Here is a 72,089-nt window from a genome sequence, read left to right as displayed (position 1 = left end):
CCAGTGGATCTTGTAATCAACTTACTGCCACTTTGCTAGACAGATATAAAGAATGGAACAATGTCAAGGTATTGTCTGCTTGATATTGATAACCATGGCTGAAGAGAAATGACTTAGGAAGGAGAATCTGATATGGCTACACTGTCTCCAGAAACAAAAACTTTGTCTCTCCTTCTTCCACCCTTGACGCTCTACTAGCAAAGACAAGTATCTACCTCCTGTAGCTAAAGTATTTATTAGGCATACTGGGTATAGACAATAATATACATTCTGCATTACAATGCACCAAATACCTAATAATAATAATAATACAAACAAACACAAAAAAAAAAACATTTCATCCACACATTCTTCAACACAAGAAGATGAGAAATTTTGAATGTGTATTATAACCAATTAAGTATATTTGCAACATTCTTATTGGAGGGCCACATTCCAATAAAACTATTCTCCTTTTTCTGAGGTTTATATATTTGTAGGTCTCATAGAAAGGCTAAATGTTAATGTTTTGACAGATAAACTGGCATTTCTGATAGATAGATAGATAGATAGACAATAGATAGATAGACACTAGATAGATAGATAGATGGATAAATACTGTCCAGCCATGCACAAAACCAGACAAAATGAAAACAGCTTGCAAGGGCAGATACACAAAGACGTACACACAACCTCTCACACACACTATACGTGGGGTTATAAAGCAGTTTTATGCCCCCCTGGGCAATTTTATTCTGCACTTGAGTGAATGCACCACTGAAGCCACTGGAGTGAGGCCCAGCCCACTCTGCTCTGTTTTAATGCCTGTAGTCATCTGTTCGTGTGTGTGTGTGTGTGTGTGTGTGTGTGTGTGTGTGTGTGGAAGGCACACAAATAGAGAGGTATTAAAAAAAAAACCCTCCGAAACGAGTCTTGTGCTTCTGCCAAGGGGGAATTAAGGGCCGTAGCTGTTTGCTCTTTTAGCTGAATCTGCTTCATTAATCCATACACATGATACAAGCAAGTTGCCGTCCTAAGACGCCTCTGATTTCCCCTTAAGTCCTAGTTGCTGTGCGATTCCGCCACTTGTGACCTTGCGATACGCATGCACACCTGAGATTTCAAGACAGAAATCTCGCGCATCCATTTTGAGAAGGCATTTTCAGTTCGCCTTGAGTCGTACGGAGACAAAGGAGGAGCAGAGGCAGCACACAGGACATTTTTCTTTTGACTGCAGACTGCCTTTATGCCACACTGGAGCACGTCACAGCTCTCAGGGACTGTGATGTGCATCAAGTGCTGCCTTTCACGCCAACAGGGTGCTTTGAGAATCTGCTACCTAGTTGAGCTTTGAATAATGTAACAGGCTAAAGATTCCATAAGTGACCTTTCAAGGTTTATTTGGAGGGACTTTGGATTTTCCATTGTGTTCTACAGGCTCTGTTTCTGATGGATATATTTGAGGAACACAAGGCCTCTGGAATTTCAAGATCGCACCGTTTGTCTATTTTACTTCAGTCTGGGTTTTTGTTTTTGGGGTATTGGTTTGAATACATTTAGATAATACATTACACATACAAAAATACATTTTCTCCGTCTTAAACTTCTCTGTTCCGTCCAGACCACAAGCATCAGTGCAAAAAAAAAAAAATCCCACAAAGTTACTGCTGTTGTGATCAGCAACAAAGTGAGGGCTGGTTTGACGTTTAATTCTGTTGCTCTTCTCTGCCAGCGACCTGCTTCACATCCCGGAGTGGCTAATGCACAGAGTGGAATCCAGACATGACAGCAGAACGACAGATGGGTGATGCAATGTGATGACAGAGCACAGATTGCAGCTGCTTTACTTCCCCATGAAGACAGTGTTTGGCATACACCGATCTGCACTAGACAAATACATCAATCCCATTAAACTAAAGCTGAGGATTTGTTCTCCTTGGTTCTGGTGAATGTATGAAATTACAGCATATATGATCCCTATTACAGCTCAGCTACGGGCAGAGCATGTTTAGTATTCATTCTCCGTTGCAAAGTTTGCAGCTAATTAGTGTGAGTAGATGTCGGTGGTGATGAATTAGTGGGTATTACATACGAGCTCTGTCTCCTATCTGACTCTGCTCTTGAATTTAATATCACTCTTAAAACATGAGAGCCAAAAGAAAGTACTTTTCCCCAAGCACACTTTTTAAGTGCACTTCACTTGAGTGGTTTATCTTGACCATACTTTACACCCTTAATTCCCTTTAGCTCTAGTTACTTCAATATTGATACATTTTTGGGCGAACAATGACAAAAAAAGCAAGTCACAAATGTAAGATTGGAGAAAAGAGGAGAAAAGGCTCCATTCTTAAAACACAGATTTTCACTCTATGCCTTTTCTACAGGGCATCATCTTGGATGTTACTTGTCCCCACAGCACTTTCAACATATACAGCTATAACATAAGGAGCATTTTACTCTACAGTGACTTTACACAAATGCAACTGTGGCAAGGGTGAAGAAAAGAGGTGATTAAACTACTTTGGCAGAAGGAAGAAGTGACAATGCCAGCCTGGGACACAGCTAGGTTTGCTTATTGAGAGGCATGAGATGTGGTTCAAGGGTTGTAAATGAAATACACATTTATTGTAAAAAATAATTTGTTCTTCTAAAAAATGTTGTTCACTCGCGCCAAAAAGGAAACACAGAGAAAGGAAATCAAATGAAGTCCGGAGTCGAAAGGACGGAGAAGATCGAGTGCAGGTGGGGATCCACCAAACTACAGAACTAAATCAAAGAACCATCCAGCATACTTGGCACACACACTCACAGTGAAATACAACCGCTTCCCAGCACCAGAACTCCAGCAGCGCCACCACTGGTCTCCAACCACTGAAAACAGAAACAAATAAATGAAACAAATGATTCCGCTAAAATTAACTACTTTTTTTCTACTGGACAAATAAATTCAATTCAATCAGTATTGATATAAGCCAACAAATGAATCACACATTGATTAGAAAACATCAAGAACAGATGAAAGAAACACTCAAACTGAACAATTATCCAAGCCAGCTCTCAAACAATGGAACTAAATTAAATAAATCAAAACCATAATTACACAATTACCCCAAATAATCTATCACACTTTCACACACACATGCTCATTCACACATGGGGGCCAGCATGGACACACACACACACACACACACACTCAGGAGGAGGGAAGGAGAGAGGACTCCAGGCGCTCACCTGAGAACAGATGAGCGCCAGGCATCACGTAGCATCACAATGCCAAGCGAGGGGAGACACTGCTGACCCACCACAGAAGATGCATATGAGAACACGGAGCTGCGCGCAAGCAGTCGCGCTTTAACGCAACACCACACAACCACTGTGAACACACAGAGAACCAAGCAACCACGCGGTGAAGCAGCAGGCAGCTACACAACCAAAGTAATGCAGTTCTATTCTAGGTTAGCCAGGTGCCCTTTGAAAAAAGGAGACGGCAATTGTCCAAGTAACAGTTCAGTGTTTTTGGTAGGAATGAAGCAGAATTGTAGTAGTGCAGGAGGAGTGGGTAAAGAAAACAGAAGGAAACTTAAAAGTGGAAAAACAATGTAGTTGTCCTGCAGTGTGGTAGGACCCAAATGCTGCACAACTCAAATCCAGTTTTTAGGTGAAAAAAAAAACAACCTCTCATGTCTTCCTAAATCAATTTTAATGGAACCTTGACTAAATGTTGAAACTTCTTTACACGAGAAATCTTGATAGAAATGATGTCCAACATTTTAAATGATAATAAAATCATTATAACTACTGACTTTGAATTCTAAACTGAATAGTGAGAGTGGCACATGTAGCTCCGGCTCTGCAGCCTGCCTGCATGAGAGGGAAGAGCAAATCGCCATATGACCTGTGTCATGAATGTCGCAAAGCATCCTAGCAGTGATGTGATGTCCTGAAGGAATGTGGTGTGAGGCCACCTTTGACAGGATGACTTGACACAAGTGTAAAATGTTATCAGACCTGCATGTCGTAATTTCCTTTCTGTCTGCTCTGGGGTGTAGCAGAAACTACAAATTACTCTGGATACCTCTTTGACATTGATACAAAAAAAAAGAAGAAAAGAAATAGAGGGCGCTGCCACCCTTTTGGAAGCTGAAGGTATATCAGATTATCTGCAGTCACAAGGTCTGCTCAGTGCGGGAAATAAGACCAAAGACTCAGAACTCAGTCACACAGAAAACTGCATGAGATGAATCTCCACTGTAGTGAAAGGTGAAATTGTTCACTCAAGACCTCTGCTGTGTGAACTCCTTGAGCAACACATTAGCAGTGACACTCCAACTGGGCACGTAGCAATAGCAAGGAGCAGTTTGGGATGAAGGTTTTTCTAACGGCTGGTTTCAACCACTTTGAAAAGCACTAGAAGTTGCCTCAGAGGACACTGGGCTTCCACACACCACACAGATGTAGGTTCAGAGGTCATCATCCTCCCAGATGGAGGCAGTAGTTTCAAAGCAAAAGCAGAACGTAAATGCTGCTCACATCCAGAATTATTTTTTTTTAGCACCTTAAATATTCTTACTAAGATATTGCAACTTACCTGGAACACCAGGTGTATTGACGTGTGTCCTTGTTTTCCAAATTGTTTTACTTTTGTATTGTTTGTATACAATGTTTGATATCCTCCACCTGACATCATTGGAACTTGGAGTCTCCTGAATTGACCAGTCACATTCTTTTGCAAGTCAGTTCACCTTACCAGAATATTACAAAACTTTGTAAATGCTAATGTTCATGACTCTAGCCTACATTACCCAAATTATGGAAATGAGGGAAATTAGGTTTGGGGCAGTCGTTTTGCTAATTAGCAAAATTAGCAGCTTTTATATTCAAAGAATGGCTAATATTGTGCCTTAAAGAGCTATTTTTGTGAACCTAATTTGCAATGGGTCAGACTAAGTTTTATATAAGTTATTTTAAAAGACATATATTAGTGTATTTAAAAAAGTGTCCCATAAAGTGCCAATATTTTTTGTAATCAGATGTGTTTCTTGACTGTTGATGAGCCAGTCAGCAACAAAACCCCAGAGGCTGTTTGAGGGATTGTCTGTGACAATGCTGCCACTATACTGAACCGTTTGGTGAAGAAGGACAGGAGCAGCAAGGTGAAGCTCTCAATTTATTGCTGTACACTCTGATGCTCACCCATGGTCATGGGGTGAAAGTGGGCGAAAGGACAATGTTGCAGGGGCAAGCGGTTGAAATGAGGTTCCTCTGGTGAGTGGATGGTCTCAGCCTTAGAGATAGGTTTGAGGAGCTTGGACATTGGGGAGGAACTTAAAGAAGAGCTGCTGCCCCTTTGGCAATGAAAGGAGCCAATTGAGGTGGTTCAGGTATCTGATGAGGATGCCTTCAGGACTAATCCCTTTAGAGGTGTTCTGGAGGGGTTACATTACATATCCTACCCGCCATGGGAGCACTTCAGCCCCCAAAGAGGGAAGTATTGCAAGGCGGAGGGAGACCTGAAATAGCTGCTGCCCCTATAATTGATTCTGTATAAAGTGGAGGAGTAATGTATGATGGATGGCATTCGATGCAACTCGATTTTCCTCCTGATTTTGAGGATATATAAGTTATATGTCAATGTTAACTGATACAGTTTGTTGTAATAACATGACTTTAGATAAGGAAAACAACTAGGGACAACAAGCTATTGTGTCACAATTTCCTGTGATGTTAGAAGTGAAATATATTAAGGTACAAAGTTGATTTTTCTAAGCCCTTGCTTCACCCTGTGACTTTTTTTTTTTTTAATTATGTGTGGGTGTTTGGTGTAACTTAATAAGGCAGAGAGAGAGACAGTGGTGTGGGGGGTATTTTTAGGTCTCACTGGTGAAATTACAGCACACTTTAATCCACTCCGCTGCAGGTCAACAGCTGTGGTCACATCTCCTGCATCGCATCTCCTGACTGCTAGCCCATGAACTTGAACCCACTTCACACAAAAACAGTTCTTTACTGTTAGTTGACTTTATCCTGTTTCCTCCCCCCCAAAAAAACCTTTGTGGTGTCTGATGCGTTGTGTTTGACTTCTTTCATACAAGGTCTGTTTGGATAGAGACAAAATGTGAATTTTAAAGATAAGTATTTATATGTAAATACTGGATAACCTGGAGAGCACACATTTTATGACCCTGCCTTGTGTTATCTTGGCATTTCAGAGGTGCTAAGCCCAAATATCAACTAATGACATTGGTCTCATAACTTAAGCATTGGGCTGAAGTCATCAAAAACCAATCCGGTTGGTAAATAATAAGCATTGTTTGTTTATGAATGAGAGGGCGAGCCCACAGATTTATGAATGTGAAGTGGCTGGAGTTTAAATGTTGGTGACGTTAAGATTGGCTTCGGGACCTGCCTCAGGTAAACCTGGGTACCCAACAGACACGAGAATTTGACTTTGCAATAAATGTATTCCTTTGAAATCAAGTCACTGTCAACAGGGATCCCTTCAACATCTACATTATTGCATAGTTATGAAAACAGTTTGCAGAAGTATTAAATATATGGTAATCTGGCCTAGTTGGCTTGAATGCAGCAATGGTTAAGAAGAAACTTAAAACAAACCAGATTTTTTGTGTCCATACTTAAAGGGCAAAAACAACAAGAACAAGGGAGGGAAATTAGGGGGAAAGCAGGTCAGTAATCTGGAGAAATTCAATTTGGATTGCTTAATTTGGGGAGATAACAATGCAGGGCAGGAGGAATAGAAAGATCTTCTATCGGCTATGACAGGAGGGATGAAAGTGACAGAAGAAGATGCTGCCCAAGTGCAGCTGTAGTCACTGCATGTGGATATAAATAGTGGAAGAAATAGGTGGCTGCATGCAAATCAGCGGTTACAAATGACTAAAGATGATTGATCACACAATACCTTCAGATTTAAAAATGTAATTTTGCAAGTATGGGAGCTGGATTACGTTTCTATTTCTGATCACTCTCATTCTTTTTTGCCATAGAAAGCCAAGTCTTAAAATCACATTGAATTAGACAACAAACATTTTCTTGTAGGTGTAAGAAAACCAGGAAGCAACTTCTGAACTGCTCTGCATTATTAAGCTATGGTATTTACAATATAATCAGATCAGATTTGGTGAACTTAATTTATGTCATAATGCGTCCATTACTTGGTAATTAGTCTTATTACTAAATGCTTTGACTTTGGTAGATGTGTTTAAATTCATACATTAATTGTCTAACTAATTGTTCAATGACTGTGGCTCAAATTGGATGGGATGAAAAGATTTTTCAAGGCAACCAAAGTAATCACATTGAAGCCATTATTCATTCACACCCTATTTGTGTTGCTTGTGGTGGTAGAGTACATGTATAGTCACAGATGCCCTAAGTTCAACAGACAGAAGCCAAATCAGCACCTTCGAAACCATCACCGAACATTCACTTACTGTACGAGCCAGTGGGGGTGAAGTCTGCAACCAAAGGACCCATCAACAGTGACTGAGGTGGGGCTGCGTTCAAACTGCCAACCCTTCTGTTGGGAGGAGAGGTCTGGTGAGCACAGTCCAGGTGGTGGCAGTACACTCAAGATTTGTGACCCCTAGAATTGCACAAAACCAAAATATGGCAATAAAAAATTGGTCATGGAAACACTTAAAAAAAAAAAAAACTCTTTAATATGGCGAAAAGGTTTTGATGCTCTCATGAGGTGGTTTTTCAGATGTATTCATATAGAGGTGTATCGCAAAAGTGTCATGGGAACACTTTTGTCACATTTAAACCTCAGCCGACGTGACGGACAGGGTCATGTGCCCAGTTCACTTGAAAATGTTGCATTATGATTGGACGGAGGAGGAGACGGAATATTTTCTTTTACAAGTAATCAAATAGAAAAATATAACAACCATTCTTGACAGCAAACAACATCGAAATGCAGATTTATACCAGGAATTAGAAAGGGAAATGAGGGAGAAGGGCTTGGAAAAGACGGGGTCTCGCGGGACGAGATTTTAGGGGAATTACCGTTCATGCGCTTCACACCATTCAATGGAAACACCTGCAAACCGCAATTGTACTTACCTAATATCGCTTTTATTTTGCGAAAAACTGTAATGGAAACGTAGCAAGTGTTTTTCTCTCTATTGCAATAAAAAAAAGGTCACATTTAACTCAAATTGACACAGTGGAAATATCCTCTGATATATCAATCATTCCTAAAATGGAAACATTTCAGTTTCAACTTTTCTACCTGATTTGAGTTAAAAGCTGCAAATCTTAGAAGCTGGGCAGTTTTTGTGAGGGGGACAGTTTCACTATTTGGCTTAATCAAATCACATATCAAATCCACTTTTCAGTCAAATGAAATGTGATGTGCATTTACTCCACTGAGGCATGCATCCAATCAATCATCCGTCTGCCTGCAAATCATTTGGATCACACCACATTAAAGTCTTTCCCAAAACTCAAGTACAGTTGACAAGTTGATTTTCTTGTGGCGCAATAAGACTTGTATGTTTGTTCCACTTCCATTACCCATGCCCATCAGGCTCACAAATAATAGTATGCCAACCCTTGAAAATTCAAAGCAATCCCAGGGCAATGGGCAAATCCGCAGCAGAGCTTTTGTTTATCAGAAATCAAAGGAGTAGCTCAGAGTTCTCTGGAATGTTTTTGTTGTTGAAAATATCCATTTTAAGCTTCTTTCCTATAACTTTATCCTCTCATCTCTCGCTTTTCCTTCACTCTGAGGTCAAAGATTGTTTTTTTTTTACCCAAATTACTCAACATTATTTTTCTTTCCCACACACTCCATTGGGTGCCGTAGAGTCTAGAGTCGCTGCTTGCTTTTTCAGCCATACACTATATTTAGTCTGTTTGTGCGTTAGTATTGGAGTCTATTTAATTACATGTGTGTGGACATTTCCTTTTTAGGAAACTTTTTTGTTTTCTTTTGCTGCTGCTGTGACAGCACAGAACAATGACAAATGTTCTCTTCTAGCCTGGGCTGTGTGTGTGTGTGCGCGCGCATGTGTTTGTGTGTGTGTGTTGTGTGTGCGTGCAAATCTTATCAATTTTAAACCCTTAATGATTGTTTAGCCTCTTGTGGACACATTTGCTGCTTGGTATTCAGCTCTGTTGCAGGCTGTGTCATTGTATCTGTGTGTGTGTGTGTGTGTGTGTGTGTGTCTGTGTATGTGCGTGTCTGTGTGTCCTTTCAGGCTTCTTTATCCGTGAAGGTCTGCCAAATAAGATTCGACTTGCAAGTAAGTGGAGGTGGAGGTGATGACAGAACTGTTTGACTCTGTTTTACTGTGAGACTCGACTAGTATCAGTCTATAAGATTTGTGTGGCTGCATTCTGTTGCTGTACTTCCTATCAAAGAGATGTAGAAATAACATGGTAGTACTGTTTGTTTGTGGCACTGCTCAGGGTTGGGGCCAATTGCCAAGGATACATTTCACATCCTTTGGGATGTGACAATCACTGGGACTTTTAATTCTTAACTTGAATATTTAGTACCATCCTGTAGTGTGGTGGTGATGCGATATGACTATTTTGCGATCCTAGATTGAGTCAAAGCCTCCTTGGTGCCAACTGGTAAAGCTCATACCCATCAAACCTCGATTTCACATAGCTTTTAACAGAGCCAAATGAAAGCAGAGGCGGAAAACGGAGTTTGAAAATTAGCTCCTGGAATTGTTATTTGCAAGAGCATTGGTAATGTCTCATGCAAGACAAACAGCTGTGACAAAGAAAAAGGCCGCACTGTCTTTGACTGTTCAGCATGATTTGTCTCTGTACACAGAAGTTACCTCTAGCTGGTGGCTTTACGTCTTCTTTACATGTGTAACTGTCCAGCTGGTGCCACAATCAGTCTCATGCCCTACAATGTCACATCACCATCCCAGACATCCTGGTTTTAATAAAACCCATCAGGCTGGAATATTGGCCACTCTATTTAGATCAAATCACCAAAGGCCATCAAATGACACACTGGATACGAGGACGATTCTACCCAAGGACTATGGAGATGCTGTTTTCCTGTCTAAACGGTGGAATAATTTACCATTACCATTACCATTACCACCACTGAGTGCAATTCTATCCCTTTGTGAATCTTAAGAATTGGATTACAAAATACAGAAGGGTTGAGGAGCAAATGGGCGAAATACAACTCTACTATTTTGTTTTGCAGATGCTTTTATCCAAAGCGACTTAAAAAACAATTAAGAGTTTAGACTGGAGGGAAAAACCTTAATAAGTGCAACACCGTGCTTCAAGTTTGATTGGCCTCAGGTGCTGGCATCTAGTGCCTGAAGAAAAATACAATTTTGAGCAATGTATCCCTTCAAAGAAGTACTTCCAATATATAGATCTTTTTTTTTTTAGTGGTATTAGAACACCCATACAACAAGCCAACAGAGAAAAACAGAGATAGCCTTAGACGGTCTTCTTATTCCGAAGGTAAACACATGTCAGTTTGACAGCATACAGCACTGTTGGGTTTACAGTGGTTCCATAGAAACAGCGTAAACATATAAAAACATGAGTCAGACATATCGACCAAAGGATTCTGACTTAGTGCAAGAAAGTATCTACTTCAATGTGAGCCTAATTTGCATGCAAGCCAGCAACTGAACTTGCTGGAAACCTGTTACGCGCTTCATTTCAGTCTCATTATAATTGGGGTCCATCAGCCACAGCGAGGGTAGATGCAGGCAGATGTCGCTCCTCTGTCTGGGGGTCAGTCCATTATCTCACTCTTTGTCACTTTATGTCATTTCTCTCCATTTATGCCATTCCCTTATCTTGCCCATTTTCGCTCTAATTTCTGCATGGTCCCTAAGAGGCAGTGGCAAGAGTAGTGAGGTGGGACTCTTTCCCATTGGCAAGGTGCTGATGCGAGTCCAATGTAGTCAAAGGAGACAAAAAGATTAATTCATGTTTTCTTGACTTTAGTTTCATGCATCCTCTGTCAATGTGAATGTCTTTGCAATTCACAGCCAGACACGTCAGAAGCGACAATTCTCATAGCCATTTGATGTAATCCATGTGTCTTGGAATAAGTGAATAGAAACTGTTCAAGAGTAGAGATTCTCTGAAATCTTTGAGCTGAGGTTTTTCCTTCCAAAGTGGACCAGTCAGACTTTTACAACTACGTGCTGTTTTGTAAAAGAGCAAGACCTTCTATTGGTGTAAGGGACAGCATTTAATGTCTTTAGAGTTACAATGTGAATTGGTGTTTAATTAAGCTCTCACTGAAGCTCGCCAGCGGTAGAGGAAACCCTTTGGTGCTGTTCTTTACTTTTCTCTGAATGATGAAGTATCCAGTTTTCATATAAAACCTCATCCAAATGCAGCCATCATGTTGTACAAGCTCACAGTATTTGAAGTTAATGCAATTGAATTCTGTTCAGTCACTGCCTCTTTCTTTTCCAAAGGAATCCTGCTTACTGAAAACCATTCAGATCAAAAGATCTTTGATGGCTCGGCAAAATTTTAATATCCCAGGGATTAAACTTTACTCCAGCATCAAGCAGGTGAAAACAAGCCCGTAAAAAATGTTGCAATAATTAAATATTTTTTTCTCCCCTGAAGGCTTTAGAGATAGGGAGGTCGAACTGATTCATTTGCATTTCTTGACAGGGCTTTGACGTTGAAACACAATAAAAATTGAATTACATTTTGTTTTTTGTTTTTCCCCATGTAACTGCTTGATCCACCATTTGCTTCAAATCTATGACTCAGCATATTGTGATTATAGGCATTGCAAACATTGTAAAGGTTTTCCATGCACAAGTGCAGGGTATCTTTTATCACTTGTGGTGCTAATTGGGTATCACAGCACTTTGTTAATGGACCGGAGAGGACCAGGTCGTTTGAATGAGTGCATCTCCACTTTCCCATTTGCACTCTTTGCCTCACCCACTGTAACTTTAGCATCATTCATTCTGAACTTTCCTCATTTTAAGTCTGCTGTATTGGTCAGGGGGAGATGTGGGACTTGGTATGCATTACCACTGCTCCTCCAGTAATTTCAATTATATCCCCAGTCTTCTCCCCTTTAAAACTCTAACATGGACCCATCTATCCATTCAGTTTCGATCTCTGCGTTTCCTGCACTAACCTTCTGGCACAGGAGTCAATCCCAGCAAAGGCCAAAGGCAGGTTATACCCTGTGTAAGTCACCAGTTCTTCACAGGACCACATAGAAAGACAAGTAATCACACTCATATTCACAAACACTTCAAACGTGCCAGTTAGCCAACGTAAAGCAGACGTACATGGAGAGAAAATGCAAACTTCACACAGAGGGGCTCTGGTTTTGAGTCAAACCAGCAACCTTCTCACTGTAAGCTGACAGTGTTAACCACCTCACCATCATGCTGCCCTTTCACAATGATACTTTAAAACAAACAGCTTGGTTTCACACAAACAGTATGAACTCACCCACATTCTCCTCCTCTCAACTGCGAAAGCACTCAAACATGCTCTCACACATTGTTCATCCTATTTCTGGTGCTTTTTATTCTCATGTCCACGTGTATCACGACAAAAACCTGAATTATCCCAGAGCAGAAACATTACCACTACATAATTCTATTCATTTAAGCTTCAGCTCCAACTTAACACAGCAGTTTCCCTCTTTGACCCCATGAATTTGTCCTTCTTAGCAGCCGGCACGTTGAAATGGGTAATAACTTTCTTTTAATCAATTAATATAGCACTTCAAATTTGTGAAGGAGCAAGCAAGCACAAAATATCTTCAACTAGTGTAGTTAACATTTTAAGTAAGGCAATAGGTTCAAACCATAAGAAAAAATACAATCCAATAGAGCAGAGGCCACTGCAGGAAAGAAGACAGAATTCGGAGTGCGTAAACATAAGACGGACCACAAAGTTTCAACCTTAGCAAGAGATGCTTCAGTGAGTCCGACAATTACAGTTGGTGCCCGGGGTTGTTTAGATGGGCTGTAACAGGGTGTTTGCAGCCTGACTGCATGTCATGAATTCAGGAGCAAACCAATGCTGCCAATTCACAAGTTGCTGTGTCACACAGACAATGCAAGACAATACAACAATGTAAGACATAGTAATGGAATGAAGAAATACAAATAAAAAGCAGGTGGACACCAGAATCATTCAGACAGCAATTGTGATACATACATTATGACATTAACAGTAAAGTGTAGTTTTTAAGAGCTCCCCCTGCTGATCTTCCTGCTCTCCTTTGGCTGCTTATTAAGCATGAGTTGTAGCAGCAGCGCAGCTTGCACAGGGCGACCCTTTATGTCACTTTCTGTACTTTATCCCTTCATATTTACAGTTTAGTTCACTGGAGGGGTCTGGTAAAAGCCCTTTGGCTGCACCTGGCAGACTGCTGAAAAATGACTTGGGGAGTGAAGCAAATGGTTGTTTCTCACGAGTTAGCCTGCTATTTTTCGGGAAAGTGAGATTTGAGCTCTGAACGAGACTGTCAGGTCATTCAGCCAGCTGGCAGTGTTACATGTTGGCGTGTGCCATCTCACAGTCAGCATTGAACCCCGGGCGCATAGATTAACTAACCTGTTTGAAGTCATGGCCTTGTCTGACCATCAACTAAGGCATTTATTTAAAGGTGAACAGCATTTTAAGCCTTTTCACAGTTCAAGTGAACATTTTATACAATTCTTAAATATATTTATTTGTCCTTCCAACAGTTTACTCACAACAGTAGTTAGTTACATTTCAGATTGTAACTAGAAAACAGTCACAAGATATACTGAAAGAACATACAACAACTATGATTGTGTAATACAATATCAAAGTGATAAGTAATATGAATCCAATGACATGCAGTTTTGAAATGAGGGGACATTATGATGATATGATATAACATGCAGTGGGACCTCCATCCCCCTTTAACTGTAACCTGTAACTGAAAAATATTTAAAATAGCTTCTGTGCATCTCTGAGATTTATCCTTTTAATCAACCTACACAAATATATATATATATATATTTTTAAATAGGTGATACATGTCCTCTATTGTTTTCAAGAAATGACTGTAACAACACACTTACAGATACAAAAACATTATGTTCCCACTGTGGGAGCTATGACAGAAGAGCAACCTCTTGTGCAGATATCCCACACAAATAGCTCCTCTCTGGCCTTCCACTCGCCGTGCAATGTTTCCACTCCATGCTGCTCTTTAGCTGCCTTCCTCCCCTCACAGCAAAAATAGCACCTTCACTACGTCCAGATCACTGCTTACCTGGAGAGGATTAATTAGCTTTCATCACCAATTGAGATGCATGTGTAACATGTAATTGTGGTGAGCTCTGTATGTAATGATTGGCAGAATAGCACTTTGTGGCCAATTGTTGTATATTTAATTGGATGAGAAAATGTCGACTCACTTATATAAGCATCAAGGTTGTTCACCTATTCAAAGACTTTATACGGATTGCTACAGGGAACATCTTTCAAATACTTGTGTCCCTGTGCCTTTGGATTGTGGAACAGTTCAGAGCACCAACCATTTTTGGAGTCATTGGGATGACTAGGCGCTCCATAGCCATACTGGAGACTTCAATGCCCACATTGGGAATGACAGCTTGTGTTGGACAGGCAAGATTGAGAGGACTGACTCACCCAATCTGAATCAAAGCGGTGTTCAGTTGTGAGATTTCTACTTTTCCTTATCCAGGGTGCTGGAGGGTGCATGGGACTATTGCGCAACCGGTCCACATATGTTTTCTTGATGAAGATGGGTTATGACTGTGTTCAAAAGCATCCTAAGAGGATGAGAGCTGATGAAAGTGCTTGAGGTGAAGCACACAGCTGCTAAGTACACTGTCCCCATGATACAAACCTGATACACAGGAGAAGACAAGGCACACGGCTCAAAGGAGAGTGCCACTCATACTTACTGATGTTACCCTACATATGTTCTCAATTAATATCACAATTCACAGTCACAATCGCAAGATTCATTTGCAATTGGCATTGACAACTGACAACTTTGAGGCGCATTCAGCCACCTTCTGTCCAGGAGTGTGCATCAGTGACACATTAAGAATCCTGTCTCTTTTTTATATGGCAGTAATGGCTGGTTAGTTGACTTCATCTATGAGCCAAAGGGTCAAAATTAGGCTACTGTTCATTTTGAACACTGGTTCAATGGATGACCCAAAGCCAAGTATAAACCTTAAGAATTAGCCACCTTGTGGGTTTTAAGAAACTTAAAAACTGTAACCCATGTGTTCTTTATGGAGCCCTATTTATCATGAAGTACTTTGCTGTTTAAAGCAAAAAAGTAATGGAAGTACTGCAGTCAGCAGTGATCACATTTACTTCAAATACAGGAAGGTGATTACAAGCTCAGCCTTGGAGGGCAACATTATCCAAAACATTCACTCTCTCCATGCAGTCTTGAAGTCTTGAGAGGGAGAGATAATCAGACTGAAAGTACTTGTCCAAGGCACTCAGACGTATAGCGCCACACACACACACACACACACACACACACACACACACACACACACACACACACACACACACACACACACACTGGGCCATTCTGAACTTATATAAGGAGCTGTGGACTGGACTTCACATTGATAAGACTCAGATGCAGAAGTTCAGCCTTTGTATATTTGCATTCAAATTAGTGTGTACAAAAAAAATGACGTTATAAGATATATAGTTCAGAAGTCATGAACTAAAGGAATACCATAGAATTCCAAAGCGTGACAAGTGATTTTATTTGGAGGTATTTGTGGCCAATTGGGCATTCTGGATGTGCTGCAGACGTTGGCTTCAAGGATACATTTAAGACGTGACGCGACAGCAAAAGGTTTCCTATAGAAATTGGATTTCTGTCCATTCAATTTCTATCAGCACTGCTGTAATCAGAGTCGAGGGGGAGCTGTCAACCTGAACAAGTCAACAGTTAATGGAAGGGAGAAGAGTAACATTAGACTATCACATGGTAAAACACATGCAAAATGTATCAGTTTGGATCTCAGTGAACCAGGCGCAAAGACTTTGCCCCAGGAAACACAATGCGCCCTTGTGACGCTGCTGCCTCACACCAAGAGATTGAGAGCATGACAACAAACTGTGTATTCAACTAAATGTGTCAGTAACATAAACTACACAATAATAAGCTGACAACATGACACAATCACAATCACGAGTTTATTAAAACTACAATTGGGAGCACTTTTCATCAGATGCTCAGCAATTGAGTTGGGAGTAATAGCGGTGCCATCTGAATGGCAACTGTGCTGAGAAACAGTCATAGAAAAGAAAAGGGAAAAATATTTGGCAGTTATGTCCAATTCATGCAGAAATCAAACAGAGATCAAATAAATAACCAATTGGTGGCACAAAAGAGGAAATAAACATCTAACCGCAGCGGAGGATCGGTGTGGTTCGGCAATTATATCAGGGCTTTGCCTGAAAACATCATGCAAATTCACACAACGCTGCTTTGAGGCCATTCAATTTTCCTTTACTGTGATATGGTCGATAGTGTGATATGATGCTGGAGAAAACCTGTTTGGAGCTGCACAGTGGCCCGAGGCTGTTTGGGTAGCAGTAACAATTTAATGGAGTCCCCTGCTTATGATAACCTGAGGTGTAGCTTTATTGTAAAATGACTTCAGGGGTAATACTGTGGAAGGACAGTGAGGGGGTGAATGTGGAAAAAAAAACAAGCTCGATGTCATAGCTATTATACCAATCAGGATTTTTTTTTTAAAAGGCTGAAGTAATACTGTCTACCTTTTGATGTCCGTGTGGCTTTGTCTTTATTTGGCTATACAGTGTTTAACGCTGTGTTTGTTTATTTGTTTCTTCCGGTCCACTGTCAAATGTGTGCAGTACACGATTTATATAAATGTCAACATTTTTCAAAGGCTAAAAAGGTTTAAGGCAGAAGGTGAAAGCTTATCTATGCCTATCATTTTACATCTTAAAAGTTGACACAAAATTTCAGAGCACACATCAAAAATGAAGTCAAAGGAATTGTCATATCTCAGGATCTCAGAAATGTCACTGTCGTAAGGCACAAAAGAGTACAGAAAATTTTGGCTGCGTTGAAAATCCTAGTGAGCACAATGGCCACCATCATTTTGTAAGTGGCAGAAGTTCGGAACCACCAGGACTTCCTGGTGCTGGCCAGCCATCCAAGCCGTAACTCTGTCAGAGCTCCACAGTTCCTTTATAGAGAAAGAACCTTCCAGAAGAACAACTATCTCTGCTGCAATCCACCAATCAGGCACTACTGATGAAGCGGCCAGAACGAAGCCACTCCTCAGTGAAAGGTACATGGCAGCCTGCCTAGAGTTTGCCAAAAGGTACTTGTAGGACTCTTAAACCACAACAAAGAAAGTTGTCTTGTCCGATGAGACAAAGATTGAACTCTATTTTTAGGAATACCAGGGACCATGTTTGGAGGGGTTAGGCTAATGATCCCTAGTGAGCCTGGTGGTGTGACAGCAGGGCCACGCCAGGGAAAAAAAGGAGTCTCGAGAAAATCAGAAGAACACTGGCATCAGAAGGTGGGAAGCCGAGAGCTGGGTGTGTCACTGAGGCCCGACAGAACAAGTAAACTCCATTTGTCTGGGCCTTTTGTTCAGCGGCAAGTCTTCCAGGTGGACTTGTGCCTCTCAACCTCTTTTTCTGCATAACTGCCAAATTCTACTCCCTTTTTTGGGAACTCAGGAGAGATGCATTGCTCACAGGAAACAACAGACACACGGACAGTCAGGCAGAAGAGAAGCGCAACGAGATGGCGGCGGGGGATGACAGAGAAAAGCAGGCGAGCAAGCAGAGACAGCATTGGATTTTAATGAAGCCCTCGGTGCATGGTGCAATCTGATAAGGTGGCACTCCGGAGACAACAATATTGGGGTAAGAGGGTTAGTGTGGGGCCATGTGTGTGTGAGTGTGTGTATGGCAGAGAGACAATGTACCTGCATGTGTGTGTGTGTGTGTGTGTGTGTGTGTGTGAGAGAGAGAGAGAGAGATAGAGAATGTGAGATCAAGTGACAAATGTGAATCGTCTGCCAGGCACCACGTCACTCAAAGCTCCAAGTTGCCCAACAACCTGTCTGCTTCTGCAGCGCAGCTACTCAGGTCAGTCCCAGTGAAAGGAGTTGCTGAGGCTATGGCCTGAGGCTGTGTGCGCGTGTGTGTGTGTGTGTGTGTGTGTGTGTGTGTGTAGGCACGTCAGTGTGCCATTGTGAATACACTCACAACATTTCCTAATATGTGTGTTTTTTACAAATACCATTCATCTAAATGAATTAAACTCTTGACTCTGTGGAAGGGTACAGAGCTACGTAGACCAGCATGCAATGGAAAACACTTAGTTTCATGGAGAAGTTAAGGATGTTGCAAGCAGTGCTACACACACACACACACACACACACACACACACACAGCCCTGCACCATCCATCCCCCTCGTATCCATGTTGTTGTCGCTGCAGTATAATAGAGGAGATATAGTGAGATTACCCTACCTGGGGTAGAACAAAATAGTTTTCCCCCTTATCTTAACAATGTACTCTTCATGAAATGGATTACCACGAGCTTTGCTTTTACTGCAAAGGTCATGCAATTTATCCATCAAGTGACTCACCACATAGCTAAAAGAAAACGTGCAGAAATATGAAATGTGTACCTTGTAAAAAAAGAGTTTCAAGCAACCCTTCTTCATGAATCAACTCCTTCGTCATGATATAAATGGTCACTATTTGTAGTTGTATTGTAAAAGTAATGAATTTCTCAAATAAAGTGATTGAACACATTTGCACAGATGGTCAAAAAAAAGATTGCATACCACAGAGGCTGCGACAATGCAAACAGTGTTTACAACATTTGCATGGACTACACACACACACACACACACACACACTATGAGGTTCATTTTTACTCCAAAAAGGCAGATATGGTCAGGATGAGTGTATACATGGACGGTGATTCCTAATGAACCGAGTCAAAATCTTGGCTTGACTGTGTGTTTACGTGACGCATTCTAACTCATTGTTAGGCATTACGATTACTTGTGTCAGTGTAAACATAGCCGAGGTCAGAGTGGACAACTACAGCAGAGATCAGCTGTGGACAAACTTTTTGACTGGTGGGGCCACAATGGGTTCGAAAAAAGTGACAGCGGGGCCGCAGCAGCAGCAGGTGGATGGAGTGCAACGTATTTTCTACATATCCCATGATATATTTAATGTCAGTTGAACATGAACAACAAAATCTGTGTCGCTGAGGCCCCACAGTATTTAGCTTTGTATTGAAATGACTTTTAAAACACTGAAAAAAAAAAAAGATGAAATACAACTATATTATCACTTAGTTACTAATAATATCATTTCTTCAAGTTCGGCGGGCCAAATTATAAAGCTTAATGGGCTGCACATGGCCCCCGGGCCGTAGCTTGCCCATGCCTGCAAAGTTTTATTTCCTTTTTCATTTTAGGCTTACCAACAACAACGTACCCACTATATTGTTTTCTTGTAAGATGATTGTCATCCCACTTGTGTTCACGTTTTTTCCGCTCCCTTGTATAACTGTCAAAATGTCAAAAAGAAACTACATGATAATAAAAATCTAAAATTGGCTCATCCAGCGTATATAAATTGCAGCAGACTCTTCAGGAAAGTAGTGTTTACTTCTTCTCTGACAAAGACACGGTGCTTCCACAGAATGAAAGACGGCCAGGCTGTTTATGTGGATTTTGAAGCGCAAACAGTCATATATGCACAAAGACCCCGTGTCACCGTGGAAGCATGCGGTAGTCAAAGGCATCCTTTCAGTACACTGCCACTTATCTCAACATTGTACATCTTAAAAGAACCAAAAATACTTTTAACTGTCAAGGCTCTTTGTCAACAAAGACAATAAGGTTCTCGTGATTGACGACTTGACACATAATAGTCCTCACATTCAACATGGACAAGCCGTCAGAACATTAAAAAACGAATGTGTACAACACACTGACTTGTGCAGGGAGGATGGGGTGGGGTTGGAGGGTTCTTCTGAGCTCTGAGTCACCGTGTTTGACAGCGGCATCATTAGAAAAATAGCAGGAGGGCAGACTGTAAAATCCGCTGCAGCCATTAGAGGCTGTGAGCTGTGATGGTGCAGGGAGACGAGAGGCCATTTGTGGTGGCAAACGAGACGAAAAGAGCCCGATGTGATGACGGCGGTGGGCATCAGTGGCACTTCTGGGGTTGACAAACACTCAGACAAGCATGATGCATATTCAGGAACACGCCACGTGGCCGACCGCCGGTCTGCAAGTGGAGACTGACAGTGGGACTTCAGAATGGGAAACGTGGCAGCGAAGGAGGGGGGGAAAAAAAGTGCGCATAGATGGAGGAATGAAACAGAGGAAGAGGGGAAGTTGGACAGTAGCAAAACATTTTTTTTGTGCTCAACAGAAATCTTTTAGGTTTAAATCAAAATGAATTATTTGTATTATCAGCAGAGACAGTTAAATGGGGAGAAGATTACCGGTCAAACTTGTGATACAGCTCAATGTTTGATATTTGGAGTCTTGCACATCCATCATGACGAGCTCCAATCGCAAATCTCATCATTTTCATTTTAGTTGTAATGAGCTGTAAAAGCTTTGGGCAGCGACCTGCATCTAACATCGCATCTCACACCATCAGGTAGCCAAAGACTGTTGATAGCAAGCCAAACAGATGGGGGGGGGGGGGGGTAGTCGGCCTTTGGTGTGAAGATGGCCCATCTACTGTCGCTTGCCAGGTTATACAGCTGACAGAGGCTCCTCTCCTTTCATTCATTCATTCATTCATTCATTCATTCATGATTTTGCCTTACTATTTCCAAACGATTTAGTCGTGTGTCAAGGAATAATAACTGAATTTTCTGAAACAACTCGGCTTAAACTTACTCTCTTAGACTTCTTTTCCTTACTTTTAGAATAAAATAGAATAGAACACCTTTATTAATCCCACGCTGAGGAAATCTGCTAATTACAGCGACAAAAAGTAGTGCAAAGAGGAGTTTGATTACAGACAAGTAACAATCAGATGAAAGTCTGCAAAAAAAGTGTCAAACTGAAATCTAACTGAAGCAATAGTCAAAATATGTAAATCATAACCAATTTCAAGAATAAAGCCAGCAGGTTAATTTCCACTACGTTGCAGGACTTTACTAAAATGAAAATTCATGACGCGCTGTCACACATCATCCCAACCTGAGCAGGAATTGTGCCTGCGGCGTACGGCAGGGTGGGGAAAAGATGATTTCTCCCTTAATATAATCTCACATGGTGCAGCTTTCACATGAGCTGAATTATTAATCAGATTTGTTTCATTTGTTTATATAAAAAGTCAGCGTTTGCTGTGAATTCTCATTATGACAGTGGTACCCAGAATGCGGAAATGACGCAGATCTCTGTGTAATGAAGAGCAATATGGTAAATTTGACATTTAGCCAGGATGACTAAATATAGGAGACAAATCTCATTGCCGGCTGTGACTGTGTCCGACTCCAAACTCCCTTCTGAGATATTTCCCGTCATTATAATTCGGCTTCTGGCATTTGTTGATGAGGCAAATCAAATTCTGAAAGATTGTAATTTATTTGCTCCCTTTGCGACACTCACTTGGCCCTTTAGGTGCGATATTTATAGATCTGTGGTGTCACTATAAGGGCCGTAAATGGCAGAGAGGTGTTCTTTGGATGACAAGTTCTCTCGAGCTTTGGCTGAGTGGAAGCCAGCCAGTCGTTTAGGGCAAGGACACACACATGCACGCACGCACGTGCACACACACACACACACGCACAGGAAAGGCTGTGCCACCTACCATATGGTGCATCATCCATTTCCATCACGCATTTTTGCAGTTGACATGCATTTTGCATTTGCAGCCACCATATGGCGCTGCTGATTATGAGGTCATGGGGGAGACAAGGCAGGACAGTGAAAAGATGGAAGACGTGGAGCTTACGCAGCTTCAAGTTGTGACTTGACTTTAAGTGCACGTGGGATCAGTCACTCACAAGCTTTCTCCAGTTTGAAACCGGGCTGAATGTTTCTGTAATCACCCATTAAGTTTCACCATTGCCCTGTTAGCCAGCATGTGTCTAGGTAGTTACAGACAGGCCTCCATGACCACTGTAGCTGTAGGGGGGGGGGGGGGGGGGGAAGCACCTGCCTTCCCTCATCCGGCCTGGCAATCCTGGATATGATGTAGACCATACGGAGTTCACCTTTGGGAGCACTGAAGGACACGGTGAGATAAAAAGGGAATTTATGGGGTCCGAAAGATGGGCCACACCCTCTCATTCACTCTGCCCCACCCCCTTTTTATTTTTATTGTTGACAATATTTTTAGTTAATATCGTAGACATAAAAACAACGCAGGAACACTTATGGAATTATGCGGTAAACCAAAAAGACCACAAGAATATGGTTTACATTTTACATTTGTCAAAGCATTAGTGTCTATGGGGCATGTACTGATAAAATAACCACAGCCCGTGCTCATGGCTGTTACATGAGGTGGTTACTGTGGATGCATTTGCAGCATTATCAGATGTAGCCAAGCCGCAGCCAGAGGGACTGAGCACGTTGGCTGTGTTTCCTTCACTCGGCAGTTCAACTAATCCCAAACCATCTCCACTTGGTTCAGGCTGAGTGACTGTGGAAGCTACAATCACCCATCTGACACAGCACTCCATCACTCTCAGTCTTTTTTTTTTTAAATTGCCCTTCCACAGCCTGGAGCTGTGCCTGAGGTCACTGCCCTGTTAAAAAACAAAAAACAAAGGGATGGGATGGGATGTTTCGGCAGAATGTTGTGAGCTAATTTTCTTTTTTTTCTTTTTTAAAAGTGTAATCATTCTACAGTTGCACACAATTTTAACAAACATGCAGCAATGTTGGATATGGCAGAAAATTACGAAAATTGTGTTTTTCAACGACCATCTGGCCGGGAGTTTGTATAAGGCATCAGTGAGGTATCAGTCCACTGTGACATCACAAAAGACTGCAGAATTGTGCGCTATTGGCAGAAACAAAGTGAATTGTGCCCAGCATGGGACCTTTGCCTGTCAACCAACTACCCATATCGACATGTTTCAGTCAGAACAACATCTGCAGAGTAACGGCTGTTGGGAGCCAGTCATGCTTATCAAATTGGATGACGATGTGGCGTGCCAACTTTCAGATGCACCGCGGGACGACCATCTCTCTGACCATCTATCACCACAAACTCTCCATGAAGACACTTGAGGGCAATGACACATGCTGATATACCATCGCATAGACAGACGCGTCTGCATTAAACTCTCACACCTTAAATATTGGGATTTGAATCCCACGTTTTCAGTTTTTATTCTGTTCACACTTCCTTATTGCTATAATGTTTTTCAATTTTCTATGGGGATAAATAAAGTCATAAAGTATCAGAATGTAATTAATAAAAGAAAATCTGATCTTCGTCTCTCAAGGAAAGGAAAACAAAAATCCAATTTGGTTGTTGGTGAAATCAAAGCGATAGAGACAGCACCATGTGGCTTGAGAAGCAGGGCTGCAGGGAGCTGAACTCTGGTTGATGCTCCCGGTTTTTATTCTTTCAGGCCACGAGATGATCGTCTTATTACGGATGGAATAATGCGTCAGCCCGGAGATTTCTCATGTGGACCTTCCGGCTGTGGGAAAACAGGGATACTGCCGTGTGAAGCATCATTTCAAAGGTGAACTTGAGAATAAATTGAGGAGAAAGGGCAAAGACAATGGCCGTGTCGAAGCTCAGTGAACGTCTCTTCTTCCTTCTGTCTCCCAACCTACTCCTCTATTCTTCTCCTCTCCAACTATTCACACCCCACACAGCATTTGCGTGTACTGTATTGATGTTCTCTGTGGGACACTTTATTGGTTTCCATTGACTGAAAACAACTTTGCACTTGGTTACAGCCACACTCTCCTGTCTTGCTTGTAGCTTGAGCCCCTCTCGGTAAAAAAAACAAACAAAAAACACCCATGCCCAGACATGATGTGTAATTCTATGCGGATCGATTCCTTGGGAAGCCGCTCACATCCTGAGCTACGGGGAAGAATGGAGATCATTCGGGCGTCCTCTCCCTTTCCTTTACGCCATTCTCATTCCCCTCTAACACACTCTCACATGAGAGCTGGTTCGCTCCAATGCATGGAGATGAGATGGCTGTAGCACAGAAGTTAGCACAGTAGAAATACAGGTGGAGATCATGTTTGAGAGGTTGGGCTGCGATGTCACAAGCTGCGTTTCCAGGACCCCTAGAATTGCGCAAAACCTAAATATCGTAATAAATACTGGTGATGGAAACACCGGAACTCGGAAGAACCTCTCAAATATGGCTAAAAGGCTTTGACGCTCTCATGAGGTGTTTTTTTCAGACGTATCCATGTAGAGGTATATCGCAAAAATGTAAAAAAAAAAAAAAGAAAATGGCGCGTTATGTTTGGACGTTGGAGGAGACAGAATGTTTTTTAGACTGTCAGTGCAAGAATGCTGAGGTTGTGTAGTTATTTTTAATTCAACATCTTTTACTTATTCATGTAGGCGCCTTCCAGGTAACATCCTACAAGTCCCTGATCCATGTCTGCTGCTAAAAAATACAAACCTCCTAAAATAAACATAAGGGTGTGTTCCAGGTGCACATGTTTCTCAAAATCAGCTACTGTTTGGAAAATAATATCTAGTAGTGTGTAGTAGCATGGGGGAACGGAACAGTCATTGAAAAAGTGGTTTACCTGGGCAAAAAAAACCTAAAATAAATTCCCTTGAAAATATATGTTCAGATAATTAAAGCACAGATACGTTTCTTTGTTATTTATGCTATTATAATTGATAAAAAAAAATTAATCTGAGTTTAGCCAGTTAGAAATCTCCACAGACATCTGAAAAGTCTATTCTTTACTTTGCTCAAACAAATTTTTGAAATCTCTATGCTGTGATGTCACAAAGGGCATCTCCTCCAGGTCAGTGACAGTACACTCAACAGTTGTTGGTTGTAACTGTTTTTTTGTTGTTGTTGTTGTTGTTGTTTCACCTTGCAAAAATGGGGAAAATACTCTCAAAGCATCACATGTAGTCCAGTGACAAGTGTAATGAATTACGACATTCGTGTGCACTTATGCCCGAGTTCTCTCCCCCTCTGCTCTCTGATCCACTGTGGCGTTTGCTGTCATTAATTTCAATCTGGATGACGCATGCTGGTTGTCTTTGCCTCAGACTCAGTCCTGACTAGAATGGCAAATCAAGCGTCTGCCTCTGTGAAGACAAGTTTGTGACTGGGCTTTGAGGTTTTTCATCCAGACTGTCAAGCTTGTTGGTGATAATCTTAGCGGATATTTATTTGACACTTTAGGTGTGTGAAAAAATGTTGCTGTCCCCCTTATGAACTAATTTGTTGTCCACTAGGTAGCGCTGCAGCTTCACAGCAAGAAGGTCATAGGTTCAAATCTATGTTTCCACGGGTTCTAACTGGCTACTCTGGTTTCCTCCCACCATCAAAACATCCACGTTAGACACTCTGGTTGAAAGGTGTTACTAATGCAATGCAACGCTTAGTGCAACTGGTGATGGACGATGACATATTTTTCAAATTCAATACCATAATCAATATTTTTGGTGTCGATATCGCGATATCGAAAGCGATATCAATACACTTATTGGTTTGTACATTTTTCAATAAAGAAAACGTTAAAAATCACATTTATTACAAAAAATTAGAAACAGTTAAAGAAAATGCATTTTTCTGCTGTGTGCTGCGAGCTGCGTCGTGCACTGCGTGGTGACTGCCGAGCGTGCGCACCGCGCAGCCGCACTGGGCTTTTGGTGAATTACAGTAGTCGAAAGTAAGTTGCTGTGGTCAAAAATAAATAAATATATATCGATATTTTCTTGAAATTATTGATCCACAATTTTACTGATCGGCGATCGTTGTATCGCTAAAAACATCGATACGCAACAATTGCAGCTTGGAACAGTCGACAGTCAGGTTGCTTTCCCTTGGAAGTTGGCAAGGGCGGACGAGTGTGATGAAGGCAGCTTCAGTCTGGTAGTTTGGGAGAATGAATTGCTTGTGACGCACACAAATAACAGTGTAATCCTGTTAGTTTACCACTTGCTATTGACCTTGACACACACACACACACTTCTTCCACTGTTGTGTTTTGTATATATACATATATACATATATATATATATATATATATATATACATATATATATATATATGTATATATATATTTATTTATTTATTCTTTTTTTTTTTCTCTTCTAACACGTTTTCGCTTTTACACATACCTGACATGTTTTGGCAGAAGACTTCTTCTGCCTTCTTCACAGGTGTCACCTGGTGGCGTCATGGGATTTTTATCAGCTCTTCTTGGAGGTGTGACCATTATGTCGATTCTGCTCAGACAGTCACACCTTCCCACTTTCGGTTCACCTGGTCAGGACGCTGCTCCAAGTGTGTGAGAACATGAACCTCCTCATGGCTGTTCCTCTTCGGTGGGCCTCCCTCTCTCTTCCCACTGGTGCAATGTGATCCTTTGATGGGTGTCGAAGCTCATCCCTGGCTGCGTTTCCATTACAGTTTTTCGCAAAATAAAAGCTATATTCCGAAAAATTTTGCGAAAATACAATTGGGATTTGCATGTGATTTGTGTGTGATTCTGATGTCACTGGTAGCATCCAAGGGCTTCAAATGGTCTGCGAGTTGATTGATTGATTCTTTAGTGAGTTCTTGAACGTGTTCTTCAAACTTTTCTAGTGTGTCGCCAACATATCTTCACCATAGTACAGGTCTACGTTCTTCTGATGCTGATGTTCTGGTAACGCTTCTGTTACTCAACACACAGCATTGCTGCGGCCATTCAGACACACTTTGACTTTACTGCTTTGGCTGACAGTAATAAAACCGCTAACAACTAGTTCTATGGGTTAGTTATGTAAATGATGATCTATGAGGATTTTTCATGGAGGGTGTTGCGGAGAGGAAGAAGACCCTAACATCCAAACAGCTGCTTTGCTGAGCTCCGCTTATCTTTTCAACCATTGGCCGTGCTAACAGACCTACCTGTATTATGCTAATATAACCTTCATATAAATCACTATATAATCAAATGGAATCCAAGTGCAAATGTGAATGCCTTTGCAGTTAGGGCTTTGGGAAATCGTCCAACTTGGTCCTTGCAGCTGCCGCTTCCTTGGTGCTTTCATTCATTTACAGTCAGTTTGTGTGAAATGGGCCTATTGATTGCGAGACCTCGAGCAGCAGAAATAACTGCCTTAATGGAACCCAAACATAAGTGAATACAAAACAAGACAGTTTGATACAGACTTTAGACGTGGAGCCTTTTCTTGGAGTTTCTTAAAGACCCTTTTTGTGTCTTTTCATCTCGTTTGACATGAATGAGTCGATGCAACTTGTTTAATTTTCATTTTGTCACTTGATTTTTATTGCAGTTTTAAACATTGAACAGAGCAACTTCAGTGTGTGACAAGAGTTTGAGTCCTGTTCCTCCACAATCCACCCAACCCCACCTACAGGTCATCATGAAGAGCTTTATGTCATGATAGGCAAACACCACACTTCAGTCACACACACAAACATAAATACAAACACCTTTGTTTTGATCCGTTATTGCCTGTGGCTACCAAAAAAGAAAATTCAAAAGACAATGTTGATTACTCCAGAGCCCTGCTGATTAATCAGACGTCCTGGAATAAAAGGGCAGATGTTAATTCTGGTTATTTTTAATTCATCATTGTGATGCAGATGAGGTGAATTGGGGAGTGAACATGGGCATGTTTGGCTTTCCTACCAATTCAAATACTTGGGAAATGACGCGATTTCCATCTTTTGTGAGTTGTCTTAAATTTTTGTTGATAAAAATGATGTTGCTTTAATAAATATTCTGTTATCATTAATAACTATCAAGTAATAACCAAACAAGAAAGCAATAAAATAATATATTTATGTGTGTGTGTGTGTGTTTGTGTTTGTGTGTGTGTTTGTGTGTGTGTGACATCAGTCTCAAGTCTTTCATTATCTTAAAGTGATAATGAGAAAAAGTCAATCCAATTGTGCTCCTCTCTGCTGTTTTAAAGCTTTGATGACAAACACTACAATCATCTCTGCAAAGAATAGATGAAACGCTGAGTCCACTCCAGTGGGCCATTTTGCATAGATTACAATCAGTTGAATAGTGTCAGTCAGTACAATATAACCCAGCTTGTGAAGGCCCTTGCACTCTGACTCATGGAGGTGCAGTATCTCATTTAAATTCTGAAATGGATTCTGCTGGCTTCTCGGTGGCTCAGGGTCTCGTTAGAATAATGGTGGCAGTAAAATTACGGGAGCAGAGCAGAGGCGGGATTATGTCTCATTTGGATTCAGGTTTGGTATCGGCGGTCTGATTTTGATTGATGAGTGTGTTGTTGCCTTATGAATTGGCTGGAGGTCCTCGAAACTTTTGCAATTTTCTATGGCATCCGGGGCCATGTTTGAGGAAACCGGTAAACCTGTTGCATACACGCACACCAAGACTTGCACATAACAGTTACCGGTTGTCCTCAGGCTCATAAACAATATCACATTGGCTGGTGAATGAGAATCTAGTTTTGGTACAGTGTAAAGTTTTTCAGCCAACTCCGTCAACTAATCAGATAACGAAAGTAAAATACAATATTTAAATTCTACGCGTCCAAGCAATCTGTTTGTTGTGCATTAATATTGAATGGTAAAAAATATATTACTGAAACACCTTCATCTAGAGATCGTCCAAGAAGAAATTCTAAATGAATAAAACACAGTTTGGAGCCCAATCCGCAGTGAGTGTCCTTTAACAAGTTGTCATAAAAACCCTGGAAGCTGTTGAAACTGCCAATGTTCAATGTCAATCAGTCACATTTTGATGTCATATTAGACAATATTAGAAAACAGCAACAAACCACAAGTTTCCTTCTTCTGGACATAACGATGTTTGAATAAAGAGATACAAATGCCACATTTTTATTGCTTTTTACAAACTAGTAATCGTTGCCAAAATATTTTGATAACTGCAATGAACAGAAACATGAAAGAGAAATTTAACCACTCTACTCAGTAAATGAGTTACTGTGTGTATGGCTGGAACGCCGCTTCAATGATGAATTATTCATGATTGTTCAAAAGTGTTAAGTATTGGCCCTCACTTTTGAAAAGGTTGCACAATGGCCTGCAGTGATGGCATTGCACTCATGCCCTGTACGGGTTTGAAAAAAGCAAACCGGTTCTGCTCTCTTGAGTGCTTTGTCAGCATCAGCACGTGGGCGCTTAAACAATTTCCAAACATTAACACAGCCTGAAATATGCACTCAGACCTAAACTCTTAGGTTGACCTCAGGAAGGCCAAGATGAGCATTTGTTGTGTTTCAACAAAAAAAAAAAAATAGACTGAAACTCTCAACGCCATTAAAATGCTCACATGCATTCTGGTGGCTTTCACCTTGACACCGAACAAATAAAAAAAAAAGAAGAAGAAGAAGAAGAGAGTGCACCTGATGCAATTTTCAGAGAGGAAGATGGAGTCCGCATACAAATCCAATCCTCTGTGCTAATAGACCAAGGTGCACTTTGTCGCATTATTTCTCAGTGTTGGCCGAAGGCCACAGGTGGTAGGGTTTTCTTTATCAAAAACTCAATTATTGCAAAACTAGTCATCATGGACGACAAACATTCTGCTTTAATATGTAGCACCTGGAAAAGCCCCCGGATCAGTCGGATTTCAATTTTATTTCATCCCGCCAACTTCCAGTGGCAAGTACTTCTGAACATAATAAACATCCATTTAGTTGTGAAATGAGAAGGAGGCTTTGTGTCCTCAGAAGGTGTCAGGAAGGATTTCTAGAGGAAGGTAAGAAACTGCAGGCCTAACCCATGCTAAGCAGATTGAATTGCTGCAATAGCGTTTTAATAATTTAAATGACAACTATTTAAAAATGGGTGTCATCTATTCAAGTTTAAAATTTCATGCATCGTGAATGTTCCAAGATTTTTTCCCCCCTCATTTCCTATACATTCAATGAGAACAATGTTGGTTTAGTTAGGCTCAAATTGTGAAACTTGACATGAAACGCTCCTGAATGAGATTGAAAGGCCAACTTGCTTTTGTATTGTGCACAGCATCTTCATTGTGTCACAATAACGAAACAAAATCGCAAATAACGGCAATTACAAATGACTTCAGGACCCCCCCCTGAAGGAGACTGCATGTCCTGTGCATTAAACATCCACACTGGGAATGAAGTGTATGAAATAATAATGCTAGATTTATCCTCTACGCAAAACCATTGCAATATTTAACCTGTCAGGGAAAAGTGCCAAGCCAAATCCAGGAAAAGGCACTCTTTCATTTCAGTTTCACATCAATTCCAGCACATAGCCGGATCTCTCATCTTCGCAACATATATCTTCTCTGCCCCTCTGTCACCGCCAGCTCAGCCATCCCAACAAAATCACTGCTCCAGAAAACTGCAGCCTGGATTACCTCGAGAACCCCGCCCTTCCACCACATCAGCCCTGTCCAACTTCCACTCAACTTTTACATTCACCTCCAGATCCTTCAAGTTGCTTCAGCCCAGTTCTCCTCAGCACAGAAGAGCTGAAAGTTCTGCTCCACTGCTCTGGAACTCTGGAGTCCTGTATTATGTTTTTTTTTTTTGCCCCTTATGTTGTTTTTATCAGGTTGTTTTACATTTTCAGTAGTCTTTTGACTATTAATTTCTGCTTAAAAAGTGATTACCTATACCCAATACTACATATTGTGTATTTTACTCTTCATACTGCAGTACTTGTACCTGACGTGTGTGTCCCCACTTGTGTTCGGTTGAGACTGCTTATTTTGCCATTGGGTAGAGAAAGTGTGCTGTGGCAACTCAAGGCAGATCCTCTGAGGACACTGACAAGATTTTCTGCAATAAAGAGAGATTTTCTCCTCCATGAAATTGATCCTTCGCTATGAGAGACAGTTGAGTCGAGTTTGTTTCCGTGCGTTCGAGTGTGTGTGTTTGCCTGTTGTTTCACCTTGTGGGCTGGCACCTTGGTGTGTGAGACGACCCAGGTGGTTAATGTGTTGTTCTGCTACAGGTATAATTAAATCTGCAGGCTGTATTAGAATGGAAATCATTGTTGTATTAAGACAGGTGATGAAATACACAGTTAGTCCAACGGTTCATTTGCGAGTGTCTGCAAAGCTCTTTATTGTCTCTAATGAGTGTGTTTCGATCCGAGGACTTGCAGAGATATATTGACCTTTCAAGGCTGCAACTTCAAGAAAAAAAATGGAAGCATAATTAAAGGAGGTGGAAATATGAGACAATGGCAATGGCAATTTTAGACACACCACAAGATCTATAAAATGGTGAGGTAGTGGTCAAGGACAAATAATACAAAAAACAAGAACAGTTGCAAACAGCCTACAATCACTTTGATTATTCTTAACTATTTTGTTGCATTTTATTTGTTCTGGCGAGAATATAAACTGATTAAAAGACACAGTGGGGCAGTGGTTGGCACTCTTACCCCACAGCTAGAAGGGTTCAAGGGTTCTCTCCAGGTTCTCCAGCCCCCTCCCACAGTCCAAACACATTCATGTGAGGCCTGCAGGTATACTGTAGAGCAGTGGTCCCCAACCACCGGGCCGCGGGGCGGTGCCGGTCCGTGGGTCATTTGGAACCGGGCCGGACAGAAAGAATAATTAGCTTCTGTTAAATGAATCCCGTTTCATTCATTATCTGAGTGAACAACAAAAAGTTGCCTTATGCATAAATAACACAACTTAAAAGATAACAACCAATAAGAAAATGATATAATCTTAACTGTTTCTGGTTTGAAATAACCATCATCAAATACTTCAAATTTAAGAAATTCTGTCTGATGCATGATAAATTAATTCTAAAGGAAAAAAAAAAGAATACAGGCACGGTGCCTTGAAAGTTAGATCAACTAAATGTCAACAGCAACTTTAATGCAGACTTTAATCACATAAAAAGAAGGAAAAATACATTTGCTAAAATAAATAAATGAGATGAACTGCAGCAGGACTTCTGAGCGTCGGTTCTCTGTGTGAGTGGGCAGACTGTACAACTTGTTTCTGACCACCAGAGGGTAAATGTTCTCTCTGAAGCACCTGATCTATTTTCTGATGCTTTCAAAGCACTTTGACGATAAACGAGCCGAGAATAAGGCCTACACGGGCGCTTGAGGTGCTCATCTCTTGGCGTTACACAACACATCCACTGAGTGCTCGAGCTCGTCCTGTTATGGTTTCTATATGAGAACATTATTTCACGTGCTAACGTGTCGGCCTGTAAAGACAATTCATTTGATTTGGAAAGACTAATCGAAGCTACTTTGAAGCTTGATTCAATTTGGTTAAATTGAGCTGTGATCGTCATAACAGAAGTGCCGTCAACAAATCATTCCCCTTCTAATCTGAGTTTATACAAAGTTTGCATATATATAAATACAAACATTAGAGGCATCCCATTGAGCGCAGATACGGAGTATAACAGCACTGGGATTTTTAACTTGACGCATGGCTCACAGTTACCCACATTGTTTCATCTCACCAAATCCCAACAGCACTGTGTTAAAACTCAACATGTGGTCCTAATCGCCCAGTTTGCAGTCATACCTGATTGCTGAGAGACTTGATGGGGAGCCACTGCTAAATGGGGAATGCAGCAAGTTGAACTGGTGATCAGCTTCAGACTGAAACATCTTATATGCCCAGAGAGAAATAGAATAAGGAAGAAATCGTACATCATAACTGCAGCCGTACCACAGGGGTTTCATTGAAAATGTAATTGGAAAATCCACATCAGCGCCACAGCACTGCATTTACCAGGTGTTACCTATAATCACCAATGTTCAGTTTGGTCCATTTGCGGAAATATTTGTATTAATCGAGGCAATTGGTTTCAATCGGTGGAGTTTGTAAAACTTACACTCAAGGCCATGTGGTCATACTGCTGTGGTTATGTTATTAGACAGCCTCATGCCTGATAACATCCGAGCCATGGTGATATTAACCTTGATAAAAAAAAGTCAGTATTGTGTGAAATACACAAAATCTAGCCAAAGGCTCTGCAACACTAGAGAAGAACCTGCCTTGAGAAGAGAAGAATCCTTGAAATTTCAAAGACACTGTTTCTTCTGTGTTCAACAGTATTGAGCATCACTGGAGGTAAAACTTACTGAAACACATTCTGAATCTTGATAAATACCAACGCAAATAAAAGCCCTTTATATTTCTCTTCTGCCTTGAGGTTGTTTTCTTTCTTTCTTTCTGTTATTTTCATCTGCTAATTTATTCCGGGCTCATACACAGCCATTGTGTGGGAAAATGTGTGGATGCATTAAACTCCAAATGCATTTGGAATGGGAGAGAGTGGGGTGGATCGCTGAGGAAAGTCAATGGAGTGGAGAAAAAAAGAGTGAAGCAAATCAATAGTGTTCTCACTCACGCTTTCATGCCAGTGGAGGGATGAAAGAGTAAACAGGGGGATGCACAGAGGAATGTCTCATAGACCTTGGGGGGGGGGCAGCCGATCAGCGGCCACCTGGTGGCGGAGGCATGTGATTGTTCCCTCTGCGCCGCAGTTACCCCACTTACCTTGAAAGGCGAGAGAGACAGAGAGAGAGAGAGAGAGAGAGAGAGAGAGAGAGAGAGAGAGAGAGAGAGAGAGAGAGAGCCTGCAAGCACTCCTTGTTGTTGTGGTGCATGCGGCGTGCGCAGACGGCAGCCCTTGCTCGATAAGCACCCAGAGGAGGGAAGTGTTGCAAAGCAATTATTCTGAATGATTCAAAGCTGAGGCAGAGAACAAATTAAGTGAGAAACTTACACTCAATGGAGGGAGCATAGCGAAAGGGATGGAATGGGCTCACCCTGTAATGATGGATGAAAAAATGGCTGTATCAAGATTCATTGTAAATATCCGTCTGGTAAAGAGCCCAGAGGAAACACTTTAAAGACCACAACAGTGTTTTTCCTTGTGTTGTGTTTGCCCTGAAGAGACACATGCTGGAATGATGTTTACTTCTGATCTGGTCTGAGTCAGAAAACTACCTCATGTCACTGTCGCAAATCTCAAATGATTTGACCACAAAAATATTTTATTATTTTTGATTTAAATAAACTGATGGGCTTTAAAAATTGTCTACCTAAGAAGACCATGTACCATGATGAGGTCAAGGTTCACAATCTTTTTCTGGGGAAGTCTTTGCCCCGATGGTACAAGAGGTTGAATCCCTAAAAACTATAGCAAACAGCTGACATATACACATGCATATGCATACTCAACTATATACAACTTTCACTTCAACTCCACAAACGTGCATCTGGACAGACTGCACCAAAAAAAAACAACAACACTCGCTTGGGGCAAAGTTCATGCAACACATACCTCGACTTCTCACTCCTTATTTAAGTGCTGCTGAAAGTTTCTTGTCCCATTCTGTTCCTCAGTGAACTCGACCAGGTTGATCTGTGACAACACTTGTTCTACATCAGTCATTAAACTTCGTCAAGCAATGACGGCAAGTTCTTCTTCGAGTGTGTGGTCTCCACTGCTGTCTTCGTAATTGAGTTCTTCAACCCAAAACACCTCTGCCTTCCATATTTGTCCATGGTTGGTATGTGACAGCCTGATACTGTTTCAAGAGCTGCCAGATCGCCAGAGTAGAGCTTCAGCATTGAGACTGATCTCAGCTCTACTTGTGACAGAAAGACTGGACTGGACGTGAACACTTGAACAGGCTGTCCACTGTGGAAAGCTTTCAGTGCTGTTCCTCTTCTTTTTTGGGTAGGAATTGGAAATGACAGATTATTCCTTAAACCTGGAGATGACTCCATCATGAACCATCATAAATGGGATATTAGATGGAAACCGTGTTGAAACAACACCACGTTTAAAGGTGTCATTTGTCCTGTCCTTTGTTCCTTTCAGAGGGAGAGGGAAGAAATAAAATGTGTGGGTTGCAAAATGGAAAGGACTTGAAACAAAGTGTTGCCCAAAGTGGAAGGGACATTTCCAAACGACGCCTAGAGAGGGAAACAAGAGAAAGGATGAAGGAAGAGGAGAAAAAAAAATTGACAGATTTCTCCAACGGTTAGCATAAGTGTCTTTTGCTTATCCGTGTTTTTCCTTAACTTGTCCTCATTTACTCATCTCTACCCTACTTAGTCTTCCTCTCCTCTGCACTCCATCTGTTGTCTTCCACTATTGCCTTCACTCGTGTGTGCGTTCCCTCTGTCGCTCTCACTCTCTCGGCTCTTCCATCTCCAATGGCGAAGTGAATCAGAGCGTAAAGAAGTGAGTGGATGTGCTGTGAAAAGAGGTAGGGACAAAACTTCTAACTTGTTCAAGTCCATTTTTAATCCGAGAGAGAAAAGTTTCAATGCTTGTCTTTCTTAAAAGCCATCATGGAGGTTGCTTGAGAAGTCCCCTGAGAATGATGATCATTTTAACGCAGTCAAAATGCACTAGTCTCAGTGTAACAGATGCTTCCCAGAGAAGTTAAGTGAACAGAGATGGTCCTGTTTAGCAAATGCAGAAAAGTAGAGGCAAACATGATGAACATGTCTGCCTCTATGAGGTCTCAACTTGAATCTTCAATTTTGTGGAGATTCAAGCTGAGTCTGGCGTAGCTTCTGTTTCTGTATGCCATCCCCCATTGACCAACTTGAAATTTACTGGCCATACTTATGTTATCTAACGTGGCATTCGACAGAGAACATTTTCAAATGGATTCATTTCATCTTGAATTAACTCAAAGCCACTTGTGAATGAAGCAAAAATAATACTGTCCACCAAAAGATTTGCTGTTGTCTTTTGTTCTTCTTTCTGTCTGCAAGTGCCATCAGGCTCTTATAAAACTGCCATTATGGCTGCTTCTAAGTTGAACAATAGCCGTGTTCTCAAGTCGTTTCTCTGTCTTCTTCATTCGTTTTGTCAGAGTTTTTACAGCTTTTTTTTGTCAGTGAGCTCTCTCTCTCTCTCTGTCTCTCCTCTTCCCTTCCATGCTGATACATAATTTGTAAATTTTACACAATGGACATTGTATAAATCCTTACAAATGCAGCAACGTTAGAGATTAAGTTTGCTCCTGGTTCATCAGGAGAATAAGGACAATGGCCTCAAGGACGGAGGAACATCCAGTGCAAGTCACGCCACTGAAAGTCTCCGCCGACAAAAGCCTTTTTTTTTTTTTTTACCTCCAGAATTGCCCTGAAGAAAACACATCTCAGAAGTGCCACAAATAATTTGCCCTCTTCTAGCACTTTTTGTGTTTGTCCATGTCAGATAGTCCACCCTCTCCTCCTTCCACTTCCTTTGTTCCTGTGTTTTTTTCTCCCCTTTCTTCCTGTCTCATCTCTGCCTTACAGCCTGTTCTCAACTACATGATTCATTCTTATCTGTTTCTAGCACTGGCTTCCCGTCTTCTCCGACCATTTTTTTTTAATTTTCTTTTCTTTTTTACTCGATTTGCCCTCAATGTGCTTGGCAACGGCTTGTCATTTTCAATCATTCTCTCCCACCAGCCCTCGCTCATGACTTCTCCATCCTTGTTTGACACTGTCCTTCAACCTTATTTTGGGCCAAAGCTAGGGCGCAGCAATGTTACATCATTTTGTAAAACTTATGTTAACAGACAGAACTATTGTTGGTTTGCTGTCATTGTCCCTTTCACAGTTGATAAAGTAATTATAAAGCTTTCATGTCTCGCGTTGTGTGCTCTGGTAAGAAATGCCAGCATAATTGGGTAAAGAGGAGTGGGTACCGGAAACAAGAGTGCTTTGAACTCAAACAAAAAAGGCAAGATTGTTGTGGAGCAGCATACGACCTGCACCAACCTCCCAGAGATGAGGAGCACCGGAGGTTGTGGCTGAAGTGCCCTCCACTGAGGCTTTGCATATGTCTTTCATTTTGTGGATGGAAAAACGACAGATGAGCATCCTTACGTCGTGAAGTGGCTCGGCTATGGTGCCCCGTTGAAGACATCACGTTACTTTAAACACAATCTTGACTCAAGAGTCTCAAGTCTTGCAGTCACTGCTATGACCAGAACATCATCGTATACCTTATGGCGATTGCACCATGTGGATCCATCACGATTGAATCAGCACCGTATCGGGGAAGCGGGCACTGATAAGTCTATAACTGCTAAATTTAGTTACATTCAAAATCAATACTGGGATACCTCCATCTCAGTAATGAGGTCATGGCCAGCAGAGAGATCACCGTTAACGCTCTCATCATAAAAGAAAGATTAAATTAAACATCCAATATCCACTTAGAGGGGCACACAACTCTCTGAAGAGGACACCACCAACACTCGTCACATCGCCAAAGTATGGGTACATGTTGAGCAGGGCATTTGCTAACTGAAAAAATCCTCTCTCATCCTGTTCCTATCAACCTGACTCCTAACAGAGACAACATTTGAAGACATTGAGCAGCCATGTGCAGGAATCTAATTTCTGTTATATACGACTCAGTGCAGATTTGCAAAGGTCTGTTGAACATCTGTCTTCATTTAATGTATCACTTGTTGTGGTGTAGTTAATTTTTAAACTTAAGGAGTAAACTTTGCATACAATCTGAATGAAGAAACATCTTTTGAATAAGTCATGACAAGAAGTTTGCAATGATTTTACTTCAGTGGTCTCTCTATCTATCTATCTATCTATCTATCTATCTATATATCTATCTATCTATCTATCTATCTATCCAGGGAAACAAACCCTTCTTGTGTTGCAAATTATTGTGAGGTCATAGCCTAATCAATTGTCATTTTGGTATAGTTCAGCGCATGTACTCTCGAAACATAGTCATTAATTGAGCATACGAACCAGACTAGAGGTTCCATACTGCATCAACACCACTTGTTATTATTTGCATTTGCCAGAAAGACTTACTTAGCTGCTGAGTGCAGACTGTGAGGAGATGTTATTTGTTGGTTTTGCTATTTGTCCTTTTTTTCATCTTCTCTCATTTTTCTCATTGCCAACATTAAGTTTTTATATGATATCATATTTTTATGATATTGCCATATATGTAATGATAATGACACTCCAATTAACTGTAAACTATTGGGAAACATGACATGATTTATTGACCTTAAATAAAAATTCCACCTTAAGAAATATCCTTTTCTCTCTATTGTGAAATGAGAAGAAGAGCAGATCCTTGCTGTGCTTGATGATGTCAAAGCAGATCACTGTTGGAGATGTAGTCGCTTTCAGGAAGTACTTTTTATTTTAAGACTAAGTTTTAGAAGTTTCAAGTAGGTTGGCGTAATTTAATGAATACCTTGAACCAAGGGTGTGTGAATAAATCAGTAATAATCCTTCACAGTTGTGGGCCCAAAGAGCCTTTGATCGCACCATTGGGTCTCTTAGAGGCCGATTGTAATGGACAGATTTAGAGAGGAAGGTACAGAGATTCATGCTCTTGACTTTCATCTGAGTTCCTGCTCATTGCAGCGTTGTAGTTTACCACTGCTATGAAACATGAAAAGTTACATTTGCCAGCCAAGCTTGTCGATTGTTGTTCTCCGAAAAGAACAGCATGCCAACCACGACAGGTTGAGTCTGTAGGCAGGCAAATCTGTTGAAATGGTTTCACAGCTGACCAATCACTGATCATTTTTAAAACTGGACTTTTATACAGTTATTTATACACATTAGTCACCTACTCTTGTGTGATCATATTGAGTAAGACACTTTCCCATGGTTTGAGATTCTCTGGAACATGAACACAAACTACATACTACTGCACTACTTTTCTTTTCAATACAGCGTTCTCGTCATGCTTTTGTACTTTAGCATTTAGCACCAATAGGCTGTGGGCTGTCACTGACATTGTCCCATATTATATCTTTTGAGTTTGTTCTTGAGTTGAGCTGCTTTGCAGGAATTTTCCCTTGACCGTTGAACAAAAAGGCATTAAAAAAGAAAAGAGAAGAGAAAAAAATTTAATATTTTAAAAAGTGTGAATATATAATATTCACATATATTTATAAACAGCTTGTGACAAATGACTGGGAATCAGACTGCCGAGTCTGAAGCCCAGCAAGAGGTCAATCTTTTGTGCAAAGAAAAAAATACCTGCCTGTCCAACGGGGTTAATAAATACACAAAAACAGCCACTGCAGAATAATCTATTTCTGTCTCAGTATTTTGTGCATTCTGTCAGAAGCGCCTGCAGCTTCATCAAGGCAAACATGCTGAAGGATTAATGTGTGCGGTTATTATTGTTTTTTTTCACGATGAGATGGAATGCCCAGACCCTCTGGAGCACCAATAAGATCCCCCAACAACATCTGCAGAGAATTCTATTCAAACGAAGACTCCAAATCCAAGTCCAAAACAATTACTTGCAAGGAAATTGTAGCTGATGCTTCCGGTCAAGGATTGTGTCTGGCAGTCCAACCCAGACCACTATTTTCATTTCGAATCTTCCTGTGTAACATGAATAAACAAGGAGAATTCTCCCTCCTCTGCACCGCTGTCGCACGCCCACTCTCTCTGTCTGTGGACTGATTACTGCTTGTTACTTGACTGCATTATGCAAGACGGAGAAGGGTTGAATCCTGGCAGGCGGTGGGATTGCCTAAACTAAGGACACGCCTCGTGTGTGTGTGTGTTTTTTTTTTCTCCAATGTCAAAGCAGGTTATTCTTTAATCCACTCAATGTGAAGATAGGATACACACAGACACACATAAGACAAAGGAGCGCAGATGAAACAGTAAATTCCTGGAAATCCGCCTTGTGGCTCTCATGTTAGATTGAATTGCACATACATTTTCTTTCCATATCCATTTGTCGTGATTCAATCTCTGTGGCATACACCACAATTACATTTGCTCTTTTACATTGCATTTTGTCATTGAGAAATATGTAGGAAATAGTGTTAATTTTTTAAACTTGGGATTGATTGATATTCTGCACTTTATGTCATGACACTGAGAAATCCCACTTTGTGAAAATTTCACTTTACCACTGTTGATTAGCAATGCTATGGTCCAAGTCAAGGGTCTGTGGGTGCATTTACCAGCTTCCATGTACTATATGTGTAGAGCGCCAACAAATCTGGTCCTTCATTTGACTACTGGTACATCAAATGAAATTCACTTCAGTGATGTTTTCCAGCAATAATGTGCGCAGAACCTGTCAGGAATGAGAAATATCTCTTGTTTGTCTTTCAAGGTATTTTGCTTAAAAGCTTGTGACCCATGACAAGACTGAAATATTTCAGCAGTAAAAATAATCTGAAAATAACAGCTCCTCCAACAAACAGGAATTGAAGCAAACACAATATTGACATGAAAACTAATGAAACCAATTCCCCAGTTGCCGCTCAGCCCCCTTGGCAGTCTTTGTTGAGGCTCCTTGTCATACTTGATTATTAGAAAACTGCATGTGTAAAGCAATCTTGCTTTGAGAAATAAAAATAGAGCTTGACATTTGTAATATAACAACGTGCATCAACAACATTGTGTCATTTGATTTGTGCATTATGAACTCAATCATCCAGATATCTCCCAAATTTTCAAGCTTTATAGGCAGAAAGTTAACTTGGACAATTCCTACAGGCTTTGTAGGACACACTTGTTCCGACTGTGAATTGTCATTTGCTATACGCCAATAAATGTTTCTTTTATTACAGCCAGCATCCTTTGCATTCACTGCACCTCAGTTTTTGATGTGTTTTCATTTTCATTTTATTTATTCATCCCGCAACTGATTGGTATTTTGCAAAGTCATATTTGGTCTGACTGTCATCCGGAAGGCCACAGGGAAAGGTGGAATATAGGAGCCTGAGCCAGTATACAATATTTTGTGCTTTTGTGCTTTTTGAGAAAAATATGTACAGTGAAGATGTGTATTTTGATGATCCTGATACAGGCTACAAACCAAAATAGGACACTACAATTAAGTTGGTCTTTTAATTACCAGGCAGAAGTCATACTAAGACGGAGGCATTATGTTGCCAGGATGGGGGGAATATCGGAGCAGAGTTTTCCCTTTTAAAATCTGAGAAATGGAAATCATACAAAGGTCCAACGTTCTTGCCACACAACCAACCGCACCAAACTCTATTCACCTCATCTATGTTGTTGAAAACCAAAACTCACATGCTCTTGCATGCAATGACCAACTTTTTCCCATCAGTTGATATGAAGTGCTCCATACGGCTGCAATGCGCTATGGCAGAAATAATGAAAGAAATCTCCAGGGCTTCCCTCGTGCAATTAAAAATCCTGCACATTCATCTGGGAGGTTCCGAAGTGCCTGCATCCTGAGTGCAGATGAGAAGTGATGGCATCTCATGTAAATGTAATGTGACAGTTAAGTTGTCAGACGTCACCGGTCGAGAGGTAATGGGGTGTTCCTAAACACAAACTGCTTCTTCAACCTTAATCTCCCTTCACGCCTCTTCAGTGAAACCTCGAACCAGGGGAACATTCTAAGCCCCAGGAAACACAGCACTCTAGAACTTCAGTACATTAGGCCCTGGAAATGCAGTAGACCTGACACAAATGACTTTCATTTAATCTATTAAATACTTTTGGCCTTATGCAACACATATGTGCATATAACAAAAAATTGACATTCAGACATGGAGAACCCTGTTTTCTCTTTCCGAAAAAAACAAAGGTATTTTACAAGCAATTGGAATTTCTCCCTCGCGAAAAAAAAAAAAAAACGGTCACAGAATTGAAAACCCAACACGAGAGACGATGCCTGGAAAATTCCTCATCTCTTCGCCAGGTAGCATTCACTCTGACATGTTACACAGGGACGTTTGCCAACTCGTGTAATGACATCGCGTACACTGTTTACACACGGTACGTAGCCAAGTAGAAAGTCGCACTGCATTCTGAATTCCTGCGATTCTGTTTGCATGACCTGTAACATAATGTCGACAAATGTGTTTGTTTGCAGAAAATACAAAATCTGTATGTGTTGGGATTTGGAGTTGATTTCCTGTTCCCCCTCCTCCCTTCCTGTTGTTTTCTCTCTCCCATGTCTGGCAGTTGGCCTGGGAGGGATAATCAACACGATCAGTTTCACCTGCTCATGTGACTCACCTGCCACTAGTCCACCCTGATTGCCTTCTGATCATCTACGCCTGTACTTAAACCTGGTCTGATCACCTGGCCACTGCCATTCACGCGGCAGCAGGCAAAGCTGTCCCAGTCAAGTTGATTATGGGTGTTGTGAAGTGAACTACTGAGTATTCAATTCCCCCCTTCAATGTTGTGTCTCACCCCCTCTTATTGACTCTCAGCCTCTAAAGATTATTCTGCAGGTGATTTTTCATCTTGGATTTCCATTTTGTGTTTTCAACATGTAATTCAAGCTTCAGGTCAACTGAAACAGAAAAGGGGAAAAAAGAGAGAAAACAACAGTGGAACAGTGATGAAGTAAACTGGACATGATGGATATTGAATGTCAATGTTATCGTCCACTCTATCCAATAGAAACATCCCCTGGTGACTAGTTGTTGTCATGTCTATGTTGTACTTTTTGTTTCTTACTTGTTATTTTAACAATATCATCTTGTTTGAGTCATCACAAGTGGCTGGTTTAAAAAAAAACGCTGCATTGTAAAACACATTCTCTAAAGAGAGACCACAAAGGGGACAAACATTATTAAATGCATAATATAGGATATTGATAAAGCATTCTTTTTTTTTTTTCAAAACCTAGTCTGGAGTTCTTAGATGATTGCTTACTGTGGAAAATTTTGAATATTCATTTATTTCATTTTACCGTAAAGGGCGGTTAAGTCTTTTTTGACATGTCCTACTGGAAGGGATTTTTCCCCATAAAAGGCGTCCTTATATGGATACTGTCAATGGTCTGTGTAAAATGTATCTGTCATAAATGTCTTGCCACCAAATTTGGGTGGTATAAACACAGCTGTGTGCTAAAAAGCAAAGGTCCACACATTCTTGGTTTGCAGTGTTCCCTACCATCCTGTGCTGAAACGCTGGCAGGAAGCTGAATAGGATCATATCCACACATACTTTTACACACAGGAGAGAACTGATCCAGGGAAGACAACGATTCCAACTTTTCTGGGAAGACCATAAGAAGCCTTCAAGTGAAGGTAGTGCAGGGAGAAACTCAGGGAGTTCTAATAGTCAATGCAGAACCAAGGTAGTAAATTCAACAATTACAATTTAATGGGACTCGTTTCAGGAATGGGTTCAACCTAAATCAATTATTTATGAAATCTGTCTTTCATTCCTCTTCCCTGGCATACTCTTATCAATAATTATGCTAATGTCTATTCCTTCTTCCGCTTGTTCCGCACTCACAATAATGCAATATGTATGAGACGGTGGTCCCAGCTCAGAGGAAGTGTGACAAATGGTGTTGGCATGGTGGAGTGGGGGGGCTGGGTAACTTGATGGACTCAACTCCCCCTGCGCACATGACTGACAGCAGGACTGATCTGAGCTACAGCACCGTGATTCATATCTGACAGCGGAAGTGCGGGGACAGGGAGTAAGGGTGTCCGCCTAAAGTAAAAGACGTGCTATCCTTACCATAAATATGCATTTCTACAGTGGCTATTTAAACACAAGAAGCAAACTATATCCTCGGAAATGTACAAAATACATGAGTTCATTTTCTACACCCACTTTCTCCAGTAGCTCAGCGTGCTGGAGCCATCCCAGCCATCTCCGGGCCAAGGTGGGCTACAGTCAGGACCAGTTGTGCTACAGGGTCTGTCAACCATCAACTTTTGAATGACCCTTTCCATACACATTCTACGACCTCCTTAAACATATGAGATATAGCCACATGTCCAAACATCCAACTTATCCTCCAATCAGAGTCACTTTTGCTGGAGTCTATCCCAGCTATCTTGGGGTGAAGGTGGAGTTTCACCCAAGCCAAAGCAAGAATTTACATTCACTCTTACAGGCAAGTTTGAGTTTCTGATTGGGGGAAGCTGGAGTTGCAGGAGAACACATGAGGAGACAGAGAACATGGAACACTGCACAGCACGGCCCAGGACCAGGACTCACCCTCAAATCTCTTGTTGTGACTCAATGGTGCTGACCACTGAACAACTGTGTCAGACATCTTAGAACATTTCATTTCAACAACAAGTGTATCAAGAGACATTGTGTCATTTTGGCGAAGTTATCCAACGTCAGGCCTGTCTGATCAACACTATACATAGAATAGAATGTGTCACTCTTTCTTTGATTGCATGAGGACTGAGGATTTTACCTTATCTGCTCATCACAAATCACAGGCGAGGGTCGATATACCCGAGGGAGCAATAAATGTTTCACATCGTTTCACACTCAACTTATGTTGAGTTCCTTCAATCTGACCACAAAGCACCCCGGCAGACACGAGCAAGTCACTTCTGATTTTAAAGCGCCGCATATATATAAAACAGTTCACTGCATGCCTCATTCATCTTGGACCCCACATAAAGCCTGCTACTCTGAGAACAAAAAGCAATATTAAACACCATCCTCACACCCGGTGTGCCCACTGACACCTGTGGCCTGCAGCACTGGTAAAACAGCCCATTAGTCTATTAATCATCCTCCCTCACAGCTTGCTGCTTGGGCGACGGCATCAGTAAGTATGACTGTTTTGGTAGCCACTGTGCGACTTCCTGTGAGCGACTCGCATCTTGATCTTTAGTCTGGGTGCGTGACTTTAGATGGGGTCAGCATGTGTTTAATTTTGCATGGTTTCAGTGGGCGCGCAAAGTCAGATGAGGTTGATGTGAGGGTGGAAGGTCTATCTGGAGGTCGCGTAAATGTCACCTGAATATATAATGTGAACTGCCTACCATGTTTTACCCTGCCGAGTGCTTAATAGAAATTATAGGGGAAAAAAAAACAAAGAACAGAAGACAAGAAACCAAAAAAGAAATCAAGCATTTAGATCAATCTTTCTATCATATTGTCTATAGGTGACCCAAAGAAGAATTCTGGCTACTGTCCAAAGCAAATACATGAACCGATCATCTACATATTATTTTTTTTCCATCCATCCACCCATCTAAATGTTTATTAATGCACCCTTCCATGCAGTCGCTTGGCTTGGCGTATGAGCTTTTCCCAGCAAACATTATGTCTCAGATTCAGATTCAGATTCAGATTTCTTTATTTGCCATTGTGTAAACACGTAGGAATTTGTTTTGGCAATGCATGTGTGCATTTCAGTTCTTTTCACATATATATCAACTAACAAACATACAACACAGTGCAACGCGGAAGTAAACAAAGACCATATATATAGTAATATATATATATATAGATAAAGTGCATGTTGGGATTAGTTAGTGCAGGGTATTTATGTACTGCTGGTGGTGAGTGCTGGTGTCACTGGTGTCACTGGAGGGGCAGAGGGAGGGAAGCCAGAGTCATTGAGCAGCTGAGGCAACATTTGCATTGGACAGGAGTTCACCACAGGAATGAAATATAGGCATGGACAATCATTTGTGCAAACATTTACAGGAACTGAGCAAGCACGGAAAAATGCCACGAAGGGAGACGGAGCAGACGGAGGGAAGGCGTGCAAACACCGTCCCAGAAAGGGGGGGAGATGACGGTAGTGAAGAACTGCTGCACACACAGTCAGTTCCACTTGGATGGACAAACCAGAGAGATGAACGAGGTTCTTTATCCTTTTCACAATAACAGTTGTTTCAAAATGTAAAGATGAACGACAAACATCTATCACAATTTAAATGTACTCTATTTAGTACTAGTATTTTTGTACTGTATTTGTATTTGATCTTATCCAAACACTGAAAATAGGATGGAAACTTTACATTTTTAAAAAAATCAGAGTTAAAGATCAAGACGGGGTGAATTAGAAATGTAACCTCACCTCACAGCCTGAAGGCCCACAGGTGTGTAAATGTCAATGGTTGTTTGGGTTGCTCGCCTTTGTTTGTCCGCCTGTCTTTGAAGTTGGAAGCCCTTCTTTTTTGTTGTTGTGAATACTAGGTACAAGAAAAGCTCCTATTTTTTTTGTCAGGACTCCTTCCTCTCTGGCCTCTCACTGTGAGAGTAAATAAAACCTCCTCAGGTGAGTGGACTGGCACCAAGTTGTGTTCTTTTGTCGGAGTGTCTTATGTACCGAAACACCCGTGCTGCTGTGTGCCAGCATGTACTTGTCTTCTCTCCAACTGGGAGGCAGATACAACACTCCTCTCCCAACCCAGGGCCTGGTGATTTCCAAGGCAGTAAAACTTATGTCATTTTCTATCAGACGCAGAGAGGCATTCCAGGAAACCAGGAAAACTAAAGATTAAAACACCGAGTGGGTGACTGGGTGCTTTGTTTTTAATTCTGGTAAAACACTTAGTCTTTATACTTGAAGCAAAACTGTGTGGATCCGTACAATGATGCAAAATCATTGATTTCATGATGAAAACGTGACGATCAGTACTATGAATCTCATGGAAATGCAACCAAGACGAAAATAATCTACATCAAAAAAGTAAAGTGGTTTTTATTCAATGCTTGGTCTTTTATACTAAATATATGCACTGATGAATAGTCATACACAGCTCAGACTTTATGATTCTGACTCCACATAGTCTACATCAGGTCGTAACTCGGTCTGTAGGGGTCTTCAGCCAAAACGTAGGCCGCATTATTGACCACAGTATGCTGACTCCGGCTTCGTCAAGACACACAGCAGCAATGTTAAGGCTGATGTCTGCTGTCTGCTGCAGTGAGTGTTAATAGGTGCAATGACTGTGACAACAGGTGTGATTCTTATAAACTGGACACGAGATGGAGACCCGGAGGCAGAGCCGAGTGAACTGAGTGTCAGGGCAGCCTGGGGAGCCGGGTGGCGCCGCTCTCAGCGGAGCGAGAGAGTCAGTGCAGCCGTGGAAAAGCAGAGAGGACGCGTGGCTGATATGGGGAGGCAACGAGCCAATCAGATGAGAAAATGATCATGGTGCAGATTGGTGAGATTCGGATCCCACAATGAAATCTCAAGCTAATAGAATGGGAACAGGAGACTGGCTTGATGTGAAGCCGGAGGCTGCAACAACGGACGGAATGAGGAGCTCAGATTTTGGCAAACGTCAAAGAATGAGGTGTGTCACCCGCAGTAATGTTTGTATTTCTGCAGCGCAAGGCCGTCAAACACCTCACAATGCAAAGCAATACATCTCTGTATAATCCCTTTCCTGTTCCATTGTCTCAATAGAAAGGAAAAATACAGAATGCTGATTCACTTGAAGACTTTTCATTCTGATTGAGTGTAGTTCACCATTGGAAATTTGAAATGTCATTCACATAAGTCTTTTTAACGTCACTAACTTTTCTGAGAGAGTCTTTGAAAACGCCTTTAAGGCTCATGTGCAACTACTAAGCTTCAGTAGTATCCACACTTAGTTTTCCCTCAGCCTTTTGGGTTACTTTGCTGGGTTGCATGACTCACACATTGATTTCCAGTAAATGTCCGAGGTTCTCCTGAGGTTGGCAGTCAGAGAGCGTATCATGATGCTCTGCTAGGTGGATAAAAGCAACAGCAGCAGGGATCGGGGGTCACCTTCTTCTCCTCCTGGAGAAACAGCACACATGGACACGTACATCACACACGTTAACCAGATGTTAGTACACTGCATTAAATCTCTCAAGAGACTCCCCCCCCCCCCCCCTTTTTTTTTTTTAGTTTGGGGAAGTTGAAGGTCCACGTTCTTTCCAGCCACAAGACAGATGGTTCCAGAGGTCATTGTAACCACCACTGTATTTATATGCATATCTCAAAGTTCCACTAAAAAGGTGTCTGTTTGTTTAGTTTTTCCACCAGATAAAATTTATTCAGTGTAGATCAGGGGAAAGGAAAACGCGCCATGAATATGCAAGATGCATGCGATTGCACGCAATTGTGCCTGTGCTGGGAGAAGAAGATGTAAATATATTAAATTAGCACACGCAAAGTGATCTATCAAACCAGGGAGCAATTTTGGTGAAAGGAGTTGCATTTATATGTCCACGTCTCGAAAGGAGGCACAAACGGTTTGTATGACTAATTGCCCACACACACGGCTGTGGTTGCTGAAGGAGAACGAGGGGGTTGAAGGAGGCGCTGAAGCACTTGGAGACGCATTTTTCACCCTCAAACATTTTTTGAGGTGACTGGAAAAATTTCACTTATCCAGCATTGCCATTTTGGAGCTGTTGGAGGAAGTCAGAGAGGATTTGGAGCCAGAAACAAGAAGGAGTCACTCAAAACTTTGGAGTTGGTTTGTAACAGCACTCAACGTGGAGGATTGTTCACACCAACAGGCACGTGGAGGGGAAGTGGGTAGAAATAGCGACCAGGGGCCAATTGGAACAGGCTGACATTATTTCCAGCATGTCCTAGGTCTTCCTCAGGGTGGACTCGTCCCATTGCAACATTCCAGGAACATCGCACCAGGGAGGCTTCCTGTCCACACATCCGAGCCACCTCTTCTGGCTCCTCTCACCTTGGAGGAGCAGCAGTTCTACTCCAAGACTGCCTGGAGGATTTTCTCAACTTTATACAAAAAAGTCATGAGCAAGTGAAAAGCTCTGTAATCTATTTCACTCGTGCTATGGCCACTGAGAAATTGCATATTACAAAAGCTATCGATCCATCCATCTTCTGTAGCTGCTCCTTCCTGCACTCAGTTGCACAGGTCTGTTGGAGCCCATTCCAACCGTCCTAAGGCCAAGGCAGGGTACATCCTGAACAAGTAGCCAGTTCATTGCATGTCTGTTACAAAAAGTAGTAAAAAAGAAATAAAAGGTTTTTTTTAATGTTTATTTTTAATTAATGCAAACCTGTCCTTCAGAGCCTTTTATATCTGTTTTTTCTTGTCTAAATTTAACTCAGGAAAATCATATTTGAAGAATCAATATATGTAATATTTTCCTGATATCAATTGGATCTCAGAGATTATTTATATATACTGCCAGTCTCTCGTCTGTCTCCCTTTATACACCAAAAATGTATTATTCATACATTTTGGCCACCAAACCAGGAGTGTGAATGATGCACTGACAGTTGGCTGTATTTCTGCACGGGTGAATGAATTGGTGAAATGCCGACACCCAACCCACCCATCTGCCCCAACCCCCACCACAGGGTTCTTGCTACTGAAAAGAGAAGTGAAAATGGATCTTTCTCTGCTGGTGTCTTCTCCATGTTTACTGGCGCACAACCAGGATGTCATTTGTCACCGGCCAGTGTCAACATGGGTGACTCACCAATGTGAAAAGCGAAAACAATGCTTTGCCTGTGTGTGTGTGTGTGTGTGTGTGTGTGTGTGTGTGTGTGTGTGTGTGTCAGTCAGCATATATTTCTGTTTTTCTGTTTACCCACAAATGACTTCTGCATTGGTTCTACACTCCACGACTAAACAGGTACTTTCAGAAGCCAAGCATAGAGCTCATAGTGAGCTGCTCTCCAGTCCTCACTGACCACTGCTCCTCTCTCATGACAAAACCATCCATAGTGAGATGCAAAAACAACCCTGGGTCATGGAGAATCAATGGTGTCTCCGTAAAAGCCCAAGACATTACAACGTATGAAGATAACCACAACGCACTTGACTTCTACGACGCCGTGAAGTTCCAGTATGATCCACAAAGAAGAAACATCTGGTTCTTCTGCAGGTTGTGATACTTTCTGCCGCTGGTGGAGTCTCTCTGTTCCTATTTAGTAGCAGATGTGTGATTGCTAATGGGTCCAGCTGGTTCCACCAGATACCTCCTCATGCAGCTGGTGCTGGTCCTCTGATATGACAATCAGATAATAGCATTGCCCCCTTCCCTTGTCTTCATGTCCCCTCTCCTCCCCTATTGTTCTGGTCTTTCTCAGAGCCAAAGATCAACAGAGAACCTTCAAAATAAAGTCAGTGTTCATTGATTAACCTAACCCCAATGTTAACGCAGTAATAATGTATTAAATGTAATAATTAAATTTAATGTAATAATGTATTAAGTTTATAATAAAAATAATAATACATGACTACATTCAAACGTATGCTAGTTTTGTGCTTTCATATTCATAAACTTGCTCGGGCACTCAATAGGGGATATTGAATGTCCATCTACTCCCTGTGCAACATGGTAGCACTTTTTTGAAGCGAGCAAGAAGGGATCGGGATTCATGTGCAATTGATGAGTCTGGGACTGCACACAGGCTGAAGGAATATCAAACCTTTTTACTTACTTCAACCACTGCACTGGACTGGGAGCACATGCAGACTGAAGTGCCTTTTTCGCTGTACATTTGTGTAATAAGTAACAAACCAAAACTTAAAACCAAACCCATTTTTATGATCATGGAAATGGCTTTTACCGTGGTTGCTTAAACACAGGCTTTGAAAAGGTGTAACAGAGGTCGAGTGAATGCTTGGGGGGGCTGGTGTGTGCATGTCCTGTCAAGCACTGACATTAAGTCCATGTCTTCTTTTTTTTTCTTGTCCTGTGTCAGGTCGGCTCAGAGGGATTGTAATGCGCCACTGTGTGTTTGAAGTTGAGGAACTGGCTCTCGCTGAGGGGTAATTTCTTTCTACACCCATTCCAGGTTAAGGCTCAGCAGAGTTCATAGCAAATTCAGAAGTCACACGGTGGAGGGGTGGAAGAATTGGACCGAGTACATTGTGTGACATCTCTGTGCAAGGTTTGAGCTGTTCATGCTCCTGCCAGATTGCCTGTTTGCAGCCATCTGTTGACAGCAAAGGCCAAGTTTAGTAAGGCGTCTGCACGTATACATTTTTTTTTTTTTTTTTTTAGAAATATATCAACTGCAGAAAATATCACTGTCAAGCACACAGATGGTTGATTTTGTCTTACTGTATACTTTGTCTTTTTAGAAATATGTATTTTTAATGAACAAATGTTCCAGTTTGTTTTATTTCATCATGTGTTAATGCGGAACATATTATCTTGGCAAGTGACAGATCTCACTGGGTTGTCACACATGCTCTAAGCTTTCACATTTCACATATACCCACGCACCAACTACTTAGCCTCCTACAATAAGACCCAGATGAAAGAGGAGAGAGTCTGGAGGAGTAAAGCTTATATTTTAAACATTAGACACATCATGTGACATCTGAACCCCTTAATTTTTCATCCAGTTCCTCCCACACTCACTCTGAGTTAAAATTAACTGCTGCAAAAAGCAGACAGACGGCAATGTACAGTGTCACAGGTGATGGCTGTAGGTGACAGGACGAGTCTGTACTCTGACAAAGTCAGACACGGCATCAAGGGGTATGTTTGGTCAATTAGGCAAGCGATGCGTGAAGGAGTGTCTTTCTGTCTCCTGGCCTGCGCTGCCCCGGCTCCTGTGCACCTGCGCCATGTTTTGATGGTGTTTGCAAGGAGCGCGACTGTTTGCGAGACAAACGATCCCCAAAGGAATTCACATGCTTCAACACCTGACCTACAGTTGTTTAATGGTCCGTATTATGCGTACATGCTTTCTGAAAAACCATGCAATTGGCATGAAAGATGGAGTGATGGAGTCAAGGTACTCCTCCGTGCATTACAGTGAGAGACACACAGGCCAGAGTAGCAACTGGACGGAAGTGGAGGGCTGAGGAGAAAGTGCAGGAGGTGATGAGCAGGCTGGAAGACGGCAGATTGTGGACAGAGGTCCAACAAGCAGGCAGGGTTGAACCGATAATACCTCTGCTCCAGAGCAACCAAGAGGAAGAGGAGAGAGGAGCCCAGGCTGAAGGCTGTTGCCCAGGGCCAACAGGAAAGATGAGACACTCTGGGAGGTGTTGCAGGGTGAGCAATCATGGAAAATTTGGAAAATCGCACAGGCTCAAGGCTGATTCACACTGAAAGCGTTTGCAGGTGTGTGCGAGCTGCAGCTTCCGAGCGGTGACGTACAGCGCGGCATATGAAATCTAAATCCAGCACACTGTACATTATGTTGAAAATCAACTGGATCCAACGTGTTTTCCAATCGTTGACTTCCTGCCTGAACAATTGTACCTGCTGCCATTGACGCAGTTGCCATGCGTGAAGCATGAAAAAGAGAACAGTGGCGTATTTTTCCAAAGCAGCGTGGGCTCATTTCAGAAAAGGTCAAAGAAGCAAAAAACTGCGCCTGGTGTGAACCTGCACACTGACTTTAATGACGCTTTTGGTGTGAATTGTGGGTCAGCTTTCCAATCAGGCCAACCTACGATACTCTGTCCAGTCCCCAAAACCTCCACCAGCGGCTTCAATCCCCGCAAAGCTGCCACCTTTGTGTGGCTGTCAATGCCAATCTGGTGGATGGCCTGTGGAGCACTACTCCAGGAGAGGTTAAGGCTAGAGGCTAAAATGTCAAATAGCGGTGGTCCCCAGCTGACGACCCAGTCGCTACCAAATGCTTTGGTAGTTTCTTTGAGCCTGTCTTAGGTTGGGAAGTAAATGCTCCTGAAGTGCTTCATCCTTCACAATCACCAGCACAAGTGCAACAGGCTCAGAGCACAGCAGAAAACAATCAGCCAAAAGACAGAGTGGTGCAGTACCTTCTCACGACACTGATTTCAACAGTGGGGTCCAGTGATTCCGAGGGTTTTAAGGTATTGGAGAGTCTCAGCCACACAATTAGAAATGAATTTGTGTTAGCGTTAGGGTTAGAGGGTCAGGGTTAGTTGGCCTCAATGGGGTAAAGTTCAGTGATTGTTTTAAAGTATTGAAAAACACTGAAAAATTATTGAATCATTGCTCTCAAAATAGGAAATCCTTTGCTGCATACAAATTGATGAGTATATGACATCACTCATATGATATTAACGCGGAGCCAGGAGTGAGAAAGAATGTCTTGACATCAATCTGTCATTGCATCAGGCATCCTTTGATGAGGAGTTGCCCACTTACCTCAAGCAACGAAGATGGGAGAGAATCGGGGTGATGAAGTCTTTGGGAGATAATTTAGTTTCTGCTCTGTTCACTGGTCTTTCTTTGATAGCACCACAGGCGTTTCTTGCAATCCAAAGGTAAGTATTGCTCATAATGTAAATTTGGTTGACCATTAACATAAGGGGTCACAGACTTGTTTATCAAACTTAGTCCTGGTGGATCCAGTTAAAAACAAACAAACAAATAAACTAGAATTGAAAGATGATTCATTCAGTTTTAAATTAACGTTAAAGGGGGAAGTTTAAAATTGTACAATTGTAAGAAATACCATTTAAGAGAATGTTGTAGGTTCATATAATTAAATTATTTCCTTTGAAAATCCATATCTTATGCCAATTTTTTATTTTATTCTTTTTATCATGGACTTCAGTGTAGCGGTTGTCTCACAATTAATAATTCCAAAAATTCTATGGAATCCCTACAGCATATTTAGCCCTCTGTTTAAAGCTATGCAGAAAACAAATTACCTGGTTTTAGCTTCCTACTAAAACTGATGCCTTATTTGTTACAGTGCACATTGTGTGTTTCAGTGCCATTTGTTCTTCTGATTTCTAATGAAACTCAGTGAAAAGCTAAAGACACTCATTACTGACAGAGACACCAGTAACAAGAATACTTGCACAATATTGGACCTTCAACATTCTTTGTTATGCTTTGTTATCCTGAATCTTCCTGAAATTCCTCATACCTTTGTCTGTAAGGCGAATGTCCTGTCTTTTTCCATTTGGGGTGAATTATCGCTGCGTTCTTTGTGTCCTTAGGTGTTTCAACAATAAGATCGGCCTCTTCCATTAAATTAACTGCCTCTGGACAGCATGCTGACCTACATGCAGCTTTTAGTCTCCGTCTCTTTTGTCAAGTCAAATTTATTTAAACACAGGACTATTTATGAAACGGCTTTAAATGCACCATGCTGGTCACAAAGTCACAGTGGATCCAAACAAGGACAGGGGAATGAATCCTGCATCATTTTACACACACATTTATATCTTTATTTATTTATTCTTTATTTTTTATTTTTAGCCCATATATACTGTATATTATACTTCCTAGCCACTGCATTTACATGCACAGATACTTTGCCATGATTCAAAATATGTCAGTATTCTCAGTTTGATGTGAATGATGGAAATCTCCTAGTCTGATTGGCTTTTTTGTGTTTCTGGGTTTGGCACTGAGTTTCTAATTACACAGTGGGATATAAACATTTAATTCTGCATATTCATTCAAGCAAACAAGTAAGAAACAAGCAAGAGGAGAAAACATACTTTTTGTCACATGCCATCACTCTTTGGAAACAGTCAGTTTGAAGTGGTGTTTCATTGACGAGTCCAAAAAACTTCTCACCCAATAATAATAGCTAGTTTTCACTCGGAGCATTACAGCATGATGACAACAAATTTGGAGTACAGTGTGGCTGCTCGCATGGGAATACATTCCTCAAAATTCCACATTATTTAAAGAAAAACTGTCAAGATAAAACTTGTCAAATAATCGAGTTGTGTTTCACATAGGTTGCCTCAAAATTCAAACAATTCATCATCGACGTTTCATCTAAAGTGCCCCACCGACCTCCAGAGTCAAGACAAATACTTACGTTATGTGACTGATTTAATATTTTCAAAATAGTACTTGGGAAAATGTGAAAACAAAGCAACATTACAGAAATACAGTAGTTAATATTTCTGTAGCATATCCATCTTTTGAAAAAACTACAGCATCCATTTTGGTCAGACAGTGCAGCATAAAGAGGAGAAGTTGTATTAAGGTCAAAACAAGTCTAGAGGCTACTTCCATGTTTGTTTGTTAGAAAGGTTCTGACATGTTTGTTTTTACAAGTGGAATCGTTTTATTGATTGTAACTGCATCGAAGAGCAATTTCTGATCAATGTGGCTGCTGTGAACAAAGGTATCTTCAAGACAGTGGTGAATCTTGTAACTGATCCCAAAGAACAGAAGGTGTGTCAGATTAAGTTTTACATTCAAACCCTGAATGGCTGAAACTTGGCTTCCTGCCATTCTCCCTCTGAATCTCTGTCTGTCTGTCTGTCTGTCCACCTCTCTCTCTGTTTTCAATTTCCCCATTGTACATCACTGGTTGCCTTTGGGTAAGATCTAATAAGGTGTCACTGAAGAGGAGGGTTTTACCTCCTGCCCACTCCTCTCATAAAACACAGAGTGAAAAGACAGAAAAGGTTCACTGCATTTCTTTGAAGCTTGTGAAATGACACTCTGTTGAACTCCATTCCAGCTTGGGTTAATTAAGCTGAAAAGAGGGATAAATTAAAAACCTGTTCTGTGGGTGGATGTCTTGAAACACTTAATGAAGTCCTCTCTGGTGGAAAACAATGGTATGGTTCTGAACAGCCTAAGATTTCTGCTATAGTGAATTCAGGCCCTATACTGCACCGCTCACATTAGGACTGAAATGATAGTGTGTTCACATCTAGCCCTGCTAAACCACTTCCCCCAAATAGGCACAGAACATTAAACATTTAAATGCAGGTTGACCAAGGCATGTAAATTAATAAAAGTATTCTGATCTGATTCTGTAAATCCCACCTCTGAGGAAAGTCAGTGTATTTGTCCCAGTGTAAAATGATGGAAACACAGCACAGACTGAACAATTTTCTCGTGTTGACAGGACGAAGGCGAGTAGTCAAGATGAAAAAGACTCACAGATGCTACAGCCTGAGGAGACAAGCCTCCATTTCATTTGACGTAAATTAGCGGGTCGATCCAGGTCTTGCGTTCCCACTGGAAGCCAGTCAGAGGCGATGAACACCCGTGTTGATTGCCGAGTCATTGGGTGCCAGTGTTGGTGTACCATTAGCACTGTCCTCAGAAGCTGATCGTCAGCAGGTTTAAATGGGCTTTTTGGCTCGTGGGAAAGAGAAATTGTTCTGACACAATGCAGCATTTCTCGTTTGGTTTGGTTCGGTTGGATGTAGGCCTATGCTAACATGGTCAGGATGTGCAACAAAGCAAGTTAAAAACAAAACAAGTGACTTTAGTTTTAAGGCAATTTGCAAAGCATAACTGCTGTCTCACCTGGACTTCCATGACACGGGGACGTGGAAGGCACAACAAACATCGAGGGGCATTCGGTCCGCCTTGCAGCCGTAACTCCACCCACGCTAAGCTGGGACCAAAGTCGCAGTGGAAACACACCCGTGCTGAGTCGAGCCGGCCCAAACCCAGTAGCGCCAGTGGAAATACCCCCTAACTTGGTGGAGTTAATTCTATTCCATTTCTGGAGAACTTTGTTTTGAATCAGAACACAACTACCATCACAACCGAAACTGACAGCAGTCTACAGTGATGGTAGAGTAGCATGGGAACTGCCCATTAGTCCGACCTCCCATTAGTCTGACAAATTGCGCATTGGTCCGACCTCCTATTACGGATAGGGTTAAGGTTTCGGGGAGGTCGGACCAATGGGCAATTTGTCGGTCTAATTGGAGGTCAAACTAATGCCATGCTCCTGAGTAGTGTAGCGTCGACCTTGAAACTGTGGGGTCCCAGGTTCGATTAAACCAAGGGTTGTTTCAGGAAGGACATCAGACATACAAACCTATGCCAAACTAAACCAGGAAATCAATTTGCTGTAACCACAACCACTGAAAGCATTTGTGTTTTGTACTTTTATCTGTTCACTCACATTTTAATGAACTTTATTTTATTTTTTGCAGTACAACAACATCAAAGCCTACTCAGATATCAATGACCTCTTTCAATAAGGGGGGTTAAACCAGGGTTTGTTTTGTTTGCGTGTTTGCCATTTATGCCATAATGAAAAGGATGGCAGCGTGGTTTCGGATGTTGTTTTGTGTGAACAGCAAACAACGGGAAAAATGCTAAATGATGCGTAACAAAACCCCCCAACAAAATAGTTTCTCTATTTTATATTCTGTATATTTTGTTTCACAAACATGAATCCTCATGCTGAGTCACAGCACTTGCTTCTTGCTTTGTCCTGATATAGTCCAGCTTAAAATAATAATAATAAAAAAATAAATATCGTAAAAAATATATAAGGTTTAAATCCAGTCTGGGATTCATGTTATTTTGGACATCCCAGCTGCACGTAGGAGGAGAAACCTTGAAACAAAACCATTTGAAAGAAACAAACAATGGAACAAATTCACACAAAGAAAAGATCATGCAAAAATACAAAGAACGTCACAGTCAGCTTGTGATGAACTGTTTGCGTGAATATTTGACAACATTTAACATATTGAAACAGATAACTATCCTAAGCTGCACTTACAGCATATGCAATCTGCATTTCCTTATTCTTTCACAGTAATGTTCAAATCTAAATTTTAACATGGACACCATCACCCCCTGTGTTGGAAAATTGACTGTAGTTGCAACATTTTTACAATTCAAGATTCACAAGCCTCTGGATTATAGTAAACAAAAGCTTGTCTTTACGATGCAGTTGTGTTTATCTATTATTTAGCGGCAGATACAAAACAAAAATAAAAAACAAAAAGTCTTCTTTTGCTATATGCTGTAAATTAAAGAAAGATATCGGTATATACACCACTGAGAATGAATACCAAACACATACTGTGACAGCTCATTTGACAGTTTGCACCGAATCCCAGTCCTTTCTATTATTGATAGAGACTTGAATCATCATAATGATAGCGCCAAAGATGAAAAATTAAATCAGCGTTGAGGTTGTCCTGATCTCATTACAATATAATGTTTCTATAGCCATTGGCTAAATCGTCTGAATTTTTCACATCCATGGATGAAAGATGATTCTGTTATGCTAATTCATCTGCAACGCTCCAGATGGAGGAATCTGCCTACTATATACAGTAAGGTATTAATAGCGCCATCAAAAAATCACTACGTATAGCGATTTGGATTCCTGCTAAAAACCAATGCTTAAACCCTCCACACTTTTTTGACATGACAGTATGACATTTCTGTGGAGTTTATCCATGGTGCAGAGAGTTGTTCTTTGTGGAACCCCCCCCCCCCATTTGATCATGCAGGTGCTTTGTAAGTCATAAATGCAGGATTATGTGCAGCTTCAGCCCATTTGAATTGTTGAAATCACATCCCTAGGATGATTTTCCCTTATGTTTGCCTGATTAAAACCATCTATACTAAGCCATCTATTATGAACAGCCTTCTGAGTAGCCAGTCTGACCTTCTGTTATGTAAAGGGAAGACACATGGGAAGCAAGAGGGGGGATTCTGTCATCCGATGTCCACAGGGAAATCAAACTGATCAGAGGGCTCAGCCGTATGGCACTGCTATGCTGATTGAGATACAGCTGATCAATTGGCACCAAGGTCAGCCATAGGTCAGAGTGTGGCAAATTGGAAACGAGAATAAAGGACAAAGAGTGTGCAAACACCAAAACAAGAAGTCGTCAGTGTGAACCAGCACGAGGGGAGATGTTAACACACGGAGAGCTGACATGGGAATTGGAGCGTCAGCTCTCTGCAGCCTGCCTTCTGTCTGTGGCGCCATTAAGGTGCAATCCGCCATGTTGCAGCCACCTGTTGAATATTAAAGCTGCTCTGCAGGCCACAATGCGATTAAATCTTTATCATCAAGGGGAAGTTTCCAACAAACATTTTCTTTTCCTCCTCAGAGCAGAACTGCAGGGGTGTCAGAAATCAACGTTAAACTGTGGCGGAGAACTTACAGCATTGTGAGCCTGAAACTCAACCATACCAAAAACACAAGAAGTAACTGAGACTGAACACGGTTTTATATAAAAACAACAACAACAAAGAACCCTCCTTTTGGAAGCAAGTACACAAGGTGGCTTCCAAGCTCAATCATCCCTCTGGCCAGATCCACCTTTTGATGGAGGTCCAGGTCAAAGCACCGGAGGATAACAAAATCCAGGAAGTTTGCCAGTTAAGAGACTGAGTGCAGGTAAGAAGTGTGTTTGGTGTCTTTCCCAGTGAGGTTATCAGCACTGAGAGCTCCACTGCAAGTGCAGAGCACCTTTTACTTGTGTAAAAAAAGAGGCACACATGCTGATATTTTACTCCACTTCCCCCCCAACTAAATTCTTTGTGGCAAAGCAGCACTGTGATAAAACTTCTTGAGTTTTAGTGAGGTTTAAATGCTTGGTTTTCAAAGAGGGTTTCCCTGTGGACAGTCCAAAGAGCCTAAGCCAAAGTTTTACTTGAATTATTCCTGTAAAGAAATGAGTTGCTAAGTGACCATTTGTCTTTTCAGATTAGGGGCCGGGGCAACTGGTATCCAATTAGGGGCAGAGATGTTTGGGAATCAATGATTTAGCCTGCCAGAGTAAAAACCAGGCTAAAGTTCAGTAGCTCTGGCACACATGAGTGTCTTTTACACAAACTCTAAAGCACTGGAGTGAAGAGTCGAGCACTCACAGAGGACAATTTGTACAACTATGGAAAGTTGTAACAGCAGCACAAGCCAATTAACATACTGAAGTTTACCTGTGCGCTGTGACCTTGTTTGTCTGTAGGGCCTCCTGAAGACGACGGCCACCTTCACACTGTCCCGCTGGAGTCTCACGAGGTTGCTCACGGGCACAGCTTTGAACTGTGGTGACAGAATCATCTTCATCTGACAAGGACTATATCATCTGTGCTGTCATCAAGTCCATCCTTTCAAGTTGAACACGGACCCATTAAAAAAAAGAAAACAAAATGCTCGCACAGAATTCTCTTTCCTCAGCACTTTATCTATTTTTTTTTATTCTTGTGAAAGTGTTGTTGGCTCGCTTTGAGTGCTGAGGAATCAGTCAGCCTCCTCTTAATCGAGACGAAAGGAAGCACAGAAGACAACGGGAGGAAGTTACCAACTGTGCAACAGATGCTGTGCAATACTGGATGGTACTGCAGGAGCTACATGGGAGGTTTTTTTTATTTTCAAAAATTATAATTTGGGCATTTTAAATGAAAGGCAGGTGGCGGTGAAGACTTTTAAAACTGTTTCAAAAATCTCTTTACTTCCAACCACTTTTAGCAAGAGTTCAGCTGAACAACACGACACATCGCAGCTTATCACCAGGGAGTGACGTGTGTCACAGGAAGCCTTGAGCTGTTGACTGAACTGGCAGTGAAAAAAAAATATCATATCTGTCCTTTTGGAGCGTGACAGGCAAGATTTATCAAGAAACTTTTCTTTTGTTTTTGAATGAGCTTCCTTTCAACAAATGTTACTTTTGGACTCTTACACCAATGGACACATGACATATATATATATATACAACAGAGTAAAGCTCTATTTCCTTTTCGGCCATTGACAAAGAGTCATGCAGCCTTTGACTGGCTTTGAAGTCTCAGCGGAAACTCTTTATAAAATTGATGGAATAAAGGAAAAAGAAAAACATTCTTTCATCGCTGACAATGTGGCCCACGAAGGAACAATAAAGTTTTTTTTTTCCACAAGCGCTTAGAACGTCTGATTTAATTGTCTGCATAAAAATCCTTGAACTGCTTTCTAAATAACCCGAGACCTGCACAATTACTGCAGCTTTATGAATCGGTGCTGGCTTCGTGCAGCGCTACTTATTTACAAATAATTTTTCCAGACTATGTAATAATGGTAATTCTTTGGCTTTTAGTCTCGACCAACATAATTCATTTCAGAACAAAAAAAGTTTTAACGGCCCCCTGCAGTTGGCAACGTGATGTAAGAGCAGAGCTTTATTTGTAGTCCGGTTGCATAAAGTCGTAAAGATGTTTCTTTGTGTTTCTGTTGGCCGGCCGTCCACATCCTTTTGTGTGGAGTTGAACAGAAGCGAGCTCCGACTGGTGGGCTCTCCGGAGCCAGCTGGCACTTGTACTGAACCAGGAAACTTAAATGTGCCTGTTGTGTTGGCTTCAGCAGTGAAAGCAGGACAGGAGTCTGGGCCGAGGAGGATGCTTGCGTTATATTTTAGCCAAGTTGCTTAGTGATGCATTAAATGGGGCCGTTAACTGCACAATATGAGCAGACTTTTTTTTTTATCTGGACAAGAGAATGGTGTGACTTTTATTGGCTGCAGACGCTGAGAGAACGAGGGTTGGTTTTGTTGCACAACTTACCTGACAGATAAAAACTGCCTGCAGAACACGAGGCCAGCCTGAGGGTTACCATCATTACACAGAGACTGATTCTTTTTTTTCCACACACCCTCGCCAGAAATAACCATATTTAAAGTGAGAGAATCCAGTATTTAAACCAATGAGCTGGTCTTTCCATGACCGATAGTTCCTCAGCGTAAAAACTTTATAAGACCCTCCGCTCATAATGGGCATGGCATGAAATTTAAATTGTAATACAAAGTTGTTATTAGTTCATGAGGGAACAGAGTGAGTGACAACTATAGATCAGGCAATGCTTTTGCATCAATAATAATTGATTGAAACAACTGAAACAATAACAGACTGCTGAAAAATATACTGCATTGTCTTGTAGCTGCTTTGCTTAAGAAAAACTTCAGCGACAATCGCGTATTTTCCGGCAGGGTTGGCAACCCTCTATAGACCACAGACGGAAATCAAATGAGGTTTTGTCATTTTCCCTTAAAAAAACGGGACAAATTGTGTCGCGGGAGAGATTTTATTTTTCCCGGGACAGGTGGTGAAAAAAAGAGAACAATTCTGGGAAGAACGGGACGGGTGGCAACCCTAGGCCCTGCAAACAAAGACAGTAACTCCTTGAAGGGGTTCTACATTGAAAGCTGGGACTCTGCAACCAACTGTAGCAATGATCTAAGTTAGTAATGACCTCAGTTCACCGTGATTGATCACATCAGCAGCTGTCATTCTTCAGCAGTAATTTTTTTTTTCTCACCGTAACCATAGATTAACATGATTGCATAATCACAACCTCCATGCTTACCTAGTTTTTTTTTTTTTCCTCTCTGCTGATTGACACACCTGCTCCCAATCTGCAATCAACACACCTGTAGCTCATCCCCTGCAATCAGTTCAAGCTCGCTGAAGCTCCAACTCAGCAGTCACTCTTTGCCACATCGTCTTCCTACATACAAGACTTTCCAGCATTTATCTCCGGACTGATTCCCTGTTGCCGACCCAGTTTGTCCTTGTACCTGCCTGCCTGCCTGCCCGCCCGCCCGCCTGCCTGCCTCACCCTTGGACTGATCACCTACTTACGACTCCTTCTGGCATTGATCCCGTCTCTCCTCCGGAGTTCTGATCCCTCGCCTGACCCGGACCTGGTCTCAGCCTCTTCCCCCAGTTTGGATTGCTGTGAGTAGCATCTGCAACCAAGCGCAACGTTCTGCTGCTGTGTCGCTACAGGGGTCCCGTCCCGTCTGTGACCGCGTGACGTGACATGCATGTCGCAGTTCTTTCTGGCTCCAGCAGGTGTGAATGAATGCTGGTGGACAAACGGCAATGTTCAGGTTTGATTCTAAGAGGTCATACTGTTGAGGCAGAGGCCTGCAGCAGTAGTAGAGAGTCTGGTTGGTCTGGAAGAGCATCAGATGCCAAACCAAACATGCAAATCAGCACCAGGATCAAATTCCTGTGATGAAGGCAACAGCTGGAAGGAGTTTTTCTTTAGCTTTTGCTCTGAGCTGAAATATATTTCTAATTAATTATTCATTCATTTAAGATATAGGCCAATTGTTAGATTTTACATTTTGGGTGCATCGCCCATTTATTTCAATTTGACGGACTCTTGGTTCTCATCCCCAATGAAGGATAATGTTTTGGCAGGAGAACCATAGTGATAGTTTAGACTAGAGTAGACATACAGGGTCACGTGACCAGTTCACTGACCAGTGAAAATGGCGCCTTATGTTTCGACGGAGGAGGAGATGGAATATGTTTTACTTTAAGTAATCAAAGAGAAAAATACAACAACTATTCTTGACAGCAACATAATTCTCGTGGGATGAGATTTTGCGAGGATTACGGTTCATGCGCTTTGCACCATTCAATGGAAATGCATTTTGTCAAAATTTTAGAACTATTGCTTTTGTTTTGAGAAAAGCTGTCATGGAAACACAGCTACTGAAAACATATAATAAATACAAGCCACACCAACAATTAGAATAATGTTAAAAACACTCATGTAGACATATCGGGTATCTACGTATTGCCACTCTACGTGAGTCATGATCTCACACTGGCCACCCGAAGCAAACATTTCTGGCGCAGCCACTAACACTGCTCATGAAGTGATCTTGCTGAAAAGTGTTATTACATTAAAAAATAAATAAATAAAGTAAACTAAATGCATTGTATATTTCAGCAGATTAAACACATTGAAATTTCAACAGAGCAGCATCCATCTAAATTCATAAAAGCCCCCCCCCCTGGCAGAATTAATGTGCAAGCGACACTGCAGGCCAAACGCATAAAAACTGTTTACTTCCGACAACAAGCAGCTGCATTCAGTTTTAAAGAGTGTCAGTTCAGAATCAAATCATCTTCTTTGAATCTCAGACCTCTTTGAAGTGTCCTGTGCTGGCGGCAACGCACCAGTATGTTTTTTTTTTTTTACAAACGAAACCTCCAGTGCAAATCGTAATGCATTTGCGATTCCCTTAGTGCACATCAGGATTAGAGCGCGACGCGAAATTAATCATGACAACGTGTTTTCACAGAGGTCACGCTCCATCATTGTCACAACGCGTCAGCAGGATGGTCGATGAGGACTCGCAGTCGAAGTGTGTGACGCGGCGGCTCGCTGCAGTTTGAACGACCGAGGGTCAGTTTTCAGCGCAACAGTTTGACGTTTGGTGAGATGAAAAAAAAAAATATCCAGAAAATGAATCGTGCAAAGGAAGAAGTACGGAACTTATTAAAACCTCTTCACTTAACATCTCGTCTGCGTTTTATTGCAGTCTATCAAAATGTGCTCGAACATGAGGTGTGTGTGTGTGTGTGTGTGTGTGTGTGTGTGTGTGTGTGTGTGTGTGTGTGTGTGTGTGTGTGTGTGTGTGTGTGTGTGTGTGTGTGTGTGTGTACCGCATGCAGGCAGGGTCGTTTGATCCAGACGCCACTATGTGTCTATGGGAGGAGGATGATACGCTGCACGTGGTTGGAGGACTGAGCTGGTGGTCGTTAAAGGCAGTCTGCAGCCTCCCAGTCTGTCCCTCCCCTCCCTCTGTCTCCCCTCCCCCATCGCTCTCCTCCCCATCTCGCCTCAGTCGCCGGTGTCCTTCATCGCGCCTTTTTCGCCCGGTTGTTAACAGCCCCATAAAGGCGACGCACACGCACACACGCACACACACCCCTCAAAAAAATTAGCACATTGAACCAATTTTCCGGAAACTTTTGCTCATCCGCGTCGCTCCGAGACACGTGTCGGCGCGCAACGGACGAGAATGGAACGAGGGTCGTGTCCGGTGCGCCCGCCCCGTCTCTCTGCTGCTGCTGCAGCTGCTGCCACTGCTGCTGCTGCTGCTGTGTCTGGGACGGACAGTCAGACTGGACTGTGAACGAGGCGCGCTGAACGCACTCACCTTCCGTTTTCTCCTTCTTGTGTGGCTGCGCGTTTGCGCCTCTATTGCGCAGAAGACCAGACCAGAAGCAGGGAGAGTTTGGCACCGTTGAACCGCAGGACACAGGCGGAACAGTCGGATAGCAGCGCTGGGTGAGTCAAGCGGCTTCTCGTGTCATTTTTGCGCGGACAGACCGGAAGAATCACCGGAGCTCCAGCGTGGAGGTCAGAGCCGCTCTCTCGGTGTGAGCGGCGGACTCTGGGGGTGAAAGTTCGTGACAGTGCGCCCGCGGGGAAATGATGAGAGGGGGCGGGGGAAATGATGCGAGCGGCTAGGAAGCAGGGAAACTTTGAACAGAACTCGGAATCTCAGGTGGCGCAAGAACGAGGTGGATGGACGGCGCATCCAAGGGCAAGGCGCAGCGAACAAAGAGCGGCAGCTGCGGCGCGCAAGTGCGTCTGCATCACAATGCCGATGCGATCCGCGACCGATGCGGGCGCGTTGCACTTCAGCGACAAGAAAGGTGGGATGTGTTTCCTTTTGGGGACGTTACCACGCGTTTTTACGCATCCGAAATCTGCGCCCGAACGCCATCAATGAAATCCAACTTAATCGTGGGTTCAGAACACTTGTCAGAACACTGCATTCCATTAAATTACCGATTTATTGACATTTTTTTTTAAAGAGGCAAATTCAACTCCCGCAGGAGCTGATGCCATCAATGGTGCAAGTTTACTCTTTGACGTTACGAACTAAATGTGTAAATCTGAATCCTTGCACCGGACACCGTGGCTGTGTTTTAGTGTGTGTCTCCGTGTTAGTGTGTGTCTCTCTGTGTGTTTGTGTGTGTCCATTTGTTCCCAGTGTGTGTTCTTGCCTTTCATTTAGAGAGGGTGTGGCTGCTCGCGTGTCCACCCCCGGTGCGCTCTGCTGTGGATTTTTTTTTTTTTTTTTTTTCTTCCACCGCAGGGAATTAGATCACCCAGCTGTACGTGCGTGCGTGTGCGCGCGCAGGCGCGTGCTTGCTCGTTCATTCAAAACCGCGCTAATCCACCTGTCTCCAGAGAGGATTAGAGCGCCTGGGACATTTTAGGACCCCCCCACCAATTTCCCCCCTTGTTCCTCGATCTCCGTCATTCTCCAACACAAGCAAGGCAATATGCTGATTTGTGACAGTTGGAAAATCGCAGTGGGTGTGTTAGCACACGTGTAACAACTGGTGGTTACACAGGTTACAGTTCAGCGTGACGTGCAACAGTCTCTCAGGTATCATCCTGTTGGATTAAAACAAAAGCCTCCCGCCCCCACACACCCCTTGAAACGTCATATGAATGCATCACAGACCAAAGGTGAGTCATTTCTAGCCAGTAAAAGCTCACACTCTCCTTTTCCTTTCAGCCTGAATGAAATTCAGTCCAGAACTATGAGCATGAAACATAAGAAATGGAAACAGACATATCGTCTGCTTCTATCTCCTGTCTGTTTTTCTCCCATCTATTTTTGGTCATGCTCCACTCCGTTGCCACTCCCTGCTAGTCTGTCGCTCACTGATCTCTGCTGGGACTCACCAAACTTTTTTTTTTGTTGTCGTCACTTTTCAAGCAGAGCTTGGCTCTTACTCACCAGTTTTCATTCTGTCATCACACTCAAATGTGATGACAGATCAGAACACCGAATGTCTGTTTAGTCATGCTGGTTGACTGGTTTGGGGGAAGACTTGAAGTACTGAGGAATCTGTACGATGCCTTAAAAGGCATCACAAGGCAACTACAAAAAAAAATATATATATATATGTATGTATGTATATATGTATATGTATATATATATATATATGTATGTGTGTGTATATATATGTATGTATATATATATGTATGTATATATGCTTCTTGATCTCTCTCACATGCTGACATGTCTAACACGCTGGCTTCCCTCTGGGTTGTGCCTCTGAAAATGCCACGTTCACCCATCCATCCTTCATTTGATTCCCTGAGTTCATCAGAATGGCCCAGTTGGCCTTGTGCTTGACCAGCTGTGTTTTTTCTTGCAGTGGAATTAGAGAGAGAGAGAAAAAAAAAAAGAATACATAAATTGTTTTGAACAACTGCACTGCATAGACCAATAACCAGAGGAGGATGAGATATGGAGTCATGAAATCCACTGGAGTAATAGATGTTGCCTTGTGTTTGTGCGTCTGTGAGTGAAAGTGCAGAATTAAATGAAACGATGTTGTGTGTTGTGCCCGAGGGGTTGTGGCAAAATGTAAAGCACAGCGTGTGCTCGGTGTGATGAAATGAAATTTATTATTTGTGTGTTGAGTTGAGTGGGAACGAGGCCGCCGTTCCTTCGACAGGCATTGCATTGTCTGTGTGAAAGAGGCTACAGACGTGTGTGTACTGGTGGACTGGTATGTTTCTATGGGGTAGCAGGTGCCTTCGCTGCTAACGTTGTGCTTGTAGGAGCGACACGGATAACTTTCAAACTCGCAAGGCAGCTGGGCAGCATTTTTCACCTCAAAAATCTTCATTCCTCCAACTTGCCAACCACCCACAGAAATGCCAAATCAAACTCAAACCTTGAATTCCATCACCTCTCCAAAGAGAGATGAGATACAAGACTGTAAGTTGTGATGAAGGAGGCAGAGGATTGTAAAGTTACACGTTTTAAACAACATCTACTTAGAAATGAGCCTGGGTGCAGCTAAAAGTGGCAGTTTTAACACCACTCACTTTTTATCCAGAGGGATATGGAAGCTTAACCCAAACTCTGATTGACTGAGAAATGCTGAGACTCTCTGCTCATGTTTTTCTCAACGTTCACATCAAGTACAACTCTAAATCCTGGCAGACCACACATGTTCAGAACAATTACAAGATGGAATGAGATGCAATGACACACACACACACACACACACACACACACACACACACTATGCCAAAAAATAATGAGACGGCATTCGAAGCCAATGGTGGCAGGCAGGAACAATTCGAGCTTTGCTAATGCTGCTCCCTCTGTCAGCTTCCATTCCAATACTGGAAACATTTTAGGTTACAAAATATAATATTTTGCCTCAATTTATGTTGTGTTGCCCGAATCATGACTCGTGACTGTCTCATTGTTGGGGGTCAGATGCCACTGCGGACCTGTGGGTGTGATACAGCATTAATCTGGTTGGATCCCAGGTTTTGGGGGGTGGGGGGGGGGGTAAGGTTTGTTTACCCACATCAGGGTGAAATTAGCACTTGCCTCAGTATTTGACTTGGACCGGCTTCAAACTCTACTTAATTTAATCAGCTTGTGTCCATAGTCGGCTTTTACTGCCAAAGGCCCCTGTTCTGTTTGGTCAATGCTTGTAATACCTGGACAGATGCTGCTGGCACACCATCACCTCTGGGCGTACCTGAATTGGTATTGTTCAACAGCTAAAAAAATACATTTTCTGTCCACATCAACATGGAGGTTGAGGTTTCTTTGTTTTCTTCTCAAAAGAAGGATTATCAGAAGGATTATCTTTGAATCCTGCCAAAGTTATTCCCGTATATTTCGACTCATCCCAAACGTGATCCGTGGACGTGTGAAGGCACTCTTGCATTGTGTGATTACTTTTTCCAGCTCTACCTTTTGAAATACAGAAAACATGCATGTGTGTGTGCCCGCGTGTGTGTGTGTGTGTGTGTGTGTGCTCAGTCACACTGGCAGCGCCTGACTCTGTCATTCAGGGGAAGAGGATTTCATTTGGCTGAATGGCCTCAGTCTTTCCAGGCAGAGACTTGCGAGATTACAGCCACAATCAGTCATGTGAAACAACCGCCGCAGCCCCCGACCAAATGTGCCAGCGTGGACCCGGGACCTGTTGTAGGGCAGAGGTGGGGGTAAGAATGCGAGGGCTTACTCATCTCAAATCAGAGCCGCCAAACCCCCAGCGAGTTGGGTTTGGCGCTAGACAAACCTAATCAACTGCAAATCACTCGCCGTGGCGGCGCTCTCCTCCTTTGTAATGGGAAGCGGAGATAAAGACGAGGGCCCCTCCAGTTTGATTACGTTGTCCTCGTCACGCTGAGAGGATGCTCCGTCGAATGCGAATGCGTGAATTGTAAATTTTCCCCAGCTGCGCATGCCACAGAAAGGCAGAAATATTGCCATCGTGCTCTTCTAGAGTACTGAATGCACAGTGATTGTTGCTCCATTCCTATCAACGCATCTCTTTAAAGACAACATCATACATTCTGCTTCTTCAATCAAGTGTGCAACACCCCATGCATCAGCCATGAGAGCATTGTGTCACTTCCTTTGTTCCATAAGTTGATTGCCAATTGTACAACACTATATGGTAGTATTTGAGATGTATTTGTAAAAGCTGCTGCAGTTGCATGTTTGATGGGGATGCTGATGAATTTATTTCACATTTTTAATGTGGAACAAGAACCTGATGCGAGACGCAGTCAAAAAAAAACACATTCAAAGAGCTTGCTAGTCGCCATGCGTGTAGGTTATGTTTTATTAAACTCTTGCCAAGTTTGTGGTTGCTTCTGGTGTTTATTCTATGTCTGCTGTATTATTAATGGGAGCATGTTTTTTTTTTTTTTTTTTTATCACTGCTTGGTTGGTTGAAAAAAATATGTGTGTAATGTGTGAGATCTCTGAACTGGATCTTCAGTATTCTGGCTGCCTTGCAAGGTCACATATTTAAGAGAATCTCTGTCACATCACGGTTGATTCATGTAGAACTGAAAGAGTTGTAATTATTGCCCTCAGTTGATGGCTGTTTAGCATTCGGAAATATATGGCAGCACAGCAAACACCTTGCAATGAAGGTAGCAACATCAACACTCCCCCTGATGTGGGTTTAGGAGCTTTTGAATCAGATCTAATGCACAAAAAGGTAACAGGTGTTCTGAATTAACTCGCGAGTAGAGACGATTCAGTGCATGTCACTTGCACTGTTTTTGCTTTAATCCATAACTGGCAGGAAAAGGCAGTTCAAGCATGAACAAATTTGTCATTTTAGACCTGATCCACCATCCTGTACCGGGAATTGCAGTGAAAACTATTTAAGTCGACCACATTTTCAGGACTCCCACTATTTACACACAGTCTTCTGTGAGTCAAAAATAATGAATTGCTTGCAGTCAAAAGAAGGAAAAAAAAAAAAAAACAGACATATGATTCCATAAATCACCAAAAGTTGACTTTAACATGAGTTAAACTACCTAGAAGCCTTTTGTGAAAGAAAGAAAAAATCATGAGGTTCTAAATTTTGATCAGTGAACATTTAGGAAATACGTTCTTCTCATTTTGTCTTCCTCTGTACAATAGAAAGTGCCTCTAGCACTTTGCTGTAAAACCCTTTTTTAAAAAACCTGCTTGCAGAGGATGTGCCGTGTGAACACAAAACAGTGGTACAATAAAGAGTGGTGCTAGAAAGGCTTTTACGTTGTCTGAAGTTATTTAATATGAGGTTGGAGGTAGATTTATGGCTTCCAGATGGGGATTTAAGCCTGGGATAGGCTTAATGTGTTCGGGATAGAACTAAATGGATGGAAAGTGGAATTACGGAGGGTTGTCATAATTAAGGATTTATAAAGCCGAAGATCCGATAGTTATGATGAAGGCGATAGAATGATCCAGCAGTGTTGCAGTGAACAACCATCTGTCTCTGGGGAATCTCCAAAGAGCGAGTTCCCATCTACTAAGCTGCCTCTCGCTTTCATCTCAACATTTATTCAAACATACTTTTTTTTTCTCACCGATTTTTTTTTTTTTTTGTCAACAAATATGGAGCTGCATTTACAATAAATACATATTATATTCTATATTCTATGCTATTCTTGTTTCCTCAACTTTATTTATTATTTATTTGACCAACCTTGCAGCGCAGCAGCATCCATCTATAAAAAAAAGCCAGAAGTGAGTAATTTCCAGGTGGTCTTGCTCTTGAGGAATCAATCCGTTTACTTGTCGCTGACTGACCGCAGGAGAAGGCTGCTCAAAGCTGCCCTAAAGAAAAACAGAGACACAACCATGAAGAGGAAGCAACTGTGAGCCTGCTGTGAAAAAGTGTGAATGCAACAGTAACAGCAGGTCCGCTGGAAACAGGAAGCATTTTCACTTCAAGAGCAGAACAGAAAAGGCCCCAGAAAGGATTTTTTTCATCAGAAGATGTGGTTTGTCTTTATTTCCAAACAGCATTGGCAAGAAACAAGAAAAACACAAACCCTCCATGTCGACATCCAGTTCCACAGGCAGTAATATCTGATTGGTCTGGTTTTCATGTGATAGACGGAAGGTTCTTTTTCTCTTTCATTTTTAATGTGATCCTAAAAGGACTGTTGACTTAATAGAAATGTAGCTTAGTGACTTGCATTATGAGCTCCAACAGCAAATTAGTTTCTGAAAACCTAAAAAGAAAACCAACAAAACACAAACGTAAAAAAAAAAATGTCCTTCAAAAATAAAACTGCACGCTAAGAAAAACAAACACAAAAGCTGTGTTGGTTCCAAGCTTGCACATCAGAAGGCTGTCTTCACCAGGTTCTTTTTGTTTTGTTTTTTGTGTAGGAGCACAGAAAAGGCTTTTGAAATCTTTGCAGCTCTGCCTTGACCCTTCTACTTTTTTAAACTAGTCTTTTATCCAGAGTCAGCTCCATCTTTTAAAGTAATCTCAAGCTCTGCACTTCTGCGTCAGCATAGTGCTCTTAAATGAATCTGAATAGTTGTGACTGAATGTTTGCGGCAGTTTAAAAGGGTCTCTCGGCGCCTTGGAGACCTTCAACTTCAGGAGAGCAGAGTCCTCGCAGACCTTCACTGAGTTGACACCTTTTGCCGTGACGGCACCTTGGGAAGTCTAATGGCGTGAACCTGTAGAACAAGGTGGGAACAGGAAGCGCACTTGAGTGCAATTATGAGGTCAGTGACTGTCAAGGGTGAAGACAAAAAGAGGTTTCTGAAGGTCAACTTTGTTTTGAAACAGACCTGCCTCTCACTCATCCCACTCAATAATTACTCACATCTATTCTGCTAAACAGTATTTACACTGCGGCCCATATTGCCCCATGTTTAGATCTTTATTTTTCGTCTCAGACTGCAGTGGGACTGCAATGCTTTATCAATTGTCAAAAAGCACCAGTAGATAGTAGATTCTGCAAGTGTTACAGAAACACCAGTGCCAGTTGTTGCTTGAGCAAAGCGTACAGTGCCAGAGCCAGACACATGTCCCTTATTGCATATGATTCCAAGCTAGGCCTGCGGCTGTCCCGTGCAAGCCAGGGGACACGAGGGCTTCCGTAGCACCACAGCGGCTAACAAGAAGAGCCTTCATAGCGTCTGTCTCCCTCCAGTCTGGAGTGTTACTCACGGCCAGCTGCTACTTTGTGGAATCCATCGAAGCAGCGGAGGTGCATTAAAAGTATGTATGAACACACATTGAATTATGTAGGAAACAATAAAAGTTTCAAATAACTCGAACACGTTTTTATATTGAAATCCTTCAAAATTCAAAAAACCTTTCATAAAAAGCATATTTAGAGTTATTGAACGTGTTTTTCTTTGCTGCATAATTACATATACCTTGCGTATACAATTGATGTATTGTGAATGTTTCTACAGTGTAGAAAGTTGTTAAGATAAAAAAAAAAAAAAAAAAGCATAGGAGGCATAGAAGGTCCAAACTTTTGACTGGTAGCGT

This window comes from Nelusetta ayraudi, unplaced genomic scaffold (genome assembly GCF_046127955.1).
Source record: "Nelusetta ayraudi isolate G7.1 ecotype Tasmania unplaced genomic scaffold, CSIRO-AGI_Nayr_v1 ptg000022l, whole genome shotgun sequence".
In the NCBI taxonomy this organism is placed as follows: Eukaryota; Metazoa; Chordata; class Actinopteri; order Tetraodontiformes; family Monacanthidae; genus Nelusetta; species Nelusetta ayraudi.
The sequence above is the reverse complement of the archived record's forward strand: the minus strand, read 5'-3'. Positions refer to the sequence as shown.